This window comes from Patiria miniata, unplaced genomic scaffold (assembly GCF_015706575.1).
Source record: "Patiria miniata isolate m_02_andy unplaced genomic scaffold, ASM1570657v1 HiC_scaffold_1, whole genome shotgun sequence".
Taxonomy (NCBI): Eukaryota; Metazoa; Echinodermata; class Asteroidea; order Valvatida; family Asterinidae; genus Patiria; species Patiria miniata.
This window is the reverse complement of record NW_024037047.1, coordinates 5369552-5426357: the sequence shown is the minus strand read 5'-3', so window position 1 is coordinate 5426357 and position 56806 is coordinate 5369552. Positions and strand designations below refer to the sequence as shown.

The following is a 56806-nucleotide window of genomic DNA, read 5'->3' as shown; positions in this document are numbered from 1 at the left end:
GTTTCAACAGATCATCCCACAATGAAAACGAGAAATATAAGAAGAGGAGCAATGGTTATTGGACTATGCCTCACTCACTAGAAAGTGAAGAGGGACATGTCCATTAGCATCACACTGCAGTCACATTTGCCCTAAACTGATTCTTTACTTAACCCTAAAAGGGCCGGGGGCGGAATCCACCCCCTCACTTTTTGGTTGGTCTCGACTCGAGACCAGCCAAAATATCGAGACCAAAGGGGACCGAGACCGAGACCAAGACCGAGACCACAGCTTCCGAGACCGAGACCGGCAAAAAGTGGTTTCGAGACCGAGACGGAGACAAACCTCACTTCTTTTTTTTTCTGGCAAACGAGTTCCATACAGTGGCATAATTTGCATTGGGAATGCGGGTCTCGGTTTTGCCGCTAAATTAAAAATTCGACTTTCATCTAAATTAATGGAAATTGTAAATTGAAGGATTCTTTCAGATTTCATTGATTATCACTTCATAATCAAATAATACAGTTCACGAACATTTGTAGACTTCAGATATCCAGGGTTATGCTGATGAAACATGAGTACAATTTCCATCCTCTTAACAATTCTGCTTAAAAAGAAAACTTCTCTTTTTCTCCTACAATTGCATAAACCTTTATATCTTAAACAGTCTCAGCACAAGAGCAGCAACAAAGCTTGCTTCCATATGAAAGTACATGGTGAACCCTTGACTGCTGTGTAAAGTAAAATTGCGACCCGGTTCCGTATATTGTTAAATTTGGACTGAATGCAATGCAAACTCATCGTTTGTATTGCTATTGCGCATGCCTAAAGTGAAGATAATTAGGACATTGACATGTCACGTGTGACGGTAAATTGAAGAAGTCCATAAGGTAAACAAGTCCAGATTTCGTAGAACGCCAATTTCCTAGGACCTATAAGAGTGTATGTTTCTAGATTTTGTTTTACGGCAGCAGTGTATAAAATTAGGATCATTCATTATAAACAGTAAAGGGCTGCAAAGGCATATCTTTAAAACATGTATATATTTTTCCATGTATTTTTCAATGTCCCTCAAAAGCATGGATCGGAGAAATAAACAAGAGTAATGGGTCTGACAAAAAAGCCGGATTTAATCGGGCGTCGGACATAATAGGTTGGACATAATCGGCCGCCAGACACAATGGATCGGACATAATCGGCCGTCGGACAGAATGAGTCTGACATAATCGGCCGTCAGACAGAATGGGTCGGATATAATCGGCCGGCCGACATAATAGGTGTGATATAATCGTCCGTCGGACTTGCTGAGTGTATTCAAAAGCCTGTTCTCGAGTGACCAGCGAACAGTGTTCTCGGGTTGCCGATCACCAACGCCCAAGTGCGTGTGGAGTGCAGCTGGGCGAAAATTCAAGATGGCAGCCGCCGTGTCAAAACGCCGAATGAAAAGAAGGGGCAATTAATTGAATTTATGCTAAAATAATTGAAATCCCGAAACAGCTTTAAAAATTGACAACGACAAGGCTGACAAGCCCACTCTATAACCACGTACACCTTTTTTGTTGTTGTTACTGCTCCTGCACTGAATGAATGCTTTTAATCTTATACACAAATATTAAAGCAAGTTCCGGTATGGTAGGGGCCTAAGTCCGTCATCTTCGTTCTTGACGCCAATTCATCTACTCCCCTATAAGTGGCGAGTGATAACCTTGCTCGCGAACACCGTTCACGTGTTGGTTCCCGTCATTCGGAACCCCGTTCTCGTGTTCATTCAACACGAGAACGGGGTTTCGATTACGCCCCATTGATCGGACACAATCGGCCATCATGTGGTCGTGTATCCATTCTCGAGTTCAAGTGCAACTACGAGTTTGTGATTCTCATCAGTGCAGTACCGAAGAGAAATTGTCAGGAGTACGAGTATAGGCTTAATACCTTTGTCATTTCCACTGGTACGAGTACATACAAATGAGACGACTACGAGTACTCTTCCGAGAGTACCGTCGAGCACATTTTGATGTTTTCTAAGACTTTTTGCTGTCAGACACAAAAACTAACGTATATTTATTTTTTAAGCGTGTACATGTAGTCCTACCCATTCTGAAAAATTAAATTCCAGATGGCGAACATGAATATATGAATGAGTACGACTACTTCACCAAGAGTTACAATAATGTGAAATGAATATTGCCCATAAATCATCAGTCAGACTACATGAAGCTAGGTTATTCCCGGCAGTTAGTGTAAAAGATCCAGCTCACTCCATCCTTAAAGTACGACGCTACACCGACGTACCTGACATCAACTCTACCTTCGGCATCGTGGTATGCCATGAAGGGCGCCACCTCGAGGTCACGACCAACCTGGATGGTCCCGCTGTCGTAGGTTAGCCAAAACCGACGGTATTCGTGGGGGCTCATGATACCCGGTGTCTGAACTTCTGCGTAAAAATGGCTGCTGTGTTTGGCCTGCCGGATGACTGACTTGCTGTTCGTCCAGCCGCCGATATCTGATTAATTTAAATCGAAATCAAATGGGCCATTCTTTTTAGGCGCATGAGGGCAATTTAACGACGCCATTGTGGATTTATGGAAGCAGACCAGTAAATATACTGCCATAGACATTAGTGGTAATTCCGTGCACTCCCGAAAATGATTAAACATACTCGAAACCTTCGGAGGTGTTCAAGACATGCATAAAATTAAAGCTTATTTCATCATCTTTCATTTTCTGTTCAATTTTTTTGGGTAATCCAATGACTTTTGGGATAACTTTCCATCCGAAGATGATCACCGCTAAAAGCAGTCCTGAAGCCCATCGCTATTTTGAAAAAAAACGATGCCTGTACGCTCCATTGCAAAATGGAGCGCATTTTGGCCCAATTTTATCCAAATTTCACGGAAGTACAAGCTCACAGTCCTGTGCACGGCTTCGACTCTTCTTTTATACAAACCCTCAAGTTCAATCATGGCCCACAAAATGCTATTATATCGACAAATTTGACGGCATGCAAATCTTAATTAGGCCGGCGTTGGCAATTTTGGACCGATTTGCTGGTCTGCACCCTTAAACAGACTGTACAGACCCAAATGATATAGACTGCGCTTCCAAAAATCAGGCAACATTAATAGACTGCTGTCAAATTACAAAAATATATGCATGTAATTATACAATCTATTTCGGTTGCATAACTTAAATTGAGATGATGTTCATTTCCAGGTTTGATAAATACAAAGTAATGGATAACAAATAACAAATACTGCAATAATACTGCAATAATAAGCAAGGCAGTATACCGCCTTGCTTATTATGGACAGGAAAAGCAGTTTAGATTGGCACAAAGAAAATCCCTGCATTTGTCTAAATAAAATTCTTTTAAGTACTATGAAAGACTAGAATCATTTCAGACGTCCCATTGGTCCAACGTCCAATTGATCCTGCGTCCCATTGGTCCGATGAAACATTCTGCGTATTTCCATTACTGGTTGAGGTTGACTGACACTAACCCTTACCCTAGCTCTAACCCTAACCCTGAATGAGCTGCATGACCAATGAGCCGTTGGACCAATGGGACGTCGGACCAATAGGACGTCGGACCAATGGGACGTTGGAAGCCGTCGGACCGATGGGACGTCGGACCAATGGGACGTCGGACTATAGAGACGTCCCCGATAACTTATCACGGGATAACATCTCACGGTATGAAGTTGACTTCCGGAGACAATTTATCACCATATTTATGACGACATCTTAAAATAGAATGCTGTCATCCTCATGACGACATCCTGAAAGTAGGATATCGACATGCTGAGATAATTTTATCAGTGGATGGCCACACCCTGAAAAGGAGAAATTCGGCATCCTCAGATAATTCGTACCGGGACGACGACATCTGAAAAGAGGAAGATGCCAACATCTTGAGAAAACTTCGAATGCTTTGAAGTGGAGTAATGAGAAATAAGTCCTACTTCAGGCTGCTGTCACCCCGGGAGAAATTGTTTCATTAGTTTGAATTCTTATGTGAAAGAGTAGCTATTCTGTTATGTACTGTGTCTTGCATGGCACCTGCAAGGCTACGTAACATTTGAGATTGAAGTACTATGAAAGACTAGAATCACTCTAGATGAAACTCGAGTAAGATCTCGGTCTATTTGATTGAAGAGATTTCATTTTTAATTGTCTTGTCCCCAGTCGGATCGAGTGATTTTTACCGGAACAAAGTACGTTTTCAATGATTGGAAATAACAGAACATTTCAGTCTAATCCGACATAGCTATTACACATTATGTATAAGGGTCTTCTTACCGATATCGAAATAATCGCCCCCATCGGTACTCCCAGTGAGTGCCATTATGGCGTTGCCTGACCCTTTCACAGCGAAGTCAAGTCGATAGGGCTGTTCCGCCTTCATAGGTGGTACTTCATTGTAATTGTATCTATAGTCACCCGCAGCCTCAAAAGCAAGACACTCTATCAACAAATTGGCAGAAAATGGAAAAATAAATCGATATTCATCACCTTGATAATAAAACAAATACGCCCGGTTTTGCTTGGCATTATCACAGCGGGCCACGAGTATATCCTCAATGTGACGGACTCACTGAATGAAATGACGTCCAGCGAATAGCTAAAATGAATTAATGAAATATTATAGTCCGGTGCGCTCTATTATTTTTATGACCAATTTACGAAGATTGCCTCTTGTTTAGACGTAACGTTTCTTTAATTATTCTCAAGGTTAGCAATTCAGTGCCGCAGCTTTTACTGCATGTAATGCGGTACATAAAAGCAAGGTTGAACTAAGGCTGAGCATGGTATTTTCGCTGTCGAAAGAAAATACGACATTAATACAGTTTTCTTCGTCTGGGCAACAGACTCTACGAGGTTTGTCAGGGTGCAGACCACTAAAAAATCTGTAATTTCGTGCGCGCGAGCTGGTTAGGTCTAATATTTTGTGATCTTACATGTAATTTGAGTATAAGAGCCCCTTGCGGCCTTCACTTGGGACAGATTGTGGAAATAAGGATTTGTGACTTGTGGCTCCCAACTGGGGGATTGCGTTCACAAAAAAAAAACACCTTTCGGCGGGAGCTTCATTTATACCTGGGCCCAGAGATTGGAAACCAGTTAGGTTTTTTTTTTGGGGGGGGGGGGAGGGGGGAGGGGGGATATAAAAAACAGGACACGGCTATACCTGGTAAAATTGAAAAGGAAATTAACGTAGAGGTCGTAATCTTTAATTTCCAGTAAAAAAAAAACCCATGCCGCCCTGCAGCAAGGGCGGATCCAGAACACAATTTTGGGAGGGGCCAAAATTTTGTTGGACTCCCCAAAAAGTGGGTCAAAAAAATTACGGCGTGGGGTTCGGGGCTCGCTTAAGGGCCCCGAAAATTTTTTGGATTCTAGATGCTCTGTGGTGCGATCTGAGGCACTTTCTGACCACTTTAACCAATGTTTTTTTAAGGAAAAGATGGTGGTGTACTCATTGCCTGCCTTTATTGCGATGTCACATCAAAAAAAAAAAAAAATGGTCTCGTTTTTTTGGGGGGCCATGGCCCCCTTTGGCCCCCCCTGGATCCGCCCTTGCCCTTCAGGCGGCGCTTTTCCCATCTTGTGTTGTTTTCTATGAACGCGTATTTAATAGAGTAAAACACTGTCAATTGTAGCTCATTACTTCCAAGGGGACATACAATTGATTCAATGTTGTTTTTGGCAAGACAGAATATCTGTCAAATAGACTGGGCAACTAATTAGTGATTTCCACACTGGTACTATACTGTGTTCTCAAAGATCGCCGCTGAATGCAAAGACTGTCTTTTCGCCGCTCAGTTTGTTTTCTTTGAACATTATGAGATTAAAAAAATAAAGACAACAGATTCTTACCCCCATGTGGTTGCTCGTCGTAGTAAAGACAGCTATTCGACGGATACAAGTCACTCATGTTCATTGAGTACACGGCCGAGTTGAGCTGGCAGAGACCGCCATCTTGGCAGAAGTTGAAGGATTTGCAGGCGTCTTCGCGCAGGCACTCCACGGCGCACGACGCGTAGGAGCGCGCCGTGTGGTTACGGTAGGCCCGGCCAACTAGCGTGTGGTCCCGCAGTGGTCCGCGGTAAAACCCGTGGGCTTCCCCGCTCAGTAATCTATGCTCTCGCGGACCTGGGAGGCAGGAACGTAGCCCCGTTTCCGTGGCAGAAACGACGGTGACAGCAGCCAACAAATCGAGATAAAATATGACGAAACTCATTGCTAATCTGTCTGATATGGGAATATTGATACAGAATATTTTGATGCAATATTGTTAGAGTCAGGTTTGTTCAGTCTAGTTGAAAACGACTTCTCATGTAAATGATAGTCTATCTAATATCCACTTGGTGCTTGCATACTGTGTGTATGATATCTGAGCAGTAAAGAAATTATGCAAAGAAGACTGCGTCTAAGTTGACCTGGAGATTTGGACCAATCAGCGGGCGTCTTCTATCTGGTCTTCCGTAACCCGTTGTTGTATTACAAAAACATGGTAGCCAAATTGACCAATCGAATTAGTCAACATTTCTGATCGGAAGACCATTAAGACCTTTTTTTTTTTTTTTTTTTATATGAGAGTGCATGTAACTGATATTGTTCAGCAATCGCATGCTCTTTGTCACAGCGCATGCGTGGCCACGCCCTTAACCAAATAATAAGAGACACACTGATTATGAATTAAAACAAAATCAATTCGCAAACGTTGTTGTAACTGAGTCGTGTTTATTTGAAAGTTTCTGAACACTGAATGTTCGGTGCTTAAATGTTTAATTTGTGCACTCTAAATATTATATAATTTTGAAATGACGATCACTCTCGTTTTTCAAAAAAATCCAATAAAATGCGTGCTTTAACTGAAAAATATCCCTGGTATTCAGTCCTAAAATATTTCCCCAACGTTATTATAATTGGTAGCCTGCAAGTCTGTTTTTTGCCTGTCAACATTTACAAGTTAACAGTTTAAAATTGCGTGAATCTATTTTTTATTTTGTTTTGTTTTTAATAGATGATCGTTCACAGTATTTTCTGTTTTTTTGTTAATTTGATAATTTTTATGTTTTTCCTTTTTTTCATTGAGAATTTTCCCAACTGTGTCAAAAAGTTCGAAAGCATGAAAGATCACAGTGTTTCCAATAATTTCTGCACATTTTTCTAAACGCAAGCAAGTATACCTACATGCATAATGTCAATTGCATTTATCCCAACATAAACTTACCGAATTATAATAATAAACAAAACTTACTTCGGAATAAAGATCGTATACTGGTACTAAACACCCCGTGAAATCACTCCGTCCTGTTAGTTAGAAGAAAGTAAGGATTGAACCGGTAGGTGATTTCCAACGGTCAATCAATAAAATTATTGACTGATTTTGGGACATAAAGAGTGCATATTGACGAAATTATGTTTCGTGATCAAAAGTTTGTGCAGAGTTCTTCATTGTTTTCCATCGAGCTGAAACTTCAACATTTAGGTTTTCAACATTCTTCTTTGAGTTGTGAGTGGAGCTATTATTTGCAACAAACAAAATGCATAAAAAGCAAGTAATGCCTTTACAAATCTGGTTAACTCATCCATGATTTCATCAATATCACTGTTAGTGATGCACTGGCATTTTATAGACCAAAGCGCTCCAAAGCTTCAGAAAATTATTCATAAGGCCAAAAAAAAAAGTCTCCGGTTTCTGGTATGCGCGCGCGTCGCCGTAGCCATGCGCGTCGGCAAAATGGAAAAAAAAAAAATTCAATGAAAGATGATGTCTCAAAACCGCCAAACTCACTGGTTTCACTGGAATCCTGCTGCTGCACAATTTGAACGTGTTTTAAGATTGGGTTATGGTCGAGAATAAGCTTTATGTGGCCTCTCTGGACTCCCATATATTTGCAAGTTTAGTCGGGCACCATTTGCAGTCATCAGCCGACATTTGAAGCAAAAAAAAGCAGGTAAAAAAAAAAAAGCCGCGTCGCCGCACCACTTTTTGGGCAAGCTCCATACCAGACACCGGAGACTTGTTTTTTTGGCCTAAAGGAGAAAATATGACATCCCCCTTCAGTCTTTCTTAGGGATTGTTGCAATTCTGTAAAGCTAAATGTTGGATGTAGCCCTCAATGCACTCTTTTCTGTATATAATAGTGATGACGGCAGTAAATCACCCTCTAAAAAGATTAATACATGTACCCTAATTACAATTTGGATAAGCTGAAATGAGATTGTTCTCCTTGGTCGCTATAGATACAAAAAAAAAAATGAGATTCGATCGCCACGCGTGTCCTTCATAAACACGCACGCATTGCGGCTCATGTGAATGCTATAGACTCTTTTGCATATGATTGCTGGCCCTGCTCCTGTCTTCCAAAAATCGATACAGTACGCAATTTTTATCCATTTTCAGAATTATTTTAGAAACCCATGCTTTCCTTAAAACGTAAAAATACCAGTGGTGTATCGGGGGGGGGGGGGGGGCGGCGGGAGGGGGTAGGCAGGGAGGCGGATTTTTTTTTTAGAAAAAAAAATGTCTCCATTTCGGGGTGCTCCCCTGATATCAAAAGCTGAATACGCTACTGAAACATACAATTCTTGTATATAAAACAGTTCTCAAGAAAATTGGTGTTTAGTCGATCTTTATATCAAGTATATATTATTTCGGTATTTTCTAATAAAATCACCTGGGCTTAATTTCATGCTGCTGCTATTCAGAAACTGTTGCTTACATAATAAATAAGTGAGTCTTGATGCACAATTACCCATATTTAATTATTACGAATAGCTTTATTTAAAGTGTCTGAAATCCTAATACCTGCAAACCTCAATTTTTTCATTTTTTCCCCTGGTGAACGAGTTTAATACAGTGGTATAATTTGCATTGGGAGGGCGGGTCTCGCTTTTGCCGATAAATTAAAAATTCGACTCTCATCTAAATTAATGGAACTTGTATATTGAGGGATTCTTTCAGATTTTATATTGATTATCACTTCATAATCAAATGATACAGGTCACGAACACTTTTAGACTTGGGATATTCAGGGTTAATTTTGCAGAGGAATAAAAGGCCTATGCTGATGAATCATAATTACAATTGCCATCTTCTTAACAATTCTGCTTGAAAAGAAAACTTCGCCTTTTCTCCTACAATTGCATAGATTATCTTAAACATAGTCTCAGCGCAAGAACGGCGATAAAGCACGCTACCAAAGGAAAGTACACGGTTCACCCTTGACTTCTGTAAAATATAATTGCGACCCAGATCCGGTAAAGTCTAACATTTGGACTGTCTGGAAAATAGACCCATCGGTGGTATTGCGCATGCCTAAAGTGAAGATAAGTAGGACAGTGACATGTCACGTGTGACGGTTAATAGAGTCCATAATAAGGTACATTAACCATATTTTGTAGAGCGCAAATTTCCTATGTATGTTTCTAGATTGTGCAATACGGCAGCAGTGTTTAAAAATAAGATGACTTTACATTATGCATAATAAACAGTGTAGGGCTGCAAACGCATATCTGTAAAGCAATCTATTGTTCAATGGCCCTAAAAGCACGGGTCGGAGAAATAAACAAGACATAGCATTATGGGTCTGACACAATAGTCGGATTTAATCGGCCGTCAGACATAATGGGTCGGATGTAATCGGCCGTCGGACACAATGGGTCAGACATAATCGGCCGTCGGACAGAAAGGGTCGGATATAATCGGCCGTCCGACATAATGGGTCGGACACAATCGGCGGTCATGTGGTCGTGTTCTCATTCTTGAGTACTAATTTTTGTTTTTCATAAGTACAGTATAGGGCCTACCGAAGAGAAATGGTCACGAGTACTAGTAGGCCCAAGGTACTTTCCTCATTTCCACCGTGGTACGAGTACATAAATGGGACTCTTCTGAGAGTACCGTCGAACACATTGCGATGTTTTCTAAGACTTTTTACTGTCAGACATTAAACATTATGAAAAAACTTACTAAACAGTATAGTTAATTTTCTTTCCTGCGTGTACATGTAGGCCTGCCTAGTCTAAAGAATTAAATTCCAGATGGCGAACATTAACACATGGATTAGTACGACTACTTCGCCAAGAGTTACAATAATATGAAATAATATGAAATAATAATAATAATAATACTAGTGGATATTTACAAAGCGCACGTATCCACCAGGACTGGTGCTCAAGGCGCTACATCATTATTACCCCTGCTCATTGGGCACATAAAACATTCCAAATACCATCTCAGCTCCCTGGGGAGTATACAGCTCGATGCAGCCTGTTAGGCGCAAGGAAGCTAATTCAATCACAATAACCATCTCTACCCTCACAGGTACCCATTTACTCCTGGGTGGAGAGAAGCAATGAGTGACAAAGTGCCTTGCCCAAGGGCACACGCACCATGACCCCGCCAGGACTCGAACCCACAACCTGCAGCTTTACCTGCAGACCACGAATCAGTGCCCTTAACCACGAGGCCACAGTACTGCCCATTATACTGGCCACGTTGCCCATGATTTAACAGTTAAACTACATGCAACCTGTTTATTCGTGGCAGTTAGTATAAAAGATCCAGCTCACAGCTGGATCTCCGTTCTTAGCAATGTATGACGCTACACCGACGTGCCTGACATCAACTCTACCTGCAGCATCGTGATATGCCATGAAGGGCGCCACCTCGTGGCCGCGACCCACCCAGATGGTCCCGCTGTCGTAGGTTAGCCAGAACCTGCGGTATTCGTGGGGGCTCATGATACCCGGCGTCTGAACTTCTGCGTAAAAGTTGGTGCTGTGTTTGCGGTCCCGGATTATTGATTTGACGTTCGCCCAGCCGCCGATAACTGATTATAAATCGAAATCAAATTGGCCATTATTTTTGAGCGCATGAGGGCGCTATAATGACGCTATTGAGGGGTATAAAGTTGCAGACCAGTAAAAAAAACCTGCCATAGACCCCAGTGATAAACACCCCACTTCTAAAACTCAGGCAAAATATATTCTCCAAGGTGCTTGATGCACATTATCATATTAAAGGTTATTTAATCAACTTTTATTTTCTGTTCAATATTTGGCTACCCGATCCGACTATCCACCGTTGTTAATAATCGAGGCGTTTTACGTGTAAATGCCACGCTATACGCGTGCCGGTAATATATTACAATATGCCGAATGCATTACGTAAACAAGCACGACAGTGTCTACAGTGTCTGGCAATATACGTTATTCTGTGATAAACTGTGTCGGAATCTCAACATCTGTGATAGCACCTCCAGGGCTATACGTAACATTTTAGATGAAGTACTTTAAAAAGACAGGAATCACTACACCGGAAGCTATTTCAGGGAAGATATTTCATTTGAAATCGTCTTGCCCCCAGTCCGATCGAGTGAACTGTACTGGAATAGCGTACGTTTTCGATAGTGAGAAATAAGAGAACATTTCAGCCAAATTATACAAATTCATTACACAACATGTATAAGGGTCTCCTTACCGATGTCGAAATAATCGCCCCCATCGGTACTTTCAGATAGAGCCAATAATGCGTCTTGGGCGCCTTTCACGGCGAAGTCCAGTCGATAGGGCTGTCCCGCCTTCATAGGTGGTACTCCATTGTAATTGTACGTATAGTCACCCGCAGCCTCAAAAGCAATACACTCTATCAACAAATTGGCAGGAAATGAAAAAAAAAAGCCTTTCGATAATTATAAACTTGGTAATAATCTATAATAAAATATCTGGTAAAATTGAAAAGGAAATTAACATAGAGGTCGTTATCTTTAATTTCCAGTACAAAAAACATGCCGCCTTGCAGGTGGCGCTTTTTCTATCCGATTTGGTGTTGTTTCCTATGAACGCGTATTTGATAGAGTGAATATCGTACCTCATTAATTCCATGGGGACATAAATTTGATTCAATGTGGAGACATACATTTGATTAAATGTTGGTTTTGGCAAGACAAGAAATCAGTCCAATAGACTGGGCAAATAATAAGTGATTTCCACATTGGTACTCTACTTTGTTCTCAAATATGGCCGCTGAATTCAAAGGCTGTTTTCTCGGGGGCCTGTTTTTTTTCGTTGAACATTATGAGATTTAAAAAAAAGGTTTCCTACCCCCATGTGTTTGCTCGTCGAAGTAAAGACAGCCATTTGACGGATACAGGTCACTCATGTCTGGCGAGTACACGGCCGAGTTGAGCTGGCAGAGACCGCCATCTTGGCAGAAGTTGAAGGATTTGCAGGCGTCTTCGTGCATGCACTCCACGGCGCACGACGCGTAGGAGCGCGCCGTGTGGTTACGGTAGGCCCGGCCAACGAGCGCGTGGTCTCGCAGTGGTCCGCGGTAAAACTGGTGAATTCCCCCACCCAGCAATCGATGCTCCCGCGGACCTGGGAGGCAGGAACGTAGCCCCGTTTCCGCAGCAGAAACGACGATGACAGCCGCCAACAAGTCGAGATAAAATATGAAGAAACTCATCGTTGATCTGTCCGAAATGGGAAAATAGATGCAGAATAAGTTGGTTCGATATTGTTAGAATCAGGTTTGTTTAGCCTAGTTGGGAACGACTTCTCGTGAAACCCTGCATAACCATAGCCTATGGAATATCCGCTTGCATACCAGTGTGTATGATATCTGCGCAGATCCGGCGATTAATTATGCAAAACAAGACTGCGTGACCTGGAGATTCTGACCATTCAGCGGGCGCCTTCCATCGGGTATTCCGTAACCCGTTGTTTTATAATGACAACAAAACCTTTTAAAATCTGGTTATTTCATCAATGATTTCATCACTGTCAGTGATGCATCGGCAAGGTAGACCTTGATGGTGCGCTCGAAGGCTTCAGAGAATATTCATTTAAGATAACAAATGCCACCCCTTAAGTCTTTCGACAGGAATTGTTGCCATTAGGCAGTTAAATTGTGTAAGTAACCCTCGATGCACTTTATTCTTTCTAGTGACGTCAGTAAATCACCTCCTAAAAAAAGATTAATACACGTACCCTAATTACAACTAGGAAAAGCTGAAATGAGATGTTGGCCTTGGTCGCTACCGATAGCAATTGTGCGATGATTCGCCAAGCGTGTCATTGTATAAATAAGCATGCATTGTGGCTGGTATAAACGCTCAATCTTTCTTTTGCCGTATGGTTTTATCGCCTTTCTAATGTCTTCCAAAAATCGATAAAGTGCGCAGTTTCGGCAGCAGTACCTAGTCTGCGATATCTTTTTTTTTATCGGTACAACATAATATTCACCACATGGGCGCATATAGAAGCACGTTGAGTTGCAAGTTAGGTTCTCGGACTTTACTTTCCCTTGACAAAACAAACCTCCAAACCACACATGAGCAAAACAAAAACCAGTTCAAAATAAAAAAAAACGCACTTTTTTTAAAGAGAAAACAAGAAGTAAAAATAAAAATAAAATAAAACCCAGGGGGATTCGAACCGTGACCTACGGATCATGCAGTCCAATTTAGTACCCATTAGACTGGCAGTGACTCGCTCAACCGTCTTGTTTAAACATATTTATGGTGCGTTCGATTAGCTCACCTGGGTCAGCCACCACACGCACAGACCCTTCTCGTGGAGCAGAGCAGTAGCGTATCCAGCTTTGGATGTCAGGAGGGGCAACCACACATCCGCGCCGAAATGTTGACATGTTTTTTTCCTCCGGACACTCGGCCTCCGTAAAATCCAAAAGGGGGGGGGGGGTCCAAATGGGGGCGCCACTTAAAACTGACCATTATTATGCACACTGCAAATTATATACCCATTTGTAATGGTTTTTGAGTGGGTTTTCTTTTTGGGATTGATGTTAGAACTCTCTAACCATTTTATATTAAAATAAGTGCTGAACAAAAACATTTTGTGACAAAAAAATCCACCGTGGATACGCCACTGGAGCAGAGTCAGTAGTGGAAATACGTCACACGCACGCGTTGTTCATTCCAAGAAACGGATAAATATGGCGGCCGGACGGCGGAAATCTCAAATGGACTTAAAATTAATTTTGTTTGAAGTCTAAAGGTAATCATGTATTGAGTTCATTGCGACTTTTCACTGGAACATTTCATGGGGGGCGTCATGTAGATCAATGATAATTTTTTTAGAAACTCAAAATCTCAGTGGGGGGGGGGGGGGGGCGACTTGGGGGGGGGGGGGCGACAAGGTTTCATGGGGGCGGTCTCCCCCCCCCCCCACGCCCCCCCCCCCCCCGGTGGCTACGCCACTGCAAGTTCCTGTTCAACAGAATAACTGCCCATGCTATTTTTTTTTACTTTCACCTGGAAAAAATATTTTGAAATACCCCGTTTTTTTATAAAAAAACTATTCGTTTTTGAATGAGACATCGATCGATAACAAAATTACAATGACAAGTACAAACTGTCTTTGTTTTAAATAAAATGCTTTACAATATTTATTTTATCGTTATGGGGCGCTGCTCACCATACAAATGCACATGTAAGGCAAACACGCTTACCGCTGTAAACCGGTGCCTTTAAAGCCTTTGTATGCTGTCTGCTCTCCGGTAAAATAAGACTATAAGGTATTAAGACAAACCAATGTTGTAGTTATTAAAACCTTAAAGAAAGTCTCAGTGTACAGAAAATATTAGTGACTATTGATCACGCAGAAACAACCCATGCCTTGCTTGAACAATAACTCATTAAATACCTGTTGAAGTGGTTTGAAATTTCCATTAATTATTGTTGAAAACAAGTAAAATAAGCCAATAAAGTATCAAGACAAACGAAATGTCGTAGTCACCAATAGTCTTTTTTTGTCAACACGGAGAAAAACCTTAGCCAAAGTAAGTCTCAGCGTGAAGAAAATATTAGTAACTATTGAACATGCAAAAACAACCCATTCCTTGCTTGAACAATAACTTATTAAGTACCTGCTGTAGTGGTTTGAAATTTCCCTTGATTATTGTTGAACACAAGTAAAATAAGCCTATAAAGTATTAGGACAAACTGATATTGTTGTCACCAAAAAAACCCTATTTTTGTCATCACGGAGACAAACCTTACCCAAAGGAAGTCTCATCGTACAGGAAATAATAGTGACTATCAAACACGTAGAAACAACCCATGCCTTGCTTGAACAATAACATATTAAATTACTGTCGTGCTGGTTTGAAATGTGTCTCAATTATTGTTGGACACAGGTAATATAGCCTATAAGGTGTTAAGACAAATCGATGTTGAAGTCATCAAAGAAAATCTTTTATTATAATCACGGAGAAAAGCCTGAATTACCCGAAGAAAGTCTCGGCGTACCGAAAATATTAGTGACTATTGAACACGCAGAAACAACCCATGCCTTGCTTGAACAATAACTCATTAAATACCTGTTGAAGTGGTTTGAAATTTCCATTAATTATTGTTGAAAACAAGTAAAATAAGCCAATAAAGAATCAAGACAAACGAAATGTCGTAGTCACCATTAGGCTTTTTTTGTCAACACGGAGAAAAACCTTAGCCAAAGTAAGTCTCAGCGTGAAGAAAATATTAGTAACTATTGAATATGCAAAAACAACCCATGCCTTGCTTGAAATATAACTCACTATGTAAATGTTGTAGTGGTTTGAAATTTCCCTTAATTATTGTTGAATACGAGTAAAATAAGCCTATAAAGTATTAGGACAAACCAATGTTGTCGTCACCAAAACACAAAAAACCTGTTTTTGTCATCACGGAGACAAACCTTACCCAAAGGAAGTCTCATCGCACAAAAAATAATAGTGATTATTGAACACGCAGAAACAACCCATGCCTTGCTTGAACAATAACATATTAAATTACTGTCGTACTGGTTTGAATTTTCCCTTGATTATTGTTGGACACAGGTAAAATAAGTCTATAAGGTGTTAAGACAAACCAATGTTGAAGTCCTCAAAGAAAACCATTTTTTTTTAATTACGGAGATCAGCCTTACCCAAAGGAAGTTTTGGCGTACAGAAAATATTAGTGACAATCGAACACGCAGAAACAACCCATAACTTGCTTGAACAATAACTCATTAAATACCTGTCGTACTGGTTTGAAATTCCTCTCAATTATTGTTTAAATCAAGTAAGATAAACCTAAAAGGTGTTGAGACAAACCAATGTTGCAGTCATCAAACAATCGTTGTTGTCATCTCGGAGAAAAACCTTACCCAAAGGAAGTCTCAGCGAAAATATTAGTGACTATTGAACACGTAGAAACAACCCATGCCTTGCTTGAACAATATCGCATTGAATACCTGTGGTACTGGTTTGAAATTTGCTTTAATTATTGTTAAACACAAGTAAAATAGGCCTATATAGTATTAAGACAGACCAATTTTGTAGTCACAAAAGACACTTTGTTTTGTCATAACTGAGAAAAACCTTAACCGAAGGAAGAAAAAAATCTTCCTGAGTATAATGTGAACACGCAGAAACCACTCATGACTTGCTTGAACAATAACTCATTGAATACATGTGGTACTGGTTTGAAATTTGCCTTAATTATTGTTAAACACAAGTAAAATAGGCCTATGTAGTATTAAGACAGACCAATTTTGTAGTCACAAAAGACACTTTGTTTTGTCATAACGGAGAAAAACCTTAACCAAAGGAAGAAGAAAATCTTCCTGAGTATAATATGAACACGCAGAAACAACTCATGACTTGCTTGAACAATAACTCGTTGAATACCTGTGGTACTGGTTTGAAATGTGCCTTAATTATTGTTAAACACAAGTAAAACAGGTCTATATAGTAGACCAATGTTGTAGTCACAAAAAAACACTTTGTTTTGTCATAACAGAGAAAAACCTTAACCAAAGGAAGAAGAAAATCTTCCTGAGTATAATATGAAAACGAAGAAACAACTCATGACTTGCTTGAACAATAACTCATTAAATACATGTGGTACTGGTTTGAAATTTGCCTTAATCATTGTTAAACACAAGTGAAATAAGCCTATATAGTATTAAGACAGACCAATTTTGTAGTCACAAAAGACATTGAGTTTTGTCATAACGGAGAAAAACCTTAACCAAAGGAAGAAGAAAATCTTCCTGAGTATAATATGAAAACGAAAAAACAACTCATGACTTGCTTGAACAATAACTCATTTAATACCTGTGGTACTTGTTTGAACTTTGCCTTAATTATTGTTAAACACAAGTGAAATAAGCCTATATAGTATAAAGACAGACCAATTTTGTAGTCACAAAAGACACTTTGTTTTGTCATAACAGAGAAAAACCTTAACCAAAAGAAGAAGAAAATCTTCCTGAGTATGATATGAACACGCAGAAACAACTCATGACTTGCTTGAACAATAACTCATTGAATACCTGTGGTACTGGTTTGAAATTTGCCTTAATTATTGTTAAACACAAGTCAAATAGGCCTATATAGTATTAAGACAGACCAAATTTGTAGTCACAAAAGACACTTTGTTTAGTCATAACGGAGAAAAACCTTAATCACATGAAGAAGAAATCTTTCTGAGTATAATATGAACACGCAGAAACAACTCATGACTTGCTTGAACAATAACTCATTGACAAACCGTGGTACTGGTTTGAAATTTGCCTTATTTATTGTTAAACACAAGTAAAATAGGCCTATATAGTATAAAGACAGACCAATGTTGTAGTCACAAAAGACATTTTGTTTTGTTATAACGGAGAAAAACCTTAACCAAATAAAGAAGAAAATCTTCCTGAGTATAATATGAAAACACAGAAACAACTCATGACTTGCTTGAACAATAACTCATTAAATACATGTGGTACTGGTTTGAAATTTGCCTTAATTATTGTTAAACACAAGTAAAATAGGCCTATATAGTTTTAAGACAGACCAAATTTGTAGTCACAAAAGACACTTTGTTTTGTCATAACGGAGAAAAACCTTAACCAAAGGAAGAAGAAAATCTTCCTGAGTATGATATGAACACGCCAAAACAACTCATGACTTGCTTGAACAATAACTCATTAGATACCTGTGGTACTGGTTTGAAATTTGCTCTAAATATTGTTAAACACAAGTAAAATAGGCCTATATAGTATAAGGACAGACCAATGTTGTAGTCACAAAAGACACTTTGTTTTGTCATAACGAAGAAAAAAAATTATTAAAGGAAGACGAAAATCTTCCTGAATATAATATGAACACGCAGAAACCTCTCATGACTTGCTTGAACAATAACTCACTAAAAACCTGTGGTACTGGTTTGAAATTTGCCTTAATTATTGTTAAACACAAGTAAAATAGGCCTATTTAGTATCAAGACAGACCAAATTTGTAGTCACAAAAGACACTTTGTTTAGTCATAACGGAGAAAAACCTGACCCAAAGGAAGAAGAAAATCTTTCTGAGTATAATATGAACACGCAGAAACAACTCATGACTTGCTTGAACAATAACTCATTGAATACCTGTGGTACTGGTTTGAAACTTGTCTTAGTTATTGTTAAACACAAGTAAAATAGGCCTATTTAGTATAAAGACTGACCAATTTTGTAGTCACAAAAGACACTTTGTTTTGTCATAACGGAGAAAAACCTTAACCAAAGGAAAAAGAAAATCTTCCTGAGTATTATACGAACACGCAGAAACAACTCATGACTTGCTTGAACAACAACTCATTGACAAACCGTGGTACTGGTTTGAAATTTGCCTTAATTATTGCTAAACACAAGTTAAATAGGCCTATACAGTATAAAGACGGACCAATGTTATAGTCACAAAAGACATGTTGTTTTTTCATAACGGAGAAAAATCTTAACCAAAGGAAGAAGAAAATCTTCCCGAGTATAATATGAAAACGCAGAAACAACTTATGACTTGCTTGAACAATAACTCATTGAATACATGTGGTACTTGTTTGAAATTTGCTTTTAATAATTATTGTTAAACACAAGTAAAATAGGCCTATATAGTTTTAAGACAGACCAAATTTGTAGTCACAAAAGACACTTTGTTTTGTCATAACGGAGAAAACCTTAACCAAAGGAAGAAGAAAATCTTCCTGAGTATGATATGAACACGCCAAAACAACTCATGACTTGCTTGAACAATAACTCATTAGATACCTGTGGTACTGGTTTGAAATTTGCCTTAAATATTGTTAAACACAAGTAAAATAGGCCTATATAGTATTAAGACAGACCAAATTTGTAGTCACAAAAGACACTTTGTTTAGTCATAACGGAGAAAAACCTTAACCACAGGAAGAAGAAATCTTTCTGAGTATAATATGAACACGCAGAAACAACTCATGACTTGCTTGAACAATAACTCATTAAATACATGTGGTACTTGTTTGAAATTTGCCTTTAATAATTATTGTTAAACACAAGTAAAATAGGCCTATATAGTTTTAAGACAGACCAAATTTGTAGTCACAAAAGACACTTTGTTTTGTCATAACGGAGAAAAACCTTAACCAAAGGAAGAAGAATATCTTCCTGAGTATGATATGAACACGCCAAAACAACTCATGACTTGCTTGAACAATAACCCATTAGATACCTGTGGTTTTGGTTTGAAATTTGCCTTAAATATTGTTGAACACAAGTAAAATATGCCTATATAGTATTAAGACAGACCAAATTTGAAGTCACAAAAGACACTTTGTTTAGTCATAACGGAGAAAAACCTTAACCATAGGAAGAAGAAAATCTTCCTGAGTATAATATGAACACGCAGAAACAACTCATGACTTGCTTGAACAATAACTCATTGACAAACCGTGGTACTGGTTTGAAATTTGCCTTATTTATTGTTAAACACAAGTAAAATAGGCCTATATAGTATAAGGACAGACCAATGTTGTAGTCACAAAAGACATTTTGTGTTTTTTTATAACGAAGAAAAAAAATTACCAAAGGAAGAAGAAAATCTTCCGGAGTATAATATGAACACGCAGAAACATCTCATGACTTGCTTGAACAATAACTCACTAAATACCTGTGGTACTGGTTTGAAATTTGCTTTAATTATTGTTAAACACAAGTAAAAAAGGCCTATATAGTATTAAGACAGACCAATTTTGTAGTCTCAAAAGACACTTTGTTTTGTCATAACGGAGAAAAACCTTAAACCAAAGGAAGAAGAAAATCTTCCTGAGTATAATATGAACACGCAGAAACAACTCATGACTTGCTTGAACAATAACTCATTGAATACCTGTGGTACTGGTTTGAACTTTGCCTTAATTATTGTTAAACACAAGTTAAATAGGCCTGTATAGTATTAAAACAGACCAATTTTGTAGTCACAAAAGACACTTTGTTTTGTCATAACGGAGAAAAACTTTAACCAAAGGAAGAAGAAAATCTTCCTGAGTATGATATGAACATGGCGAAACAACTCATGACTTGCTTGAACAAAAACTCACTAAATACCTGTTGGACTGGTTTGAAATTTCTTTTAATTATTGTTAAAAACAAGTAATATAAGCCAATAGAGTATTAAGACAAACCAATGTTGTAGTCACCAAATTTTTTTTTTCTGTCATCACGGAGGAAAAGTTTCAGCGTGAATAAAACATTAGTGACTTTTGAACAAGCAGAAACAACCCATGCCTTGCTTGAATATACTCATTAGGTGACTGTTGAAGTGGTTTGAAATCCCCTTAATTATCATTGAACAAAAGTAAAATAAGCATATAAAGTATTAAGACAAACCGATTGTGTAGTCAGCAATATAATTTTTTGTCATTACGGAGAAAAACCTTGCCCAAGAAAGTCTCAGTGGACAGAAAATCTTCCTGAGCATAACATGAACACGCAGAAACAGACAACGCATCGCTTGAACAAAAACTCATGAAATACCTGTCGTACTAGTTTCAAATTTCCCTTAGTAATTGTTGAACATAGGTAAAATATGCCTATAGAGTATTAAGACAAACCAATTTTGTAGTCATCAAAACACTGTATTATCATCGCGGAGGAAAACCTTACCCAAAGGAAGTCTCAGTGTACCGAAAATATCAGTGACTATTGAACACGCAGAAACAACCCATGCCTTGCTTGAACAAAAAACAATTAAATACCGGTCGTACTGCTTTGAAATTTCTCTTAATTATTGTTAAATACAGGTTAAATATGCCTATAGAGTATTAAGACAAACCAAAGTTGTATTTATCAAAAACACGTTTTTGGTCATCGCGGAGAAAAACCTTACCTAAAGGAAGTCTCAGCGGAAGTGGTGGTTGTGAGCTTTCTTCGTACGCATAAGACATTGTTTATAGTTTTCTTCGCGCCAAATACTTTTGGTACCGATGTGTTTGCTACCCTCTATTGATGTTGTCCGTCAATAGTCTCCCATTCCCCAAGGTCCACAATTGACGATCGTGTACAAAACATTTGGGCGGTCTTCCTAAAAAGCTGAAGTACAAACAAAAGAGGGACAATAGGAGGTCCACGATGGCGACTGCTCTATTTTCCGACACCCGCTATGTTCCGACACGTACACCTATGTTCCGACTGCCCAACCTGTACCTATGTTGCGACACACCCATGTTCTGACACCCCTATGTTCCGACACCCTATGTTTCAATTAACTGCTCAACCTGTCTTCCGACTACCCTATGTTCCGACAACCGGCACTTAAGATTGTGTTAGCCCGTTAAGACTGGTGCGTTGGGGCCAGCGACCATCCTATGTTCACTATACGTTTGAAGGGGTGTCGAAACATAAGGGCGTCGCAACATAGGGATGTCGGAACATATAGGTTGAACACTCGGAACACAGGGGTGTCGGAACTAAGGTGTGTCGAAATATATGGATGTCGGAACACAGGGGTGTCGGAACATAGGCTGAGCAGTTAGAACATAGGCGTGGCGGAACATAGGCGTGTCACCGTCCACGATTGAAGGTGTTTAAACACTGATGTGCTCTAACCTTGCAAACTCTTTGTGGACCTGTGTACAAAAGAGGTCCACAGGATATACAGGAAGCGTGAACGCTTTGTAAACTTGCACAAGACCACATTAGGTTTCATCTTTTCCGGCAAACTGGAGCGAGAGTTCCCCCTCTGAGGTTTTGCCATTGTATGTACATCTACAATCTCCAGTTCATGGCAACCAGATATATGGAAAATAACATTTTGTTCATCATAGTGAATGACAAAAAAATAACACATTTTTAACTATTACAAGCATTACATGAAACACAAATCATATCTATTTTATTCTAAACCCAAAGCTGGTCTTTTAAACATAAACATAAACATAAACATGCATAAACATAAACATAAACATGCAGATTATAAAGCTACGGTGTTCTAGTTGTTTTTCGTATAATACGTGTAAACGTACATATTGTTTTTGTGTTGAAACACCAGTCAACCTTTAAAAAATATGTCAGAACTCACACATGTATTTAAGCTGCACAGAGAAATGGCGATCAATATGTCATCTTTTATTTTTATTTCAATTTTTGGTGGGTTGACCATTGACTTTTCGAGTAATTCTCACCGAAAGAAGACGACCCCTATTTTTCCCAAAGCGGAAAATTAGCCATTTTGAAAAACGATCCCTCCACAACATGAAAAAAATAGGCCCACTTTCGAGCTCCATCGCATCCAAAATGCTCAGAATTCGAAGTTCCAAGTCTGGGCAAGAGGCTCATTGCCATATTTTTTCCAATTCCCCAATTTTATGGCTCTCATAACTCTCTTATATAGAATGTTTTGAGGGTATAACTTTTAATCATGAGCTCAGCGGATGGGTTTAGGCCTATTCACAGGTGTGCACCCTTACATTTCAATTTCCTTCAATATATTACATTCATTCTTTGGTGGTTCCTGTCAATTTTAAATAACTGTGTTTACATCTCGAACGGCCAGACGTACGTCGGATCAGCGCGGTGACCAGTGTTACATTCATTCTTTGACGGTTCCTGTCAATTTTCTAGAATTTTGTGTCAAATACCATGACAAAATATTACAGGAAATTTCATTGCAATACAATGTGTTTAACTTGAGTTCCAAATTTCACAATAACTGTGTTGACATGACGAGATAATACGGAGTGTCATTCACACTGCAATTTCCTTGAATTATATTACATTCATTCTTCGGCGGTTCCAATCAAGTTTCTAGAATTTCGTGTCAAATACAATGACAAAATATTACAGGAAATTTCATAGCAATACAATGTGTTTATCTTGAGTTCCCAATTTCACAATAACTGTGTTGACGTGACGAGAAAATACGGAGTGTCCTTCATACTGCAATTTCCTTGAATTATATTACATTCATTCTTCGGCGGTTCCTGTCAATTAAGTTTCTAGAATTTCGTGTCAAATACAATGACAAACAATTACAGGAAGTTTCATTGCAATACAATGTGTTTATCTTGAGTTCCCAATTTCACAATAACTGTGTTGACATCTCGAACGGCCGGACGCTCGTCGGATCAGTGCGGTGAGCAGTGTTGGTGTAGCGCGCCCTCTTTGTAAGAAATAATGTTGTATGACGAGAAAATACGGAGTGTCATTCATACTGCAATTTCCTTGAATTATATTACATTCATTCTTCGGCGGTTCCTGTCAAGTTTCTAGAATTTCGTGTCAAATACCATGACAAAATACTACAGGAAATTTCATTGCAATACAATGTGTTTATCTTAGTTTCCCAATTTCACAATAACTGTATTGACATGACGAGAAAATACGGCGTGTCCTTACGGGTGCAACAGTGTATTAAAATTCCCATAGACACTAGTGCTAAATGCCCATACTTTTAGTTTCTTCAAGATAATTAAATAAATTATAATCAACAGCACTGAAACAGAATATCCTAGGAGAGACTGAACAGGTAGACACAATATTCAGGCAAAAACCAGGAACGGTACCAATCTGGTACCAATTTCAATAGGGGGCGCTGTTCAAATTCGACGATTATTAACACTCATTACAGAATGGTGTACCGTATTTTGAACAGGCGAACATTAGGCCAAAAAAAAAAGTCTCCGGTTTCTGGTATGGAGCTTGCCCAAAAAGTGGTGCGGCGACGCGGCTTTTTTTTTTTTTTACCTGATTTTTTTTGCTTTAAATGTCGGCTGATGACTCAAATGGTGCCCGACTAAACTTAGTGCAAATATATTGGAGTCCAGAGAGGCCACATAAAGCTTATTCTCGACCATAACCCAATCTAAAAACACGTTAAAATTGTGCAGCAGCAGGATTCCAGTCAAACCAGTGAGTTTGGCGGTTTTGAAACATCATCTTTCATTGAAAAAAAACCCCGTTTTCATTTTGCCGACGCGTATGGCTACGGCGACGCGCGCGCATACCAGAACCCGGAGACTTTTTTTTTTGGCCTTAGACCAGTATACTTTTTTGGGGGGTGTCACAGCGGGAGGGGGGGGGTCGACTTATTTTTAGGAATTTGTATGAGAATCTTCTTAATAAGTGGAGATTCTATTTCGAAGGTTTCTTTCAGATTTTATTGATTATCACGTCTTAATAGAATAAATCATGCAACGAACATTTCCAGACTTAACATGGACTTATTGAGTGGTATTTTTTGCAGAGGAATATAACATAAAGTTATGCTGATGAAAAATAATTACAAGTTTCATCCTCTTAACAATTCTGCTTACAAAAAACACCTTCTCATTATTTTCTAACAATTGCATAAACATTGTATCTTAATTATAGTCTCCGCTCAAGAGCGGCGATTAAGCCTGCTCCCATAAGAAAGTACACGGTGCACTCTTGACTGCTGTGTAAAGTGAAATGTTGACTCGGTTCCGTAAAACGATTGTTAAATTTGGACTGTATGAAATATAAACACATCGGTTGTATCGTGCATGCATAAGTGAAGATAATTAGGACAGCCACAGGTCACTTGTGACGGTAAATAGAGTCCATATACGGTAACATAGACCAGATTTCGTAGAGTACAAATTTCCCATGGCTGATAAAAGTGTCTGTTTCTCGAGGGCTATGCGGTCGCAGTGTGTAGAGTGAAGGCAAACAATGAAAGGTGTAGGCCTACAAAGGCAAACGCAAAATATGTATACATTTTCCAACGTCCCTTAAAAACACGAGTCTGACAGTAATCTTGTCGCACATAATAGGTCGGGCATAATCGACCGTCGGACATAACGGATCGGACATACAACTGTAATCGTCCGTCGGACAAAATGGGTCCGTATTTGACTGCCGGATCGGCTGTGGGTCGGATAGAATCTTCCTTCTGACCTAATAGGTCGGACACAATCAGCCGTGTGATTGAAAAAAAATGTGTCAGACATAATGAGTTGGTTCAAAATCAGCCGTCAAACATACATGATCGTCGATAACAAACGTATCAATTTGAGCAGAATCGATGCAACACCTCGCGATCGTGGACTCATTTTTGAGTACGAACATGATTTTTAGCATTAAGTACATTTACCGACAAAAAAACTGGCACGAGTACGTTTACAATGTATTTCCCCCATTTCCACTGATGTACTACTAAATTTTCCTGCGTTTACATGTTCCTCTAAAAACATTAGCCTTCCAGTGGGTGACGTTATGATGAGGATAAGTACGACTATACAGAGTGAGTTAAAAATAAACGAAACCCGAATTTTGGGACCATTGTTTTAGTGCGTTTCTGCATGTAGCGCTTTTAAAATCTAGGATATGAAAGCCCAATCCATAATCTTTCTTTTAGTACAAGAATCATTCAAATCACTCCTGTAATTTTCAAGTTACGGAAAAAGGTAAGTGTTCTTTCAGCAAAACGGAAACATATATAGCACATAGGGATGTGTGTGAATTATTTTCGTTTTGCTGACAGAACGCACACCTTTATTGCGATCCGTGAACAGAACTTTAAAAAGGTGGTTGCGTTTAAAATTCCGTAACTTAAAAACTACATAAGTGGTTTGAATGATTCTTGTATTAAAGAAAAGCTTAGGAATTGGGCTTTTATATCTTAGATTCACTCAAACAATGGTCCCGACATTTGGGTTTCGTTTATTTTTATTTACTCACCCTGTATTTCGCCAAGAGTTACAATTATGTAAAATGAACATTGCAATTCTTGTGTATATTGTGCTTTATAAGAACTGTTTATTATTACAATGCTATTATCATTTATTATTATCAATATATTATTATTATTATTATAATAGTGTATGTTTGTAGATTTTGCTATACGGCAGCAGTGTGTAAAATTACGATTACCTAAATTATGCATAATGAACAGTGCCGGGCTAGAAAGGCATCCTATTTTAATAGATCCTACGCTATCTGTCTGGTTTTTTGTCTGATGTCTGTCTGATGTGTCAATTAAAAAAAAAGGCATAAATTTAGAGCCTGCGCAAGCGCAACATGCTATGGTTAATGGAGAGGCTTGGTTATTCTATGCAGGTACATAGTATCGTTAATTTTTCGGCGTCACCTTATTTTTTTTTACTTTACTGAGGATTAGTACAACTATACTTCACTATAAGAGTTACAATAATGTGAAATGAATATTGCCCATAATTAAACAGTCAAACTACATAAAAACTGTTTAAAGGGAATATACAACATTTGCGAAAAGAGCTGTAATTTTCAGAAATGGATGGATTTCAGAGATTAGTATTTTATAGCAAACATTGTTATATATACACTTACTTTTTTGAAGTTTTGTGTTCGTAGATGCTGGAAAAACGAAAAAACAAAAACAATCATGTTCTTGTAGTCTGGTTCCCTGACCCCCCTTAAATTGAAATGCAGCAATTTATAGACGTCGGGGAATTGTAAGTCAGGTAACCAGTCTAGAAGGCTTGTACCCGTTCATAGATGTGTAATCGATTGCAAACAAAATTCAAACTAACTAAATATGGTAAATTTGGGGGCAGTAGAAAAAAAATCAGTCTTTTTCCAACGCTGGTCGGCTGACCAGCGTTAGAAATTGATACAAAAATACCACATTTCTTGAAAATGTCGGCACGTTCTATGATTTTACAGGATGCTTTCGGTATTTCATAATAATTTGGTTGTTTTGTTTTTAATGTTTGTATATTCCTTTTAAGCCTGACAGTTAGTGTAAAAGATCCAGCTCACAAATGAATCGCCGTTTGGATAAAGGTACGACGCTACTCCGACGTGCCTGACATCAACTCTACCTTCGGCATCGTGATACGCCATGAAGGGCGCCACCTCGTGGCCGCGACCCACCTGGATGGTCCCGTTGTCGTAGGTTAGCCAGAACCGGCGGTATTCGTGGGGGCTCATGATAACCGGTGTCTGAACATCTGCGTAAAAATGGTTGCTGTGTTTGCCGTCCCGGATTACTGACCTGGCGTTCCGCCAGCCGCCGATATCTGATTTAATCAAAAGTGATGTAAATTGGGCATTATTTAGCGAATGAAGGCGCTTTAATGGCGCTATATTGTGGGTGTATAAGGGTACACTTCTATAGATAGAAACAATCAGGGTTAAATTACGCGGTTGAAACACATTCCGTCTTCAACGTGTGCGCCGCCATTCACGTGATGCCGTCCATGTTGCAGAAAATGTGGTCGCGTCGTTGGTGTGTCATGAGCATGGGTGGGATTTTTCTACGTCGAGATGTCGCTTGTTCCGAGATAAACAAAAACCTCACTATTTCTTAGTAATTTTTTTTTTAACCCTAAAGGGGCCGGGTTATTTTGACCATCTCTCAGCCGGGGGGGGGGGGGGGGATTCCGCCCCCCCCGTAAGATCTTGGCCATCGAGTGACGAAAAATTTTGAAACTCGGTACATGCATAGAGCAACTCTTCATGAAGATACCAAAGTAGTTTCATGACTATAGGTCAAAGGGTTTTGGAATTATGGCTAATTAATTATTCATATGTACGAATGGTAATTCTGGTCTGTGTACACGACGTATATGGGAATATTCAGTTTTCACAGCACGTAGCGCCGGAAAAATTTTCGCTGCGCGACAACCCCAGGTCCGATTTTTATGTTTTTGGTGTCAAAAGATGCGCAAGGCTTGAGGCTAAAAAGTCATAACAGCTCGGGTCGCGAAAATTATTTGAAAGGCTATCGCGGAAAAAGTCGAGGGGGGGGGCCCCCCTGCCCCTTTAGGGTTTAAAACATGAGCATGACTTTTTTGGCTTGATGCTCACGGTTTCGTCGAGGCGCATGCAAATAGCCTCAGTACTGATGACGTCACACTTTGTTTACATGTTCACTTATCTATGGAGCCAGTGGGGGCCCACGGTACACTGAGCACCATAAGAAAGCACACGCTTAAACAGAGTGTGACGTCATCAGTACAGAGGCTTATTGCAGGTAGACCCAATGGTGGTTTTACACTGTATGTAAGCAAATAGGGTCTCCTTACCGATGTCAAAATAATCACCTCCTTCGGCACTCTCAGAGAGGGCCAATATGGCGTCTTGTTTCCCTTTCACGGCGAAATCCAGTCGATAGGGCTGTCCCGCCCTTGGAGGTGGCAATACAAAGTAATTGTATTGATATTCACCCGCAGCCTCAAAAGCAAGACACTCTATAAACAAATTGATAGAATAGGAAACAAGTGCGAGTGCAAGTCTTGCATAATATCGATCAGAATGATCCCTGCCAGAGCTGAAAAATGCGACTACGAAAAATGCGACGCCGATGGAACTATGATACACCGTACTTCTAGTCAATTTTCCGGGGACAGACAGGCAGACCGACATACCATCCGACCTACCGACCAAACCGACCGACCGACCACCAACTGAAATCTAGAAGCTCATGCCAGTGCTAACAAGGTGTCTTTCGGTAATGATCAACTTCTTTTAAAAAAATTAATTAAAAAAATGAAAAAAAATGGTGCGTTTTTGCTGGTCCCAGAGGGCGTGATTGCCCTCTTTGCGCTGACTCACTCACTCGCTGACTGACTCACTGACTGATTGTCACTTGTAATCTTTGCGGCGCTATCGTATATAGGATTACCACGTAGAGCCAATGAATGGGATAAATCTGGCAAAAGATCACATGCATTAAATGACGTCCAATGAATAGCTGTTATGAATCAAATCAATGGAATTTCGCGCGCTCTTTGACCAGTTTTAATGGGCTTGCCTGGCTTAGTTCAGGCGTTACGTTGCTCGAACGTTAATTGTTCTCAGGGTTATAGTAATTCAGTGCTAGCAGCTTTGACTTCATGAACAGACCTTTATCGTGCTGCCACCATTTCAGTCATGTTACCTGGCTGTATCCAATAACAGTACTGAATGACACTGTTTTATGTGCAAAAAGGAACCAGACTACTTTCCCTTCCAGCCTCGCTTTGATTACGTTGATTTGAATAGGGGAATATCAAGATGACCGCTACATGCACGATAATGGTCTATAGACGAACTCCAAATTAGCACTGGAACCGAGGCTGGCAGTGCTAAGCTACTGTAGGAATTGAGGACCTTTTCTTTTTGAAATGCTAGACAGCACTGAGTATAAATTCCTATATACGGTACATAAAGACGATGCTGAATATTTGCTGAGCATGGTTCTTCCGCCATCAAAAGAAAATACAACATTAATATCCTTTCGTAGTCTGTGCGCCAGACTCAGCATGGTTTGTCAATTGTACATCCATGGGGACATAGATTTGATTAAAATATTGTTTGTGGCAAGGCAGAAAATCTTTCAAATGGAATGATTAAGTGACATTGATGATTTTCATACTGATACTCTACTGGGGCCAGTTTATTTTCGTTGAGCATAATACAACTTACAAGGGTTTTCTTACCCCCGTGTGGTTGCTCGTCGAAGTAAAGACAGCCTCTCGACGGATACAAGTCACTCATGTTGGTTGAGTACACAGCCGAGTTGAGCTGGCAGAGACCTCCATCTTGGCAGAAGTTGAAGGATTTGCAGGCGTCTTCGCGCAGACACTCCGCGGCGCAAACCGCGTGGGAATTCACCGTGTGATTACGGTAGTCCCGGCCAACTAGTGCGTGGTCCCGCAGTGGTCCACGGTAAAACCGGTGGATGTCCCCGCTCAGTAGTCGATGCTCTCGCGGACCAGGGAGGCAGGACTTTATTTCCGATTTCGCGGAAGAAACGCCGGTGAAAAGTGCCAACAAGTCGAGATAAAATGTGATGAAACTCATCGCTGATAGCTGATCTATTGTGAAAATGAACGCAGAATACTTTTTGTGCGTTATTGTTTGAATCAGTTTTTTTTCCTAGCTTAGTTGAAAAAGACTAAATGTTATGGAGCTGTCATGAAGCTCAAAGTTCTGAAATTATGATCACGAGAAATTGATAATTTGCCCAAGACTAAAATTACAATAAGGGCTTGTGACATATTTTATTAAGTGCAATAGTCCTTTAAGGCAATAATTGTGATCCTAAAATATAGATGAGATCATAAAAATATAGATGTGAATTTTTTTTTGAAATTCTCATGACGTCCATAAACAAGGCAAAAATAAAACAGCACAATGTTACCTTCTAAAGTCTCTGTAACTCGTCACACTAGACTTCACTTTCCAATTTTCCAACACTCGACTTACCACCAACACGTCTCGACTCTTTCAGTCAATTAAAGAATGAAAGGTTTTCGTTGAGAGAACCTGTCACTACTATTGTTCAGAAATCGCACGCTCGTTGTCACGGCGCATGCGTACAGCCACACGCTTAAGCCAATCCCTAAAGACACGATGATCATTATAGAAATATTAATAACAATATCTCTGTGACAAACGTTATTGTGAATCCGCCGTGCTCCTGGGTTTTCGAAATCCTAAGTTTCAGGAAGATTGAGTTAAGTTTCCTCGAACTGAGTAAATCTCAACTCTTCGGAAGTATGGATACACACGAAGTTGTGCTTTTGTCATTTCTACAATAATATCTACACACATTAATCGTTTTTGAATAACATAGACCGATAAAAAAAATTGCTATGAGATGGAAATAGTATGAATCAGGAATCATTTGTGGCCTGACAATTATTCAGTTCGCGAAATAAACATTGGTTCCAACCCCCCCCCCCTTTTATAGCACCGGTGATTTGGGCACTATAGGACGATCCTACACTCTAAAAACGCCTGGGTCAGATTGACAAGATTGACACCAAATCTGAATCTATATTTACCCAGTCCTTTTCCTGTTAAAAAAATACACTTTTCTTTGTCAATAAATGATCTAAGACACATGTCATTTTTGATCCGGAGAAGTGTCATTGTGACCCGGAAAATGACCTGGAAAAGCACTGAGCAAATATAGATTCAGATTTGGGTCACTTAATTTGACCAAGGGGTTTTCAGAGTGTACTTACGTCTTTTTCTATAGGGCTTAATTCTCCCAAAAAAGAAATAAAAAAAAAAATTAACAGACAAAAAGAAATCGTCGATATTAATTTTATTTTTAAAGTAAAACTATACAGTATACTCTTCAATAGTTTATTGTTTTTAAAAACCTCCTTTGCATGTACATGTACCATGAACTTTAGTTTACTGTCCCTTTCCTACATAATTATGCGACTAGGCCATTGCTCCGAGATACAGAGCAACCTTTGTGCGAGAGGCAGAGGCCTACTCTTTGACATTTTGCGAATACACGTTGGTTTCAAAAGTCGGTCATCTCTGAACTAATACGAATATTGTCCCTGCAAATTCGGCAGTGACTAAAACTAAAATGGTTCACTTCACAATCTTGTTCCGGTTATTACTTTCGAATACGACGAGGGGTTGTTTACGTTCGTGGTAGTGAGTTTTATTATACTGGGCGTGTGTGGGCTAACAACTGGCATCGATCGACCTCTTCCGTAGGCGAGGGGCGCATTGTTGAGCTCGCTCCCTTTATGATCCCAAAATTAATATCGGTGGTTCAAACATAGGTTTCGTTTTTAAATTGCCAATGATATAGCCAAAAGGCCAAGTGCCATCAAAAACCAAGTTCAATTTTAAAAGGAACGTTGCTTTGAGGGGGCAAGGAAAAATACATGAATTCTGAAAGATTTTGTTTTTAAATGAAATATCGTTGTTTATCGACCCGGTTATGTTGCCTATAACTCTCACATTAATTCCATTGGAATCTTTTGCACTGATACTTTCTGACTTATTGCGGGCCTCAATTTCCAGTAGGTCTTGGATTTAAGACCTCCAATTGCTTTTGTGTTTCTTATACAGACGGACTTGAGCATTACAGGGATTATACATGTGGAGTGCCGTGGCCTCCTCGTCTGGAGCAGAGCATTCGTGGTCTGTGGGTAATTAATTCTGCAGGTTGTGGGTTCGAGACCAGCCTAAGGTTATGGTGGGGATGCACTTGGGCAAGGCCCTTGACACTCATTGCTTCTCCCAACCAGGAGTAAATGGGTACCTGTGAGGGCAGAGATGGTTATTGTGGCTGATTTTAGCTGCTTTGTGCCGGAATGGCGGCATCGAGTTGTACACTCCCCAGGGAGCTGAAATTGTATTTGGAATGTGTCAATAGCCCAAATGAGGTTAATACTGATGTTATTTATTTTATTTATTATTTATTACAATATATTTATACATAATAGAAAGATCAGCAAAGGCTGTTTAACATCAATGTCCTGTTAAAAAAACCCAAAACACAAATGAATACAATCGAAGGAAGAATCAAACAATGAGGACTGAGGAAAACTCAATCATTTATTAAAAATATTGCTTTAGCCGGAGCGTATTAATCGCTTCCACATTTTTTTGTTTTATATTGTCCCAGCCACGTGGTAGCCATGCCCAGGTCATCTATCACTAGATCCTAGTATGGACCATGGTACATCCACCAGAGGGGGTGTCAGTTTTGTGATCCTACTGGAGGGGTTGAAAATTGGCGGGAAAACCTAGTGTGCTTGTGAACATGTACATAGGCTTGTGAACAAATGCACTGTTCACATAGGGATTGCCTCGATCACCCCTGTGACCAAAATAGAACTGTCAAATGGCATTGACAGGGTAAGTCTGTGGTTTTAATGGCTGTTTATTATCATAAATTATACAAAAATTTAAAATTATCATCAGAGGGAGCTTTCTGATTTGGTGACGGAATATTGTTCCAAATTGTAGCATACCTAAATGATTGTTTGAAACATTCAACATTTGGTTGAGGAAAAACTACACTGCTTTGATGTAACACCATGAGTACCAAGGTATTGGATCATTTGCAGGGTTTCGATCAGTACGTGCCCACCACTACCTGCTCTCTCACCCTGGTATTGGATCATTTGCATGTTTAAGATTTTTGAACGCGTATGCAAACGAGGAGTAGTCTGGTGCCTGCATTTGCGTTACATTAGCGTTTGTTTTTGTATGCGGTGTCTTGGGTAAAAACAGCCGCAATTCGTCGGGCCGTGAGTTATATGAAAACACGATATTTTTGGAAGTTAAAATGTTACAATCTGGCCCGCCAATATGCAGTATCACATTTCATATTAATATGAGCAAACTGGAAAGGAGAGGAGTATTTTTGAGAAGGCGTGGACGTTAAAATTAGAATGGTCTTGAAGACACGTAATGCACGTTGGAACTAACATTACTTACTACACAATATAAATCCATTACTAGCAAATTGCGGTATCGAATCAGGATACAGGAATAAAGTAAGCACCGGGGACGAGTTTGCAATACGGGTGTATGTGTGCACTTGTAAATACACACATTATTATTATTATTACATCCTTTACTCAGACAAGACGCCTTTGCTTTAATATGCTAAGCAATTAGCAATAAACACCCGATATTTAAAAAAAAAACCGCCTAAATTCGACTCAAACCGAGTCTACCGAGCGCGTGACTCTTCAACGTTTTGTCAGTGTCATAATTGGCAATGTCCTGTTTTTCTCGTGTTTAAAAAAGATAGGTCTTGGGTACTTGTTTTGATGGAGGCCCTGCCTATAGACATAATTTAAAAAACACTTTCGAATTTCCTCCGAAACGCATGTTTTCCTCCATGCTTAACAAAAGCAACATTTCTTAGGTAATGTAATCCCCTGCCCTGATTTCTCATTGGCCAAAATGTCCAACCAGTACGAAATACACAAAAAAGATATGAAAATTGTAGGGATATTAAGATGACATTGAACTCATGTAAGACTTGCTTATCCTATTACCCACATTAGCATTAAAAATTGACAATAATTACAAAAACTCAAACTTCCGACTTTAAAGGAGTCTACTGAGCGCGTAAACGTTTTTGGCTTTCCTGTGTTGAAATTGGAAATATCCTGTTTAGGTGTTCTTAGAAAAACAGGATTGTGTGCCTGAATTGATGGAGTCCCTGCCATTATTAAAAACAAATGCAATCTAATTCACACAATTTATCTTTAGATTCCTTTCTAGCGGCAGTGCCAACGCCAAAATGTCACGGGCGACGTACGTTTTGAATAACTAAACACATGCGTGTTATGATTAATTACACGGCGCCAAGATGTCGCTCCCTACAATTATCTTACACTATAAATACAATTTGAAACTTCCTTAAAAAAGGATCTTTTTTTTCACCGAAGCAACACTGATGTATAAATACTCTGGTCTAGGGTTTAATTTGTCAACTCTGTGTTGTGGGAAAAACCGAAAAGGTTCAAAGAGTGGTGCACTAAGGTTATTATCAGGCTTGACGCCGAACCATCAGCTTCGCAGGATTGCAAGTTACGTTTTGATCAGTGTCTTTCTTGCAAGAATTATTAAGCCACTTCTTTGTAGATTACTGTTCCGAATATCGTAAGAGGGGGCTTGCTTTTGCTGTTCTCTGACAAAGCATCTGAAACAACAACGAAGATGGCAATACAGGTAAGTTTTTCTCACTAATTATTTTCGTTACAAGTACATAGGCCTACGTTCACAAGTCAAGAGAGCACAGTAAAGCCTGGTCTCAGAGCACATTATTGTCTTTTCAATCGATTTAAAATGGCTCATCACTGGAAGTCTCTTCTACAAACACAATAGGCCAGATTAGTCTATCATTGTCCTTTACGGTGGTAATCCTATTCCAAACTTCTGGGCCAAGTCTAGTTCACAAGGGACAGTTATGCGCCTTTCAAGTGTTTCCCCCATCCCTCCGCAGGTTGACCAAATTCCCAACCCTAGGGTAAACTTTAACCCTAAAAGGGGCCGGGGCGGAATCAGGCCCCCTGCCCTTCAACTTTTTCCGCGATAGCCCTGAATTTTTTTTTTTTTCGCGGCCTTGAAATGTTTAGTCTCGAGCCTTGGCGCATCTTTGATACTAAAAACACAAAAATTGGACCACGGGTTGTCGCGCAGCGAATTTTTTTTTCGGCGCCATGCACCGTCAAAACTGAATGTCCACATATACGTATTGTTCAAAGAGCAGAATTACCATTCGTGCATATGAATAATGAAATAGCCATAATTCCAAAACCCTTTGAACTACGGTCAAAATAACCCGGCCCTTTTAGGGTTAAGTGATAATCTTAAAGCTATAGTCCATCATTTGTAATTTGTGCATTTTGTTCGTTTGAAGCAACAAAAGAGTTCAAAATCTAATGAAGGATACTGAACAACTAACCTGATGAAGTTTCAGCTAAGTTTCAGCTGTACATTCCGAGAAAAACAGCATTCTAAGATCTCAATTTCAAATCAAAAGTTACTGAATCATGTTTTGAATTGTTTTGAATTGCAGCTTTACGCGACGTAGCGCACTGATCCGACGAATTATAACAACCGCGCGCGCGTGTGCGTCGTTCCAATACTTGTGCGCGCTGCGCTGAATAACAAACGAACTACTAATTTAAATTTTCCTACGGTGCTTCTTAAGAATCACCGTTGGAAATGCCTTCTTTCGTTGATTACTTCAAAATGACAACTTCCCAGAAAGAATAATTTCACAGGGAGTTTAGTTCCCTCACTATCTTTCAACCAAGTTTGTTTTTCCACAATAAATACGCCAGTTACTTTTCGGATGGCTGCAAATGATGGACTATAGCTTTAAACGAACATGGGCGGAGTAGCCTAAACTGCCTGGTTGCCTAGTTTCTATCTAGTGCGCAAATGGTAAAACTATTCGTGTGGGACCACAATTCCCCTCATTGGGGCTTGATAAAAGTCAGCAAACCCTGACATAGGACCTGGGGCATGAAGGAGGAGGGGAAAGGGGGGGGGGGGGATTGATAACTACATTAATGAGTGAGTCAGTCAAGTAAGTGTAGATGTAGATATTTGAGACGACGACTGCGGGGAGGGGTTAGTGATGAGAGAATCCAGAATAATTGTCCAAGCAATGCAAATAGAAAGGAAGGTATGCCATCGGTGGCGCTGATTAAGATATGGGGGTATTAATTAAAAACAATTAATCATGTGGCACAATCAACGCCGGCTCAAACAGTTGGGAGATGCTGTGGCGGCAAAACACTTTCCCTATCTCACGGGACTTACTTTCCGGTTCTTCCATCAAAACGTTACTCAAAGTCTCAAATACTTATCTCCAACGTATTCTCCATCCTTTTCAGAAGCAAAGAAAACCCACAGGATTGCTTTCGGTGATTTTGTTGTTGTGGCTCTCAAGTTGTCATGGTATCGTTCAGGAAGAACCCAAAGGCTCGTCAGGTTGCTGCGGTGCTTGCTTCCAAGGCCCCGCCGGAACACCAGGCGTACCTGGAATTCCAGGAAATCCAGGTGGAATTGGGGTTCAAGGACCTCTTGGCCCCAAAGGTGACCCTGGGTTTGGCCTCACTGGACCCAAGGGAGAAACCGGTTACCACGGACCGAAGGGAGATCATGGCGAGCCTGGGATGCAGGGACCTCCGGGGAAGCAGGGACCTGTGGGTCGCAAGGGAGACATCGGTGAGGGTCAGAAAGGTGACCAGGTGGAGCTAGGGATTCAAGGCCCACAAGGACTGCCTGGTGAAAAAGGGCAAAAGGGCCCGCCAGGAGAGGCTACCCTTGTTACACCAACTGCGCCCTCTGCCGTCGCATTCAGTGCTTACCGTACGTCTGGCGTTACAGGCAGTAGTCGCGATATCATCATCTTTGACAACATCATGACGAATCTTGCCGATGGGTACGATTCGGGATCGGGCATATTCACATGCTCGACACCCGGTGCCTATTTCTTCACGACTAGTCTACAACGCATGTCATCATCGACGCATCTTCATGTACGACTGAAAAAGAACAGGGAGATCATCTTTGCGATCTATGATAATCATGGCAGTTACTTCCATCAGTCCAGCAATTCAGCGATCATTTCCTTAGCTTCGGGAGATAGAGTATGGCTTGAGTTCGCTTCCAGTGGCAGAGGCATTCGCAGTGAACCCGGGAACAAATATTCTTTCTTCTCAGGTTTTCTAATCCATGCAACCTAACACAAGTGTAAAAAGGCGACTGTACACAATTTTAACCTTTGTCTGGCCTAATTTGCCCTTTTGCCAAGACGTGGATCAATTTTATATTCAATGCAACGTTTACTCCAATACTTAGGCCGTAATGAAAAACGAACTAAAACTTTACACAATGGAGGAAAAAAGAATTACATGCAATGTAAAATCATTTTAAATATAAGTATAAGTTTGTAGACAAAAGCCTGGTTCTCTTCTACATTATGGACTAAAGCAACTCACAAAACATGTCAAAAACACTTTTCAAAACATTATGTTCTGTTAAGTTGGCAGTAATGTTTGGGGCAGTTCTGCATTTCAAAAAAAGTATTTCTGATACAATAGTAATGATAAAACAAAATCTATAAACCAAACAAAACCCACAGACTAAAACAAAACAACGCCAAGGTAAAAAAAACTAATGTGATTGTTTTTAGTTATTTTATTGTAATCAATGCTTTTTTATGAAAAGTATGAAACATTTGTGTATTTTGCGCTTTGTTCAGCGCAATGTTATAAATGTAAAATATCAAAAGGCACTGAAGAAATCATGTTGCATGTTGTATGTTGAATGTTTTATTACATTATAGTAAGTAACAGTTATTGTATGATGCATGGCATGAAATGACGTTAGGAAGGTAGATAGTCAGCATCGTCACCACGAAGTCACCTTAACCCCCGCAAAGTGGAAAATGTTTATTTCGAGAAGCGATTTAAGGTGACGATGTTTTGAAACGGTGATCTGAATATCGTTTTAGCCTCAAAATTCATATTTCGTTGCATTGTCTGAAAGCTGGGATCTTGAATGACACGTTAATGTATTTTTTTATTGAACAAAACAACTATTAACCCTGGGAGCAGCTTAGCAAAAAAAATCACACGGAGTGGCCACGTGGAGAATTTTATCACCACATGTGTTTCTAGGTCAATAAACCCTGCATGCCTATACATGCACAAGATATAGGCCATTCACATCGTCAGGGATTGTTTACAACCTGTCTGAGCTCTGGGCGGCACGAGGGGTTGACACAAAGAGATCGGCGGCACAAAGGGTTTGGCCGCCATTTTCTCCAATTACTGCACAAAGGCATGAGCTGCCATCTTGGCTTCTGTCTTTCAACACTCCTTACTCCGGAGTGGCTAATGCCTGACCAATGGGTGTCTACAGGCTTGTGATATTAAAATCATTCTTAAAAAAAGGTTCCTGTCCATTTTCAAGATTCTTGAGTCAAAAATCGTGGCAAAATATTGGGCTAAATTTCAATTCAATGCAATGTGTTTATCTTGGGTTTTGTTACAATAACTTTGTTTACATCGCAAACGGACATAAGTCGGCGCAGGGTGAGCAGAGTTTATGTAGCGCGCCCTCCTTTGGAAGAAACTGATGACGATAAAATAGGGAGTGTCCTTTCACTGCAATTTCCTTAAATGATATCAAATTCATTCTTTCACGGTTCCTGTCGATTTTCGAAATTCTTGTGTCAAATATCATGGCAAAATACTGGGCGAAATTTCTTTTAAATGCAATGTGTTTATCTCGAGTTTTTGTCGATACAGTAACTTTGTTGACATCGCGAATGGACGGAAGTACGGAGTGTCCTTACACTGCAATTTCCTTAAATTAAACTAGATTCATTCTTTCACCATTCCCTGTCAATTTTTGAGATTTGTATTAAATAGGCCATTTATATCGTCTCCACAAAGAGTGTCAAAAGACAACAAAATTCGGCATGAACTTTTCGTGATTAAAACGCTTAGGCCTATTTTCTTTAAATCATATGAAATGTGTCCTTCCACGGTTCACGACAATTTTCAAACGGGTTGTGCCACATTTTATGGTCAATAATTGGACGCAATTTCAATCCCATGCGATATGTTGTTCTTGAGTTATCGTCTGAACAAAGGGTGTCAAAAGAGACTAAAATTCGGAACTAACGTTTTCGTGATTAAATTAAACGCTTAGGTCTATATTCTTTAAATCATATTAAATGTGTTCTTCCTCGGTTGACGTCAATTTTCAAACGGGTTGTGTCACATTTTATGGTCAATAATCGGACGCAATTTCAATCCCATGTGATATGTTGTTCTAGAGTTATCGTCTCAACAAAGGGTGTCAAAAGAGACTAAAATTCGGAATGAAGTTTTCGTGATTAAATTAAACGCTTATGCCTATATTCTTTAAATCATATTAAATTTATTCTTCCTCGGTTCCCGTCAATTTTCAAACGGGTTGTGTCACATTTTATGGTCAATAATCGGACGCAATTTCAAACCAATGCAATATGTTGTTCTTGAGTTATGTTCTCCACAAAGAGTGTCAAAAGAGACTAAAATTATGAATGAACTTTTCGTGATAAAAACACTTAGGCCTATTTTCTTTAAATCATATTAAATGTGTTCTTACACTGTTCACAACAATCTTCAAACGGGTTGTGTCACATTCTATGGTCAACAATCGGACGCAATTTCAATCCCATGCGATGTGTTGTTCTTGAGTTATCGTCTCAACAAAGGGTGTCAAAAGAGACTAAAATTCGGAAATGACGTTTTCGTGATTAAATTAATCGCTTAGGCCTATTTTCTTTAAATCATATTAAATGTATTCTTCCTCGGTTTCCGTTAATTTTCAAACGGGTTGTGTCACATTTTATGGTTAATAATCGGACGCAATTTCAATTCCATGCGATATGTTGTTCTAGAGTTATCGTCTCAACAAAGGGTGTCAAAAGAGACTAAAATTCGGAATGAAGTTTTCGTGATTAAATTAAACGCTTAGGCCTATTTTCTTTAAATCATATTAAATGTGTTCTTCCTCGGTTTCCGTCAATTTTCAAACGGGTTGTGTCACATTTTATGGTCAATAATCGGACGCAATTTCAAACCAATGCAATATGTTGTTCTTGAGTTTAATAGTGATCCGCATCGACAGAAGACGGTGATTGAACAGTGTTTGTGCAGCGCGTTCTCTTTTGGAAGAAATTGATGGCAGCAAAAAGTCCGGAGTGTCCTTACACGCTGTGTTTTTTTTATTGTCTTTTTTATTTTAACATTTTATGTTATAATATCATCACCGATTATTCAACGAAATTTCATTTCAGTGCAATGTGTTTTCTTGTGTTATCATCTCCACGCGTTTTACTTTTGTTCAATTAAAAGTGAATTGAATTCGGATTGATTTTTTCGCGATTGAAACACTGTTTTATTTAAATTATATTACATTTGTTTTTCCACAGTTCCCATCAATTTTCGCAAGGTTTGTGTCAAATATCACGGCAAATTATGGGACGAGATTTAGATTCAATGCAATTTGTTTTTCTTGAGTGATCGTCTCCAGCAAGAGTGTTTTATTTGTGTTCCATTAAAAGTGACTTGAATTCAGAATGAATTTTTCACGATTACTTCATTGTTTTTTCTATAAATCATATCAAATTTATTCTCCCATGTTTCCCGTCAATTTTCAAAAATCGTGTGTAAACTGGTATGGCCAATTGTAGGCCGAAATCTCAAATTCAATGCAATGTGTTATTCTTGAGTTATTGTCTCCACAAAGAGTGTTTTATTTGTGTTCAATTAAAAGTGACTTGAATTCGGAATGTATTTTTCGCGATTAAAACACTTTGTATTATTTAAATCATATCAAATTCATTCTTCCACGGTTCCCGTCAATTTTCTACATTCCTGTGTCAAATATTATTTTCAATATATGCTGACCAGTGTTTGTTGTTTATTGTAGTTGCGTGTCTTTTTTCTTCCACAGTTCCCGTCGATCATTTCAAAACATTTTTATTTCATAATGTCACCACAAATTCTTGAACGAACATTTTTAATTCAATGCCATATGTTACGATTTAGTTATTGTCTCCACAAAGAGTGTTTTACTTTTGTTCAATTAAAAGTGACTTAAATTCGGAAAGAATTTTTCGCGATTGGAACACTGTTTTATTTAAATCTTATTAAATTTAATTTTCCACGGTTCCCGCCAATTTTCAAAAGGTTTATGTCAAATATCACTGCCAATTATGGGATGAGATGTCAATTCAATGCACTGTGTTTTACCTGAGTTATCGTCTCCATAAATAGTGTTTTATTTGTATTCCATTAAAGTGACATGAATTCAGAATGAATTGTTTCGCGATTATTACACTGTATTTTCTATAAATCATATCACATTTGTTTTCCCATGGTTCCCATCAATGTTATAAAAGCTTGTGTAAAATGTTATGGACAATTATAGGCCAAAATCTCAATTCAATGCAATATGTTTTTCTTGAGTTATTGTTTCCACAAAGAGTGTTCCATTTGTGTTCAATTATAAAGAGTGACTTGAATTCGGAATAATTTTTCGCGATTTAAACACTGTGTATTATTTAAATCATTTCAAATTTATACTTCCACTTTCCCGTCAATTTTCTACATTCTTGTATCGAATATTGTTGCCAATTATGGGACGAAATCTCTTTTCAACGCAACGTTTTTTTTTGACTTATTGTCTCCTCAAAGAGTGTTTTATTTTTGTTTAATGGGCAGATCGTGATCCGCATTGACATAAGTCGTTACGGTGGTGACCAGTGTTTTTGTAGCGCGCCCTCTTTTGAAAGTAGGCCTACGGACTTTCCTTACGAACTGTTTTATTCTCGTATTTTTCCACGGTTCCCGTCGATTTGTTAACTTAGTATGTAATAATATCACGAGTAATTAGTAAATGAAATTTGATTTGATTTCAATGTTTTATCCAATATCCATTATGATTTCAGGAGTCTATTTGCAGTCAGGTAAAATATCACTTTCATATACGAACAAAGTTCCATTTCTTAGCTGTTTTCAGCAAGTCTTGTAGCTGAATATAGCTCTTACAATTAAACACCTTTAAGAAGACGTCACATGACGTCAAATGACCGATGATGACGTCATCAGGACGTCACCTCAATTTTAGCCTATAACACGTCCTCGTCGACGTACATACCAAGTCACAACCCAATAGGTCTCGTATTACTCTAGAAACAGGACTTTAAAATATGAACCTTTAAGATGATGTGACCAGTGATGACGTCATTATTACGTTATTTCAAATCTTACCTATATCACGTCCCTGTCTATTTTCAAACCAAGGTACAACCCAATCGGACTTGTAGTTTTCTAGATTTAGGACTTTGAAATATACCCCTTTTAGATAATGTCACATGACTCATGATGACGTCATCGATACGTCATCTCAGTGTTTGCCTATAATACGTCTCAGTCTACGTGCATACCACGGTACAACCATATCGGACTTGTATTGTTCTCTTGATATATAACAAAATAACAATACAACTATGCGCCTTAATTTGTGATGCCGTCACTTGACCTTTGATAACGTCATCATAACGTCCCCTTATTTTACCTATAACACATCCCTCCCTACATACCAAGTTTCAACCCAATCGGACTAGAAGTTCTCCAGATACATGATCTTAAAATATGCACGTTTAATTTGACGTCAAGCAACCCATGATGACGTCATAATGACATCACTCTCGGACGCGAGTTCACTATAGGGTATTTACCAACTGTACATTAGGTTTAGTTTATGGGGTCTTTACCAGTTGAATCGGAATCTGGGTTAGATTTATGTCAAAAGTGCCCAGCTGAATAAAACATGTGAACAGTCTTTTGAATTTTGGGGAGAAAAACTTGCAAAGAAAAAATAAAGTAAAAAAAACAACAAATCTTAACAAAATCAAAGCTTTTCTGCATCTATTTGGAAAGGCTAAAAACACACTGAAGAAATAATGATGCTTGCGTACGTTGGAAGTTTTATCATACAGTCATTGTATGATGCATGACATGGTAATAGCGTTAGGTAGTTAAGCATGCAATGGAAATTAACTACTGGAAACTATAACATACAAACAGACAATAAGGGTGCTTGGAGATTGAACTCTTCAACTCAGTCTCTATCTACTGTGTACTAACGATGCCGAGAAAATAAGAAGCCTATGATCAGCAATTTTATTTATCTATTGTGTTTTGTTTAACCAGGGTGTCCTCATCACTTCTCTCTGGGGACCTGGATTATTATGCTTTGTCGAATCATGTGACTCTGAGGCAAATCCATGTTTTCAGGCAGACAAAATAACATGAGGTCTGACCCATTTCATTGTTGTTGTCTGCGTGAATTACCTGGATCCTGCTGTCAAACAGTGGGGCATCGAGGAGGGGGGGGGGGGGCGTTGTAACGCCAATCCCTCTCCCTTCAGGTGCTGACTATTTATAGCAAAATTGGGCCAGAAATAATGAATGCTAAAGTTTCTCAATTGATACTCAAATTGCCTTAAAATGCAGGAAAAATCATCGTAGATTTCAAACTTTTCCGGGAGTAACTTTGGAACCCCTCCGAATCGCACCCGTTTTCTGAAAGTTAGATCTGCCCTGAATAACCTAAATCATACACACGTTCGTGTATCTTTAGACCAATGGTTGAAACTATACCGGTCATAGACTCATAATTACACCTGCATATATGATAGATAAAAATGGCATAACATGTTTTGAGTTAGTCCCTAGAGGTTTCGCCTGGTACACTTTATTTGGTCAAAATATGCGCAAAGAATTCATCCACTGAAGATGTTGGTTGGATATGCTCTATAAATACGCGGTCTGATAATTCAACGGGCTAAAACCTCTGTCAATTGCAGTGAATTCACGGCGCTGGTTCGGCCGGTTTCTCTTGACACATTATTGCGTTACATCAATACCATTATTTTGCTGAATTAATATTTCCTTCAAAAGTTCAAAGTTTCTTCTAGAGACAGAGTGGAGTTCAGCACCTTTGCCAAAACCCTTTAACCTGGATTTCATGCCGCTGATTTTACTTTCTCTGATCTACACTCTCTAAACAAGCAGCCATGGTGTCGTCACTGGTAAGCTTGTCTTTGTTTGTACAGGATCTTAATGTCCTCTTACCATTATTTATCTTTTGCGGGACAATATCACAATGACTTATTTTAAAATCGGTGTTAAAACCAAGTCGTGTATAAAGTGTTTACTGTTACACCTAGTGACACACTGTTGTGTTGATTTTAATCAAAAGTAACTTGACAAAATTGCCAATTTATTAGTATTTTATTTACAAAAACTTACAATCTGGTGAACACGGTGAACTGCGCCTGAAAATAGCCCCATTCACTAAGTTGAATAAGTGAAAGCATTTTTTTTCAAGGGGGAGAGTTATGCAAAATATTTTGTCTCCCTCTTGTGATTTTTAAATTCCACTGAACTTAGGCCTAAACTGGTTCGCCACAAAAAAAAAAAACAGAGTCGCGTGCGCGTGCATGGCCTACGTCGAAGATCGGGTTGTTTTGCCATCAAAGTCTCAGTTAAAATTTCAAATGTGTAAGGTTGATTATGCTGTCTTCAAATCTATACAAACATGACGGAAATATACATTTTTTCCCAAAGGGGTGGGGATGTCGGTCCTTCAATTGGGCCGCCATACCACCGGCGGAACCAGATCTAAACTTTTGGTTGGCCAAGTGGCCGGCTAGCCGTCACAAATGCAAAAAGCAAGGAGAGGGGGACCCATTTTACACCTGGGGCGATCGTTTCCCATGTTATTTTTTTTCTATTGATATGGTAAGGGGGTGATAATCATCAACTTAAAACATTTTTTCCCCATGCCATTGCGCTATACGGCCCCTCTTATTATCAACATAATTATTACATATGCATCTCGTTCTTTCAATATTAAAGACCTCACACAAACTTATTTAACAACTACATGTATATAAATACAATACCCCTTAGTTATTGAATTGTTGACAAATCAAATGATATACACGTATTACTTGAAAAACAAAGATGAACGAAGAGATGCTGCACAAAATAAAACACACACAAAATAAAAATTGAAAGTTAAACTTGAGTTTTTCATGATCCAAACAACATAGAACGGAGTTTTTTGGCATAGGTGAGCCTAAAAACGTTTGTGTCCAGCCTCGCTTTCGCTAAACTTATGCATCTTCTCAGGGATGCCTTATACTTATGGAGAATACTAACTTTGTATTGGCTATCAAGCTGAACAGATTTGCATCTGGTTTTCCATTTTCACTTTCTTCTGGTTTATTACACAAATAAGTCTTTTCAAGGGGTGGGGGGGGGGTTCAATGCATTCCTGCTTTTATCGAGAATCTGCCGGTTTATTTAAAACTATACAGGGTGGCTAAAATAACAGTAACTTAAAAAAAATAAAAAATCACAGCATACTCTCCACAATGTTGAAACTCAAACCACCTGTACCAATGGACGGAAAAACTTTTCAGAAGAAATATGGTATCAAGATCTACCAATTCGGTCCAGTAGTTTTTGCTGCAGAGCCTATTTTGTGAAGCACACATCTTTCTGGTGGGTATTAATACATAAATAATCCCTGCATCGAATTATGTTAAATTCGCGGGCACGGTTTAGTAAACTCAACAGAGAACAGAATGATTCCCGACTTTGTTTCACAAAATAGGCTCTAGAACATACACTGCAGTATACCAGTGCATGGTGAATTATGTTAAAAGAAAAATGTTAACAAGATAGCCCGATTCGGTACTGGCTGCCTTTCCATAACAATGAGAAATAGTTTCAGTACATTTTGGGGAGAATTTCATAGTATTACACAATTTTGTGGGCAGTTTGTGGCCTGCCTTTTCATAGCAATAAGGAATAGTTTCAAAACATTTTTGGGGGAAATGATATTATCTGATGCTGTGGTCTGCAATAAACCCCGGTGGATCCTTGGCCAAGGCAGCCAGTACCGAATCGGGCGATCTTGGTATCATTTTTCTTTTAACACAATTCACCATGCATTGGTATAGGTTGTTTGAGCCTCATGGTATCCGAAGTACGTAGTTCCGGTATTTGTGGGCCACTCTGATAGTATGCAATGGTATAAATGCCTCATGACTGTATTCACAGTGTGTGTGTGTGTGGGGGGGGGGGGGGGTGGAGGGGCGGGGGCGTGTTCAGTTACACATTGGGGTGGCTTCCCCCACCGCCACTGCTGTTGTTTTCCCAAGAAAAAGACTAGAAAATCGTTTGAGGGTAACAATGCAGTCCGTCAGTTTTCCTGAGCCATTCCTGTTCCGTCCCAACATGAATGTGAATTTATCACTTATTAGAGTAACTTTGAAAAAGAATGTCATTTTGAGACAAAAAATCCACTGAATGTTTGATCATATTCCATTATGTGATATACGACTGGCTTTGAAAACATTTTAATATCAGGAATGTTTTGTTTTGTATTATTTTCTCCAAATTTTGTATTGACGCAATGGTCCGAAGGTTCATTAATCCGAAGGTGTTCGAATACAGGTATAACCATTTCTTTTGTGAATTAGTGTTCCTTGCCACGAAATATAACAAGTATAACTATAATACTTTGTTAGTGAAGCAGTCCATGTTAATGACGTTTGATTCATTGTTATGAGCGTAAATCTAGGCGGTCATCGAAATAAACTTGTCTTCCTCAATTAATATTTTGGGACAAAATCTTTATTTCACTGAGAGATAAACCGATTTGCCATAAACCCAAAGGGCACGTGCATGATAAAATAGATTGTTATGTATGCCATCAAAAATAGCAGGTTACATTTCGAAAAAGTGTGTGGGATAGCTCAAGAATTAATCAACAAATATCAACCACCAAGAACCCTCCGCTCTAGTTCCAAAGGTCTTCTCAGTCCTTATCCAGTTAGCACCAAATCATACGGCCAACGTGCGTTTCAATTCACTGCTCCCAAACTATGGAATGATCTCCCTAACCATATCAAAACCTGTCCCACCTTGGATCAATTCAAACAACTTGTTAAAACTCACCTGTTCACTCGCACAAGCGCATAGTGACTTAATTGTATTATGCGCTATATAAGAACTGTTTATTATCATTATTATTATAGCTCATGCTATCTTCAAAGCCATACATATAAATTACATAACTGTAAAACTCTCAGATCGTCCAGAAGGAGTCTTCACAAAAAAATCCCCACATTTTCGAGTAAGGCCGTTTTGCAACTATTGCTAATGTTTTATTCTTCTTATTTTTATGCTGTGCAGTTGAAAAGGCGACCTACCGTACTGCTTCTTCTGATTCTGCTGATGTGGTTCTCCAATGGTCTTGGTGTCGTTCAGGAGGAACCTAAGGGATCAAGTTGCTGCGATGCTTGCTTCCAAGGTCCGGCCGGAACACCTGGCGTTCCTGGAATCCCAGGAAATCCAGGTGGATTCGGGGTTCAAGGACCTATTGGCCCCAAAGGTGACCCTGGGTTTGGCCTCGCTGGACCCAAGGGAGAAACCGGTGACCACGGACGGCAGGAAGATCAAGGCGAGCCTGGGACGCGGGGACCTCCGGGGAAGCAGGGACCTGCGGGTCGCAAGGGAGACGTTGGTGAGGGTCAGAAAGGTGACCAGGGGGAACCAGGGGTCCAGGGTCTGCCTGGTGAAAGGGGTCAAAAAGGCCAGTCAGGAGAAGCTACCCAGGTTACATCAACAGCGTCCTCTGCCATCGCATTCAGCGCTTATCGCACGTCAAGTGTATCGAGTACTGGTAGCGACACCATCATCTTTGATAACATCCAAACGAATCTGGGAGATGGGTACCATTCGCAGTCTGGTGTCTTTATATGCTCAATACCAGGTGCCTATTTTTTCACCACCAGTTTCTTGAGTTTGAACTCAGCAATACGCCCTGTGGTACACCTGATCAAAAATGGCGAAGTCATCTTTACGATATACGATTCTCATGACAATTACTACCACCAGTCCAGTAATTCCGCAATCCTTGTTTTGGCTGCAAGGGACAGAGTGTGGCTGAAGTTTGCCGGTGCCAATAGAGGCATTTTCAGTAATTCGTTGAAATATTCTTACTTTTCGGGTTTTCTACTTTATGCGTTGCAACTGTGAAGAAAAATCCCCGAGCAACAACAAATAGACGACTACCAACTTAACACTGGAACATAGACTCTGACAGTCATGTGGTTGCTAGGGCAGAGCTTCTGGCGTTGTTAGGCAAAGCTAATCCGATTACGTACTTAGACGCTAAAATAGAGAAGCGAAATCCATGCACCCCCCCCCCAAAAAAAAAAACCAAAAAAAAAAAAAACATGGCCTTTTGAACGTTGTGTTTCTCAGAAAATATGCTCAATACGATTGAAATGTTAAATTATAACGGAAGACGACATTCTAAACCTCATGTCAGTGAACAAATTTCGGTCATCTATGCCGAAACGTCAAATTACGTGTGTTTTGGCGTGGGTCTCGGTATCGACGAATGGAAGCCGGCAAAAAGGGTGATATTTATCCATTAATAACTCGTTAAGGAGGCTTTTCTCCAAATTTATACTGCATACCATAATGAACAGGAACCTAATAAATATTTGTCAGTCTTGAAAAGATTTACAGATATTGCACACGCTAGTCTACCAACTTTCAAAAGTGCACGTAGCCAAGCTTTTTTTTCCAATTTCAACGAAAAGTAATGAACACATCACAATGATTTTTAAGCACATGCTTGGATGATTATGAGGGAAGTAAACCCTGAAAGTTGCATGAAGATACGGTCTTCCAAACGGGAGAAATTTCGCCCGCCAACGTGAAAATGTGCATGTACATGTAGTTTCATTCCAAATGAAGTGTTACGTAACCTTTAGAAATCGCCCTTCGCAACCACATGACTGCTGAGTGATAAGCCAGTGCATGAATTGAGGATCGTTTCTTTATCTTCAATCCTCCCAACAAAAGACAATAGCTTCAGCTGCAGCGTCTAGTTTATTCTTTTTTTATTCTTATTATCTTCATTGTTAATTGTTAATTTTATTTTATTACCGTTTTAATTGCTGTTTTTTTTTCTCTCACTGTTTTTAAATGTGTTTATTTCTTATCACAGGACCATAATGTAAAATAGCCTTTGAGCTGATATTTTTTATCCTGTATAAAGATTTTGAAATAAATAAATAAATAAATTTAAAATTCCCCTAGCTTGCAGTAACATCAGCTGGGCCAATTCGTAACACATTGGTCTTTGAATCCTAAGGGAACCAGTAGCTTTTTGTGGTCAACAGCACTACCATTATGCGCCTATCAAAATGACACCCCTATGTTTCGACACCCCTATGTTTCGACACCCCTATGTTCGACTGCACATATTCCTATTCTTAACCCTAACCCTAACCGGGAGTAACACAATCTTTAATATGAACATGTATACGGGCTGTCGGCACGTGTCAGAACATAGGGGTGTCGGAACATAGAGCAGTCACCGTTCATTGGAAATCCTCTGCAGCTGTACATACCCAACTTAAAATAGCACCCCAATGCCTCTATATTGTAAATAAAACTGTATTCACATCTCAGTGACCTGCAATGCTTGTTTCTAATCCCAAACATTTGAATGAAAACTTTTTTTTGTCCCAAACCAATTTGAGCACAAAAAAGGTTTCCATTCGTTAAAACAAATAGGCCTATTTTTAAATTGATGTCGTCAGCAAGTTTTTGTTTGTTTGGGGTTCTGGTTTTTTTGTGGGGGGTTGTTTGAAGGGTGTAGGGTTTGATAGGTTAGGGTAGCACACGCGACGAGCTCTTCAATATAACAATTTCAGTTTAATGTCGAGTAGTGGGACAAAAAAAGGAAATATTTGGGGAAATTGTACATTTGATGTTACAAGCATGGACTTTGGCACATAGTCAGAGTATTTGTCTTTACAGTGTTTTTTTGGCTTTAGGGCCATCGCAGATTTGTCCTTTGAAAAAATATAGGTAGAATAATAAGCAATTTTAATTTTTTTTTTCTAAATGGCTGCCATTGCTTGTTATTCTACCTATATGTTTTCAAAGGACAAATCAGCGATGGCCCTATTGGAAAATATCTTTCTTAAGATGTTCTCTGACTATGTGCTAGACCATCTGCCTTACTAAAGTGGTCACGTAAGAGCTTTTTAAGACGTTGCGACAGATTTTCCATGACAACCATGTTCCCGTCTATTCGTTATTGAATCGCCATCACGCTGCAATCACAAATAGCCTGATTATATCCGTCGGTCTGTTGAAGGACAAGAATTAAATAGAAAGATTGACGACCCGTTCGCGGGGAATCAATGAAAAAAAATATGGTGCGAACCCTGCCCCCTCAAAAAAAAAACTTACACAAAAACTGGTTTAGAAGCCTTTGTACAAAGCCCTCACGTTGTTTACGGTTGTAATAAAAACGGCAGAGTTCATTTACCCTTTCTGATTTAAAAGCAAAAATCACTCAACGAGCATTGCCTAATGGAGACGAGCACGCAATGTGTCGGTTGCCAAACAACTGGCGAATGAATTTCATCAAATTACCTTCACGAAAGAAGCATTCAGAGCCTTTCTATTACATTTGAGAAGCAGATCTTTGAAACGGTACGTGCTACAAAATGCGTATACCTTGGTGCCAGAATATGATTCTCTGACATTATTTCATTCGATGATTTTATTTAAGTTGTGCAGAAAACTTGTAATGAATGTTCTTTGTAATTTTGTCCTGTGATTAGTTAAGGTATTTTTTTTTTGCTCTTCTCCCCCTCATATCTTTGATTGGTAATAATTTCGTGCCGTTAAATTTATATTAATCCTAACTGGTGATTGTGCGTTTGGATTTTTAAAATAGAAATTCGAAAATAAAGTTAAAATGTGAAACTTCTGCTATTCAATTTTCATGCTCCGTAATTCCGATCAGTTAATTTTGTTCACAATAATTAATGCATGTGAACAGTCAACTTGATTGTTTAAATACTGACGATTAATCGTTTATCACCTTCGGAAAAACCCAACAAATCAAAATTAAAATCAGTTATGCAGATGCAATAAAGATTGTATTACGTCGTTGGAAACAGTTCATGTGACACTGGCACCGTCTACGGCTCCTTCAATCATTACACTTGCCAGTATGCATACTTAATTTTTATTCATGTTGATTAACAGGTTACGTTTTGTTCCCATTCTAAGCAATACATGTGCATGTGACTCTCTTTGTGCAGCTGATTTTTAGTGTGCATCTGTAGCACCACATATCAAATGCATGGATGCGTTGTGTGATTTCCTTTATCAAATTCCAGGATTAGCATCCAAAACAAATTAATGAGAACCCTAAGGAGTGCAGGAGCTTTGGCTTATAGTCATTTGCTTTCAGTACAATTCTGCAATTAGTCTGATTTTTAGGGTTGGGAACCAAAACTGCTTGCAACCTCAATTAACTTCTCAAGTTGTATCTGGTTGAAAGCTTTTGGTGTAATCAATAAAGCACCTTGAAGTCTTCTGGTTTTTCTCTATTATTCTCTGTGAAATCATTCCTAGCTGAAATATGACATCTGTCGTACCCTCACCTTTTCTAATTCCTATTTTTTTGTGTCTCATCTAGATGTCTGTCCATTATTGGAGTAATTCTATCATAAATTATATGCAGTAGCAATTTTGGAGCATGTGAAATTAAGCTTATGGTGCGATGAGGACTACATTTGGTGGCTTTGCTGACCCTCGTTGTGGGTATGAAAGTACTGACCCCAAAAATCACCTGGTAGGCTCTATCTCGCCATTTCTGTTGATGCAGTTCACAAGCTGTGTGGAGCTTTCAAATCCTTCTCACAAAGGAATCAGAGGAATTTTGCTGGTAACTTATCTTCACCTGAGGCTTTTTCTTTGGCTAACTACCTCCTTGCATCTTCAAATTCGTCGACAATAATTAATTATTTCATGCCAATATGTCACTATTTATAAGATGGATCAGAAAGGTTTTCTGCTTATGGCAACTCTATGAAATTCGACCCTGAATATACAAGCTACTTCAATATGTTGTTTTTTCCTCCTCCAATAACGATGACATAATGACAGAGAGGACTATTCAATGCATTTTCAATTCAGTGTAAAGATTATATGGGAGGATATTATCGCAAAGGCTGAAAAAAACATGAATTAGGCACGCAGCCTCTATAAATGATTGAATCAACTTGTTACTGTCCGTACAAACGTTGACTTTAAAAAAAAAAAATTCACCGACAACGGAAATCGCAAAGATTACAAACGACGTTGCCATGACGCTGTCAATGACGTGTTGTTTTTCAAGGTTATTTTCCAGTAAAACGCGACTTTACTCAGTAGTAAAAATACAGCGGTTGCATGGTAGTTATCAATAATTTTTCTAATAATTTTTTCTACAAAATACTGATTTCTTTTTGTTAAAATTTCTCGCCCTGAAAAATAATTAAGTATAAAAAGGAAGAGAACAAAGGTCGGCTATTGTGATGATAACTTGCGTCAGTAACTGCGCACCATAGGACTATGTGAAACTCTATGCTGATTTATACCATTAGATATAAGACTGATGTCATCATGAGAGTGCCATACTGAAGCAGCGTATATCATAACACATACACGTCGTAGAAACAGCTTCGAACGAAAGAGAGAAGTCATCAGCATGAACATTATGAGTGCATTATAACAGATGGGAAATCAAAAAGTGCGGGAGTGTACGGATAGGATCGATGGAGCCTTATGAAAACAGTCATGCAAACTATACAGGCGCAGGCGGAGACGTGCTGGCTTTCTCTCCAGTCATTGAAGCCGTTGCTCGGGTCTTGCTGGTGGTTATAGTCGGTCTGAACTCGCTGGGGTACTCCTGGATCATTATCACCACGGTCAGGCACGTCCAGCTCCGCGCCGTGTCCAACTTCTTCCTGGTGAATCTGTGCGTCGGGGAGCTGCTGTTTAGCACGGTCCTGGTGCCCCTGGCTTTCGCGGTGGTGCTACTCGGTAACAGTGACGCTAGAGCTGCCGAGTCGAATGCCGGTATCGTCTTCATCTGTGTCTTTGTACTATCTGGGTTCTTCCTGAGTGCATCACTCTGGGTGGCCGACAAAAACTTGAAGCTGTTCACACCGTTTCTGTACCCGCGTTTGGCTACCTTACGCTACTTTGCGATTTCTTTGCTGATTTCATGGGGTACGGCGCTTCTAGTTGCTTTGTTGGTGTTTGTCCGACTTGTCACCATCGAACCTTTAACAAGAGAAGCCGTCAGCTTTCCAGTATTCATTTTACAAAACTGGTGGGTACTCCTCTTGATTTTTGACGGAGTGGTGGCCCTCAGTGTAGCTTTTATAACCCTGTCAAATATTGCTGTGATTCGCCTGGCTTACAAGCAGCTCCACAGGATCTCCTCGAGGCCCGCTGTGGTGGTGACGGAAGCGGAAAGCCAAGTGGATAGGAAGCTTGACTTGGTGTTCAGCATTCAGTTACCGACCGAGTTGGTGTCAGGTACAAGTACCGAGGCAAACGCAGCCGTGCCGGATGGAGGCTTGTGCCGTCCGCGCCCGAGATCCCGGTCCCGGAGGCTGTCCTTCATCGTCTACGCTTGCACCTTCACGCTGGCTTGGACTCCTGCCGTCATCCTGGTTAACTTGCACGCTTTCTCTTCCATCGCCATCTCAACGACCGTTATTGGAATCAGCGGCATGGTCGCTGTCAACCAGTCTGCCTTTGCTACGCTGGTATACACGCTGAAGGGGAAAGATTACAGGGTGATTCTGGCGGGACACCTGACAAAGACGCAGCGCCGACTGGAAATGAAAATCAGAACTATGAAATGCTGGAAAAGCTGACAGGATTTCAAACTATAGGCATGACCATTTTATCCGAGAAACACAATAATTCCTGATCGGCCCAGCTGGTTATCTACCAAAGATTGCGATTAACGTTATTCATTGGACGCCTAGGTTAAATCTGGTAATGTGTTCACTTGTCGCAATATGACGCTTGTCTGCAGTAATTGCAGTCCGATGCAAAATTGTTCCAATTCATCTGTTCGGCACTAGTAGGTATACCGCATGTCTCCATCCCTGGTGATATATATTATATTCTGTAAATAATGTGCACAATCCCCGGCAACCATAAGCCGATTACATGTGTGCGTTATGATTGCAATTGAGAGAGTGTGATGAGTACTTTCGACTGCAACATCGATTTATAAACAGTTGTCTTCACTCGTCTCTAGTTTACTTATTTTTTTAATCGACTACGAGGGCTAGATCGAAGCATTGCCATCGGTGTCCTCGGTTAAAAATTTACAGAATTAATTTTAGAATTTGGCTCAAAACCATTTTTATTTATTTCAAAATCTTTATACGGGACACAAAATATCAGCTCAAAGGCTGTTTCTACATTATGGTCCTGTGATAAGAAATAAAAACACTAAAAAATAGTGAGAGAAAATAACAACACTAACAAACAATTAACATGGTAAAATAGTAAAATGAACAATTAAGATAACAACTTAAGATAACAATTTTTAGAGCTCTAAGATACCAAATTTTCGATAAATTCAGGAGGGTTTGTGTTCCTAGGCAACGCGCATCCTGTGATGACCGTGTGTGATGGTTAATTTGATGACAACATATAATATTCAGACAAACATGAAGCTTCAATTGTTTTACAATGAATGATATACGCTTTCGTATGGCAACTTCAGTGTGCCTTTATATAATACTGCAATTAGTAAGTATGCAACTAAAATTGTGTATGAAATTTTTCAATGAGCCTTTCAATTGTACCAACTAGTATATAAGACTTGAAGCTTTGCATGGCGGATGAGATAAATTATAAAGTTTGCGAGTAACACGATGTGGAAAGATATTTCTTCTTGGAGGAAGTGTGGTTCTGAAAAGAACCGGTTGGTTGAGTGTAGAACTCGACGTTTCGGACAGTGTACGCGCAAATTTTATAATTTGTACCAACTAGATTGATGCAGTATTTAAACCTAAATGTCTTTTCAGGTCCTACTACAAAGGAACTTATTTCAGCAGAAAAACAAATAGCTGTCAATATTTTGTGTTGCTTTTGCTGATTTATTTGTTTCAATTTAATGTAGAAATCATTAAACTTGTATAGTGCATTAGGAATAGCTTGCGACACATTTTTAACTTTTATTCATAAATACCTCAGACAGTTTAGCCATTCCTATTGGTCGAGAGCCCGTCACGTGGCCGGTCTTAAACGGATGATAAAGACATGGCTAGCTGGTCTTAAACACTTTTCCAGTGTCACATAAAATGTGGACTCCTAAAAATCCAGTGCCTCTTACCGTTTCATTGGTTGAACGTTCACAATCCTCACGTAGGCATGCGCAACACTACCAGTGAGTCCGAATTGTATAGTTCTAAATTCAAAGCGCAACGCCCCAGGTGCGTTCTGCGCGACATCGCGCAGAACGTGCTACGCGCGCGCGTCAATCTCCATAAAAAGGTTGTTTACATCTTACTCGCCAGCTGAACACTCCATTATTTTGCTAGAGGGATGTTTCAAAAAGCTGGAGTGAACTTGTTGATCAAAATCGGGATTTTTTGAACGAATTACTTGATTTTTTTTTTTACCGAAAAGGTATTTATGAATGGGAATAAATATGTGCTCGGTCGGTATTATTCACTCTGTTTAAGACTGCCTAGAGTCTGGGTGCTGATAATTACCCTCGCCTCCGGCTCGGGTAATTATCAGCACCCAGACTCTAAGCAGTCTTAAACAGAGTGAGTAAAACCTCTCGAGCACACATTTATTCCCTTAATAAAGAAAACGCTTGCCGTTATTGGAGAACAGTTGGTTAGAAAATATTTCATATTAACTTCCAACTCGGGGGAAATCGTTTTCTAAAGGAACTGGGAGATTCGTGAATCTAAGGTTACATTGTGTTCTTAGTAATCGTGATTTTCAAGGACTGAAACAGCAATAACCGGCAAATCCCATTGCCTTTTTTTCCAACACTGTAAAAAGGTTGGATAAAACACTGTTGGGCAATGTAATGTACCCAGCATTGGTTTGAAATTACCTCATATTGGGTTGAATTGGTTAAAACCTGTCACACTATTGTGAAGAATTTGCCAAAGAGTGTTGGCAGTTGATAATTCGACGGTTTCGACCAGCATTGGTCGAATTATCAACCCATTCTGCCCACCTGTTTTTTTTTTTTTTTACAGTGAAGCGGAAATAATGTCGCATACGAACAGTTTAATCCTCTAATCTCGGCCGTGTCGTGTCAAAAATTATTTTATTTCCCCAAATCTGATGACAGCGTATTTAAATTGTCATTTCTGTTACAGGAATGATTTGTTTTAGACGAAAATTGTTTTTTCCCGTCATTCTAATGATTATCGGAATTCCCTACGGATATAACTAGTGTTCCAACACAGGCGAGATAATAGGCGAGAATGTGGTTTGTGCGTTCAACATCAGATGAAGTAAACAAATGCAATTGACAAGACATCCTGATTTTCGTTTTCATACGAGTGCCTCACTGGAAGTGTTGATTTCTCTATTGTACAAGGACCCTGTTTCAGCAGCTGAGACCTCCAGCAACGAAGCAAATGTATGCAGTCTCACTGAAGATTTACTGATCATTAGATAAGATGACTATCAGTGTGCTCTGTCCGAAACGTCGAGTTCTACACTCAACCAACCGGTTCTTTCCAGAACCACACTCCTTCCAAGAAGAGATATCTTTCCTAATGGGTGTTACCCGAAAATTTTTATAA

The 56806-nt window shown here is 39.3% G+C and overlaps 2 protein-coding genes across 2 annotated transcripts; both read left to right on the top strand.

The window, feature by feature from the left end:
* The first annotated feature begins 34692 nt into the window (after positions 1–34692).
* On the top strand, positions 34693–37235 carry LOC119730415 (collagen alpha-1(X) chain-like). Its single transcript, XM_038203331.1, has 2 exons — positions 34693–34704; positions 36381–37235. The coding sequence occupies exons 1-2, from the start codon at positions 34693–34695 to the stop codon at positions 37233–37235; spliced, it is 867 nt and encodes a 288-aa protein (XP_038059259.1).
* Positions 37236–47294: 10059 nt separating this feature from the next.
* LOC119730337 (collagen alpha-1(X) chain-like) lies at positions 47295–48279 on the top strand. The gene has a single exon (XM_038203218.1). The coding sequence runs from the start codon at positions 47295–47297 to the stop codon at positions 48171–48173; it is 879 nt and encodes a 292-aa protein (XP_038059146.1). The 3' UTR covers positions 48174–48279.
* Positions 48280–56806: the final 8527 nt, after the last annotated feature.

Bases quoted from the DNA above. Each gene is read 5' to 3' on its own strand.
- LOC119730337 (XM_038203218.1), top strand. From the start codon at position 47,295: ATGTTTTATTCTTCTTATTTTTATGCTGTGCAGTTGAAAAGGCGACCT.